General features: G+C 38.9%; 3 protein-coding genes across 3 annotated transcripts; all 3 read left to right on the plus strand.

Annotated features, from left to right (window-relative positions):
* Window positions 1–9124: 9124 nt before the first annotated feature.
* LOC137296427 (sterile alpha motif domain-containing protein 3-like) lies at window positions 9125–16477 on the plus strand. Its single transcript, XM_067828221.1, has 2 exons — window positions 9125–9172; window positions 14405–16477. Exons 1-2 carry the CDS (start codon window positions 9130–9132, stop codon window positions 15319–15321), a joined length of 960 nt encoding a protein of 319 aa, XP_067684322.1. The 5' UTR covers window positions 9125–9129; the 3' UTR covers window positions 15322–16477.
* Window positions 16478–42713: 26236 nt separating this feature from the next.
* Window positions 42714–49039, plus strand: LOC137295838 (C-type lectin-like). Its single transcript, XM_067827395.1, has 3 exons — window positions 42714–42948; window positions 44759–44938; window positions 48807–49039. The coding sequence occupies exons 1-3, from the start codon at window positions 42714–42716 to the stop codon at window positions 49037–49039; spliced, it is 648 nt and encodes a 215-aa protein (XP_067683496.1).
* Window positions 49040–54274: 5235 nt separating this feature from the next.
* LOC137296843 (galactose-specific lectin nattectin-like) lies at window positions 54275–60594 on the plus strand. The gene is made up of 3 exons (XM_067828711.1): window positions 54275–54512; window positions 57602–57781; window positions 60141–60594. The coding sequence occupies exons 1-3, from the start codon at window positions 54275–54277 to the stop codon at window positions 60377–60379; spliced, it is 657 nt and encodes a 218-aa protein (XP_067684812.1). The 3' UTR covers window positions 60380–60594.
* The last annotated feature ends 11495 nt before the right edge of the window (window positions 60595–72089 follow it).

Here is a 72089-nt window from a genome sequence, read left to right on the forward strand (position 1 = left end):
CTCCCTCTCCCTCTCTCTCTCTCTCTCTCTCTCTCTCTCTCTCTCTCTCTCTCTCTCTCTCTCTCCCTCTCTCCCTCCCCCCCCCCTCTCTCTCTCACGCCAGCCGCACGCCGCACCTACAATGTATATTAAGGGTATCCTAACATCACGCGATATACTTCAGAGACGAAAGTTTAAAATTTACACATATACACTGTGAACCTTGCACTAACTGTCCGATATATCACCATGTGTCACCCCCGCCCTTCCAATAGGTCAGCTGAAATATACATGATAGGGAGCCGTGCAACAAAGGTCATGTTACATTATTGAACATGATTTTTTTAAAGCCGTTCTAAATGTGTTCATCGGGCCAGATATAGATTCGGCCTGCAAATATATATAGAAGTGTGACGGGTTGCATGTGATAATCTGATAACCTGATAACCTCACCTTTCGTACAGAAGGAAAACTAGATATAAGATATGTGTATGTGTTGAGAGGGCATTTTTAAAAATGTTGTCTTGAGTATTCCGTCATTTCACGTGGATGTTTCATGGTCCTTTTACATCATATAGATCATCAACTGTTTTGTTTGGTTGGGGCTTTTTTGGTTTTGTTTTGTTTTGTTTTGTGTTGTTTTGTTTTGTTTGTTTGTTTTTGTTTTGTTTGCTTGTTGTTGGGTTTTTTGGGTCTTTTTTGTGAAATATGTTCATTTCAGAAACTAGTTGTTAGTCGAATAGTTCCACACTTCGTTAAAACAGGGATACTCTATAACTCTCTATATAGGCTCCCTGGTTAAAACAACCACGCTGTGACAATGCGAGGATTTAGTTTTATCGCCGCGTGATGTTTCAGTGATATCACGATATGTCTGCTTGATATGAGATGAAAGGTCCAAGTGATGCATATCTTCAACATTTGTCACTATAGTGAAATTCGAGAGCACTGGTGTGATGCACAGTCTGAGCAAACTCACGTTCACATATTTCTGACACGCCTAAGGGACGCGACTCCAAGTGAATCGTGGCACATCACAGGTGCCTTTTCAAAGGTCCGATCTATTTTCAAAACACAATGATTACTCAACACCTATTTGACCTCAATTTCAAGATGAAAGGTCGCCTGCGTGACGAGCGAAAGCTTTAACCACTAGACTACCCCACTGCATCCCTAAATGCAGCAAGACGTCGACTTACGTAACTCTTAGAAATGTCATGCGGAACGCCAACAGCGTCCTACGTACGTTTCTAAGCAGACAGTGCCGCTTGTGTTCCAGTCAGAAAGGGCGAACTAACCCGTTATTCAAAGGCAGGCACGTTTGATTAAGGCTTAGAAATAATCACATCGGTTGCACAGAACAAGACTGGTTACTATAACTCAAACACATTTAACTGATGAATGGTGGTACTGACCTGATGGATCGGGCTCGGGTGAGGCGTGCACAAATAATGTGGTTAAGATTTCCTAACATAGTCCAACATGGGTCATTGAGGAGGTTGAGTCATGGTTTGGATAGCAGCAGAGAAGGACCGATCTCCATCTGCTACTGTGCCGCATGACGACATAAGAGCAGATGATATTCTGGGTGCATACCCGAGACCGCATATGCTAGTTCAGTCGGACCGGACTTCATCCTCATGGACAACGCATTACCTCATTGGGTCGACAGCACAAGACCGCGTGGAGTCGCCAGCCTGGTCACCATACAGCAACCCAACCGATCACAGGGAAGCATGTTGTTCATCGCCGTCTCACGACGCCCTAGCTGTCCTTGAAATATAATACAGGAACTCGGCAAAGGTTCACCTGAAGAGCGGAACATTTACCCTTTCAATCATTCAGACACTTATTGGAGAAACACACAATTAACAGGGCCATGTTAATCACAGACGAGATACTGAGAGTGGTTTTGAATTAGTCATTTGTGATTTTGGGGTGATTTTTTTGTTTTTGTTTTTGTTTTGTTTTGATTTGTTTTTGTATTTTTTGGTGTTTGTTATTGTTCTTTTGTTTGTTTTTGTTTTTTACGATTTTTGTTGTGTGTGTGTGTGTGTGGGGGGGGGGGGTTGGGGGGTAGGGGGGCATTATTAGTGCCAATGTGTGGCATACGGAGGTGGACTCTTTGTTTAACATGTCTTCGTGCAATTCATCCTTTAGCTATTGCAACAGATACTCACAGTGTGGAAATGTGATATACTGCTTTTCAAAATAATTATCCATTGCAAACTCAGAACAGGATTTATAAACAGGAGACGATACAGATGCAGGAAAGCCTGGTATATTGAGATAACATGATTGGCTTCACTCTTAAGTGCTCGTCCAGAAAAAGCCTATCTTCATTTTCTTGATTACATAAGACTGTCAGAAGCAACACAAATGAGTGTGTGAATAAATGGTGCTTTAAGCCGCATCAGCAGAATTACTGGTGTGTATTTTTACTGAGAAAGTGTAATACCCAATATAACATATAACGTCTGATACAAGCAGTGATCATGAGGAACGTGAGGGATGATATTGCAGGTGGTAGAGGTAACACCAAATATGGACATTGTGGTCGGTTAGTGATACTTACGTGATTGCATGAGAACCTTAAGCCATACTCTTGACCATAACCAAACTTGTTAACCTTGCACAACCGTATTTATCAGCAATACAAATTGATTCAGTTTGTGCTTCTACTCAACAGCAATTTTATCTTTCGTTTTGCAATTAAATTTGCTGTTAAAGTATCCCTTGAGGTTGAATTTATCGCGACAATAAATTAAACTGTGGTTTGGATAATTTTTTTCTGTGGTTAATGGTAACATATATTGATGCTATTAAAAAGTTCGGGGCTGTTGTGATACTTTCTTCCATGTGTATATAAACTTCTGACTACGTGTGATCCCTAAAACGCCTTGTCAAAACCGAATTAATGCTTATTTCGTGATCATGATGCTTCGTCTGTCAGGAAAACTATCCTGCTGGTCAAGGTTGTGACAAAGTACCATTGTTCGGTGCAATATTAGATGGTATTCATGGTTTGAATAAAGTGTGTTGAGGAAGATATATCAGGATGGCGAGTGCATTGATGTATTTTATTGTGTTAAGGCAATCGGTGAGATGTTGTTTACAACACAAATACATGGCATCGAACATGATATTCCATAGTCACTAATGCCACCGCCACCGACATCAGTGAACTGGAAACAACGTTTTGAGATATTCTTATCACGTGAACAAATTTCGGACATTGAGCCACGAGGAAGTAATGCAAGACTGGGATAAGAAGCTCTGTGAACCAAACTGACTGGAGTGCGTGTACATTTTGTCAATATAAACAAGATGTGCATGTCTCCATTTTGTCGAGTTGTGGACTTGATGATGCACGTTGTCTTGTTGCATCTGAGGGAAACATCACCTTGTGATCAAGGAGACCAAACACTCTTTCAAAGAGATTCCCCAGGATCACGGTATAACAAAATGATTGCAAGAGGATTGGTTGGTTGGTGGTTAACATGTCATCAAATAGCAGTTTTGTCAAGTGATATCTTCACAAGGTTGACTCGTTACAAGAAGCAGATACCGGCATTATTAGGCATAGAGACCGGATATATACACTTTTGACTGAAACAGTGAAGATTATCCGAAACTGTCAGTTTGAGAGATTCCAACTACAGTTAGTCTCATATCTGTGGTAGCTGCATCTGAAAATATCAAAGCTGATCTGAAAACTGCAAAGGTCAATGGACAGCATACTCCTGACAAAGTTTTTCACTGAAGAATTCAACAACAGTTTGGATTAAACCATTGCTCGAAGAGTATCAAAGACTTTTACATTGGTTGATAAAGCTTCGCTGCCACCTGAACATTGTACAGACACTAATGTATTAATAAACCTTGTTGCCATCTGTCCCAGTGAAGTCGGGATGATGGCTTGAACATATGGGAAACTCAGGTTCATTCAAGCGCATTCGATCAAGAACTGTTCTTATTGTACCCTAGCCAAATTGCATTTCATATCACATTGTACATGCAACACCATAAAAGGCGCCGATGAAGAAATACATATCACTCACTCTCTCTCTCTCTCTCTGTCTCTCTCTCTCTCTCTCACACACACACACACCAACACACACTAACACACATACACACACAACTCATCAGCCATAAGTTATGAACGGCCCCCTAGGAACAGTATCAAGCTGGCCATAAATTTCCAGCACGAACCTAAGTCTGAGTTTTGACTGAAGTTTTCACTCGAACTTGAGAAACTGCAGTAAAAGGCATTTCCCAGAATAAACTGAAATTGATGTTGAGCTCAAACTTACTAGACATTTGCAGTTCGGTAGACAGGTTACATGCAGTTGTTTTTGTCTTTTTTGTTTTAGAAATGCCACTGAGTTAGAAACATAACTTTCATTTTGAAAATTTAGTAGAAAGTTGGGTTGTTTCGAGAAATCGGAGGAAGCATCGAAAATTGGAAATATCTGTGCATAAATTTCTTGTGACGTACTGACGGTCATCCCAATTCCTGCTTATCCTCTCGCTATGTATTCCTTTACATTATTTTTGCAAAGACTTAATTACAGCTCTTCATTGCAATTTCTCTCTCCCTGTCAAGCTGTTTTATCTCAGAAATGTTCATCTATCTGTTACTGACAATCTTGTACATTAGTCCTTACACACTTGAAATAAATGAACAAAGAACATGACCATAAACATAACAAATGTCTTCTAAAACAGAGTGTTTTGTATATGTCCGTCTTTATCAAGACATATGTATCAGTGTTTAAAGGTTTTACCGAGACATTGACTGTTGGAAACCTGGTTCAAACGGCCTCTGTCGAATGGCTTTCTTCGAAGCTTACGTTACAGAAACAACATGTATATGATAACAATATGTATATGATAACAATATGTATATGATGTCGATTTACCCTGGTATAATGATTGAAATGATTGAATAATAAAATTACCAAAAAGTTAATATATGAAAAAATATATACCAGTTTCGGACACTGTCTGAAACCATACTGGTACATACAACATGGATACTTTGTCATATTAATAACAACAAAATGTTAAACACCCGCTACATGTGCTTTGTTTATTTTGATAATTAAATGCAAGGATAGTATGTAATCAGTAGATAATTGTCACCGCTCACAACCTTTGAAAACCCGCCGCATTGAAACATCGCATTTGTCATATATTTGTCTTTCAGTAATGTGAGTCAATGCGATCAGTTTCGGCAATATATTTCAGTAAAAATTATGCACTTCTACAATTTAAAGAAACAATTTGCTAATGACGTAATTAATTCATACCGGACAAAATATACAGTTCCATCTTCGGCACTTTGCTTGGAACGAGGGACCGGTCATTTAACAGTTTCTCCGCAGCTTGTCTAGAAAAAAAAGGTATGTAACAGTACGATTGTTCGGGTTCTTTAAGAGACATCACGACATTTTGGGACAGCGTCCGAAATAATATATTATGCATCTAAAAATTATATCACTATCCTCCAGAAAATTAAATGATCGCTCCCTCTGAAGTCTGTCCAGTCATTCCATTTGCGCAGCAGTCGGCATACCTTCAGAGTCTCCCCTGAAAGTGTCAGGAATCATAAGAAATATTTACATAATAGTTGGTATATGTGGTAAGTGTACTCGGGTGACAGGTTACCAGTACCACGTGCTTGGCACCAGAGGCCATTAGGATCGGGTGGTTACAATATTAGGTTTCGGTGGAACACCAGTGTTAGTAATACTTGGCAAGGCGTTTTTGTCTATGGTCTTGCCTGTACATGGATATTGTTTAATCCAAGCATATTTTAAGGGGCATCAACGTATAATACATTTACAAAGTATATTCTTGCTGTTACCGACTTGAATAGTATTACTGATATCATGAAATTGACCATTAATGCAACTAAATCTTTTGAACGCTATCATTGTTAAATCAGTACAATTTGTAATTAACCCAAAGAAGTATAAACGATATTTTGAATAATACTGATTTTGATCATATTAAATTCTGAGGATATATTTTCTCACACGTTTGTAAACCGGACGAGTCATAATAATTCACTGCTGAAGGTCCGGAGTATCTCCCATGCTTGTCCACAGAGCGGACTGTTAAAGATGGCGAGATCAGCTGTGACCTGGCTGACTGGGGTCATCGTACCCGCCCGGGTAGACCAGTAGTCATGCTTTCTGTCACGTGTTACCTGGTGAGATTCCACATGTTACAGCACAGATGGGTACAGTGTGTGAAGCCCATTTCCGGTATCCCCTGCTGTGATATTGCTGGAATATTGATGAAAGCGGCGTAAAAAAGAACTCACTCACTCCACTTTTCACAGGAAGATACCACGGGATATTTGTGTCTGGTTGAGGCATGAAACAACATTCAACATGTAATCAGCTGACGTAGGAACCCCTTGTCACATTCGTCTATCCTTGGAAAGGATTTCCATTGCATATGAAGTATAACGCACAGAGCGAGGGGCAGCTTTTTCCGATATATTTTGCCTCCCTGTATATGTAATCTGTGAATTATTGTCACAGGTGTTAATACCCAAAACATAACTTCCATAACTCACTGTCATTTGCTTCAGGAGAGAATTCCTGAATTTAATATTTATGCGGTTGCATGTTTTATATAACATCAATGACAAATACAATACAAACACCTTTTGCCTTCCGTTTTAAAAGTAAGAAACTCTTTTCACTTGACATACACGATATTCAGCATCCAAACTACACTTTTAGTGAGGGAATTTCTTTTAATAAAACAGAAGCTGAATTGAGAGAAATTTATTTTACACTTAACAAGGACGCCCCACATTCACTATTTTGTCATCCCATGCAATACTATGAGTCAAGAACATTCATTAACAAAACTCTACACAATAATATTATACAGTATTGGGAACGGGAGATAATATCCTTACGAAGTAATATTTCCCGACTAGTACCTCTTTACCTCTCAGATCAGATCAAATTAGTTTTAAACTCTGCGGTAATGCACAACAGAACCTAACCTATACTTAGAGTTAACGCATAAAGAACCAAACAAACAAAACACGCCTCACTTTCCTGTTGGACTGCTAAACATTCATGATCTAAAACTAACATGCTCTACAACCTCGTACATGCGTCTCACCCGAACCAACAGGGAAAATAATAATGTGTAAATACTCATGAATTATTTTGAGCATTGTTATTCATTAAAATGTTCTCCGTGTTTCAGTTTCCCTTCACCTGTCCTGGTTTTAATACCACTTTCAAGTGTGGCCGTCGCTTTTCCACAGAAATTTAATATCCCTATTAACTAATGCATAATTTTTTCATTATAATAGCTACCGCTGGAATGTTGCTGAGTGCGACGTAAAACTGAAGTCACTCACAGGAATACTTTGAAATGTACTAATTACGTGTAATGGTTATATGTATGCGTTGTAATAATAAGATATGTGTCAAACAAAAGCTATAAAACTCGCATGTCATTAAACGTGTTACAAGAAAGCATTGACCTTTTTCATGATATCATATACACCCTCCTTCCATCCATCAAGTTATATGAATAAGGGCATAACGTCATACTGGGGTGGAGGTATAGCAAGGCGCGGGAAAACATAGTTCGGTCAAAGACCAACTTATCTTCAGAACACGGTTGGGTGTCCGCACAACCGAAGACCTTCATAACTGGTTTGCTCTCGTGAAACGTTTGCAACTCGCATTTATTTGTGAATAATTGCAGTCGTTAATTGTCATAATCAATGAGACTTTGCTTGATATTACACATATATTATACCGCCGTACGCCACGGTGTACCTCCTGCTGATACCACCAAAATACTTCCTGAATAGTAGCATACAAGCTTAGAGCTTAGAATTATAATCCATGTGCATGTCAAATCAGTGCAGGTAAATAATTAAACCTGACATAAGCACAGGCCGTGAATATTGTCATCACATTCTGTATCTAGCCTGTCTCAGAGTTCTTGGAAAATAAATTTTACAAAACCAAAGAATTAACTGTTGAGCGATTATGCAAATCTAGATTGCCTCGGAGAGAGTAAATAATCATTTTCTTGGTTCCAATTGGATTTTGTCTTTCATTTTGTAAGAAATGTGTTTAAATAAGATGACTAAAACCGGGGGTACGCCAGTCATCCTTACATGTAATGGGGAAGACAGTGCAGAGGGAAACATGTCCGCTGATCATAGGCTACGTTGACACAGATTCTGTGAACCTAATGTACCGTTAACAGTACTATATGCATCATTGCAGTTCTCACACAAGAAACCCTCGAGACTTTTTAGGAGATCCGTCATCAATGCACATTCCGATGTCTACACGAGGCATGTTCATCTTTCACACAGCACTTTCGTTTTGAAGAATACTGTACGGTAAAATGCTGTCTATACCTTTTCGTGTATACTCAAAGTATAAGAATATATACGCAATAACTTAGTGAAAATTATATGATCACTAAATTCTATTGCCGGGTGAAGCTGAATACTGTTTCCTGTTCATGTTAAATATAGGATCGTGCTGAATACTGCTGTTTAAATGCAAGGCAAAACTGTCGCTGAAGGATATAAGTAGGAAATCGTGACAATTCTAATCCGCATTCTATTGCGCTACGATTAGGTACAGGAAAGTTCTCAATGGACGAGGTGAGTATCGTCCCGTCACGAACGCTCAACTAGTTTTGGCGGGAAACGCTGTGTCACCAAATACCACGTGTCTCCCGCCCTGTCTGCTCAGTGTTTTTCAAACATATGAATCAATATTAACCATCAGCACTTGTTAATGACTCTTACAAGACCGTAGCCCGATAAGACCGTATCTAAACTATGGACAATAAAATAATACTAAAATCCTACTACACTGTAAGGCGAAATATATCAATTCCAAACTTTAACAATATTCTGTTATCTCCAAGTTATCCCTTGGACGTTTACAGAATAGCTCGTGGTTACAAGTATCAAAATTGTTATTGATATCCTTTTTAATGTAGTGTATTTTGAAAAAAATACATTTTCATAACGAATCTAGTTCTTAAATTCATAAACGAAATACGTCGCAGATTTCGTTATCCCGGAAGTAATAACAAAACAGTGCCAAATTACGGAATGGTCCCTAAGAATCGAACATGGCCGAGGTAGTTTGGCAGGGCGAAGTGACACACAGCACAGGTGAATAAAATTCAGCGTTTTCTGTCCTCTGTCAACAACAGATATTAATCTGTATAGTAACGGGGGTGTTGAAGGTAATACTTAATCATGTTTATTGCCGAAACACACCGGCCTTCTGCATGGCAACCCCGCTATTCTCACCAGTCGGTCAGTCCTCGACATATTGCTCTGCATCATCTCATTATGCAAAAAGCCTATCATTCCAGTTCGTCTGCTTGTGGCGCAATGCTTGTGCTCATCGCTTACTGCAAGCTATCCCTGATAATGTCTGCGCCAGGTGAAAATTAGGGGAACGGAGAACATCGTTTCACACCGCCACTGCAAAATCTGTGTATAGTATCCTGCACTTGCGAATACATTTTAGGTGAAATATGTTATTTTGTACCAAATACGTCGGTCGGGATGTATTGAGGGAGCAGTCATTTTTCGCTTATTGTTTCACATGGGACATTCACTGAGGCTAAGTCAATCTTTCACCAGCTACCTTGCTTTGTTGGTTGTATTTAATTGATCACTGTTATTAATTTATTATCAAGTAATGTTGAACAATAGCTGTTAAAGTCAAAAAGATTGTAACACTTGAATCATTGATTTCGATTATTGATGTGAAGTTTAAATACCATGGCATGACTGGTATATATGTGTCTACTTCACAGCCTTACAAAGTATGCAGTGTGGAAGCTAGTTATATTCCCATAGCTCAAAAGAACCTAAGGTCTTAATGAGCTTATGGCATTGTGTTATCTATCAGCTGTAAGTATATGTTTTTCTGTCTCAGATCTAGCAGAAAGGGTGCACTGGAATTTTTGCTGTTTGTTTGGGATAAAGATTATATTGCATATAGTTTGTTTTGAAGTCTTTGAAGGGCATTTAGAAGTGAAATGCATAAGAATGAAGATTTTATGAATATCAACTTCTTTATATGAGAACACAACGTTTCGGAGTTAATGCTTACTCCTTCATCAGGTGAACACTTTTATGGATATCAACTTCTTTATATGAGAACACAACATTTCGGAGTTAATGCTTACTCCTTCATCAGGTGAACACTCCGAAACGTTGTGTTCTCATATAAAGAAGTTGATATCCATAAAATCTTCATTCTTAGTTTGTTTTGGTTAAAAAGAGTATTGTGAAATGTATATATGGAAACCACAAGCCTATGGAGGCTGAATATTTATTATGTTATGAAACAACGTTTTAATACTCCACACAAAGACAAAAACTCAGCAATGAACTCTGTGAAAGATAATGGACTGATGTCAGTAAATTATCACTATCAGTTTGGGTGACTACACAAATTGTGGTTCAGATGTGTTGTCAAGTTACCTTGAAGTATGAAACATAAAGCATTTTTGAGCCTCTAGATGTCGTTAAATATTGCTCAGATGCATCACTGTTCCAAATCTCACAAAGCAAGTGATATCTCTATGTGATGTGTTGCTAAGCAACAGAGCTTGGTTGCTGTTTTGCAGAGCTCAAGATAATTTTTCAAGCTATTGGGTATTTACTCCCATGTGTGTTTATGTATGAATAATTGCTTTTTTGAGGATTCACAAGCATTTTGTATAATCATACTAGTTTAAGAATCGGAACACTTTTATTTAGAGTTTCTTATCTGTATTGTGTAATAACGCTTCAAAATATATACATGTAAATGCTTTTCAATAGACTGAATATTTTATTAATTAATTTTATTAATTCTTATACAGCCCAAAGTTTGCAGCCATTATTAAACACTAACATGGAAGTTACTACTATACATCTAGTAAACTCCAGACAGTGGCAACAGCTATAATGGTACATGTATATATTGCTTAACATTTACTAATGCTGTTGTAGAGTTCAGGTGCAAGTACCATATGCAAGCCAGTTTAGTTGAGTAAAGTAGGCAAGGTATTATTGACATATTGGGTTTTATGCAATTCATATAAGTTTTTTGTACTCCCAGATTTGTAAATTGATTGAGTAAATGTGATTTATACTGCATAAAATATTCAAATGTGTGCCTTATCTGGAGCTCTGATTTTGACACTGGGATTATTTGTTAGATATGGTTCACACCACTGTCAGAAAACATCTGTTGCTTACATTGATTTTAGTTTTTGTGTTAACCACATGTTGAAAGGAAATTCCGTAACAGTAGTTTGATAAAACAAATATGGTTGCCGTTAAAACAAGAAAATGTTTATCTGTGAATAATATGTCCTCTTTATTTAAATGATATCATGAGGTCAAAATTGATTTGTATGTTATGTTTCTTCGAAATTGACCTGTGAAGATCTGAATTAAAAAGATCTGAATTAAAATTGATCTTCAGTAACCCATGGTTGTCATATGAGGCGATTAAGGGGATCAGGTTGTCAGGCTCACTGGCTTGGTTAACAGGTGATCTTATCCCCGTTGCATAGATTTATGCTTATGCTGTTAATCACTGGATAGTCTTTTGCAGACCTATTTATTTACAGATCACCGCCAATACAACTGGTATATTGCTGATTGCAGCGATAAGCAACAAACCAGACAATCTGATAAAATGCCTCTCTATGTAACGTTTACAGAATTCATTCATTAGAGACCTGGTTAGGTGAACTTTTCACTCGGCCAATCAGCATCAGCTTCTATTTTTGGGATGCTGATCTGCAAAATTTTTGACCACCATATATGATTTCTATATCCAAAAAGAAGCCAAATGAATAGTTTGAATTTAGTTAAGGCCATGTTGTTTTGTTATATTTTTTGTGGGTCATCTTTACCCAATGCCCCTGCATGTAATTATATCTGTACCCGATAGCTAGTACTACTGAAGGAATATTCATGATCTGTGTGTTTTATTTTGAAGAACTCAAACTTCCAAATCAAGTTTTAAGGAAATTATGTCAAATCAATTTTGAAAGTTGACTGGCAAAAGTCCCCAACACAACCATTTTTTCATAGCTAGAAATTCATCAGATTTCATCCAACTCTACAATCAGTTCCAGATCCGGGCCCAGTTTCACAAAACTCTCATAGACCTGACTTCTTCTAAAATAGGATGTACAAATGCTTCGAGAAAAGTTATGAGATCTTACGCATATGAGAGGTTAGTGACACGGTGCCAGGATATTAAGTGATAAAAGACTATAGGTGTTTCTGTGACCATCAATTAAACAATTAAATATTAGGCTACAGAACGTTAGTTATTTGATTTTTTTCTTAAGAAAATGAAAGGGGGTTTGTTTTAGCATTCCAATTTTAGCTCACTTGACAGAAGTGGTGAGCTGTCATGGTCTGCTTGTGTGGCATCGGTCATCTCTTTGTTAGACAAAACCTTCAGATGACAAAACAGTTAAGTTCATTTGTTGGTTCCCCCCATTCATGACTCCCAGTTGCCAAAAATAGTCATGTGTCTTATGTTCTAATGTTGTGAATAGAGAACACAAAGTAAGAAGCTTAATTCAAGCATTTAAAACTTGCCCAGGTGCAACCGGATTTGGGATTACGGTTGCACTGTGTGCAAGTAAGTTTCACTTCCTCAAAGCAAGCCCAGAAGTACCAACAGGTAAAACAGGCAAGTGTTCCTGTTTTATGATGTGTATACTTGAGGTGTCATTTACCTGTAAAACATTGGTTAGTAATCAATACAGGTTATCACGCGAGTGTGTTGTGTGGATTGTTAATATCCTGCTTTGGGAAGAAACATTGTATTTAGCGAGCCTAAATACATAGTGTTTATTCCTAATGCAGGATATTAACCATCCCAAAACACACGAGTGTGATAACCTATTTATCATACAATGTCATTCTTACTTTAAAATTTCACAAAAAATTCCTTAGATGTGAGTGCATATCTATGACATCACCAATATGTGCATAGTAATATGTGATGTCACAAGCTTGGTGACGCAGTTTTCTACTGATCACTCAGATGACTGCATTTGGTCATTTAGTTCCCAGTACGTTTTTGTATTAAAGCATGTTTGGTTGTCAAATTTTAGCTTACGTTTGAAAAATAATCACTAACTCAAGTGGAACTTAAGAAACCTTCAAGCAACCCTTTTAACAACAAATACAATTTAATGTTCATGTGAGTTTGTGCACATGGATTCCAGTTCCGTTCTCTTGCTAACACTGACATTCGGTTGGGGAAGTGATGTTTGTATCTTCATAAGCCAATGAATTTGTATTTTTGCTTTGTAATGAAATCACTGACAGTCCCGCCGATACGGACAGACCGCCGACCCTCAACGCTGTGTTTGTTTACACTGTGAAAGTAGTCCCTAAAATTTGCATATGACCTCTCTAATTTGGATCGGTATCCGTAGATGACGCCAACGGATGCCGAAAATATCTGTTGGCTTTATCGTGCCAAGAACACTACCCATTGTACGATAAATACATTTATTTTATTACTCGACCGTGGAAGATACTGCAGTGTAATATTTTTCGGCAATATTATGTATGATAAATTTCTCTTATTCTTCAAAAAGGTGTCAGATTTTTGTTCGGGGTTCAGTGGACAGAACAGTTTAAGGTGCAGTCTGAATATTAGAAATACCTCATTCACTGATTTGCTTTGGACAAATTTTTTGAGACGCATTTAGGAGTTGGCGTTGTTAGGAAGTTGTAACTATATGAATGAACATCTTCTTAATTACAGGGAGAGCTATCTTCGTTATTATGGTGAGAGTTTAGCCAATGTTATCCATCCCTGTTATTGTAGAAACAAGCATACTTAGTTTTTTCACTCGTTGATAAAAGAAACCTACTCAGTATATTGTTAACACAAAATCGAAACAAGTTAATATTTCTTGAGCACCCCATGAAGATCAAGGTCACAATTGATCTTCAGTAGCCCATGCTTGTCCTAAGAAGCTACTAATAGGATCAGTTGGTCAGACTCACTGACTTGGTCATCATATCCCAATTGCGTTGAACAGTGTTGATAAGTGGATTGTTAGGTCCAGACATGATTGTTTACAGACTGCCGCGATAAAACTGGAATACTGCTGGGTGCCATGTGAAACTTAAATCATTCGCTCTTTGAGCAAATCATTAGAGATGTGTTCACTTATTGTTTCTAGACCATGCTTAACCAGGTTAGAATCCTTGACCTGCAAATGTCAAGATGCAAACACAAGTTGTCTTCCCGTCCATGCTTCTTCTCTGCTATTGGTGAAAGCTGTGATGTTTGAAACACGTCCGTGTATTTGGTGATGGAGATTTTGACACAACGTTTGCATTTATTTGCAGTGCTGTCTTCAGTGCCATCTGACACTTGGAGCGACATGTCCCAGAAACCCAAGCGAAAACATGCAGCGATGACGGCCGAAGTGGTGCCAGTGCCGTCATCAGTTGTGGCAGCAGCAGCAGCAGTTGTGGCCGAGGGGGGCCATAACGATGAACCATCGTCCCAGCCTGAAAAGAAGCCAAAGAAAGAACAACCTTCAACATCCAAAGAGGACCTAAGATCACCAGAAGAAATCACCAAACAGTTGGAAGACACATTTGACATCAGGCGCTCGTTCATCACAATTGAAATGCCAGGGATTCCCATTATTCTAGAAACATACCCAGATTTGTTCACAGGGAAGAATATGTTGTTGGAGTTTCAGAGAATCTCCAAGATAGACATTGATCACACCATTCAGGAATATTGTGTGAAGTTTGCTCCAGGGATTGTAGAACTGGCCAAGCATACGTCTGGATCGGCAGCCATTTTAAAACAAGCAGACCAAGCCAAGCAAGATAACGCTGCATTAAAGCAGTACTGGGACATGGTGACGGCGCTGTGTCTCATACCACTGCTTCTCAAAGAAAACATTGTCGAGATGGTTCGCGAGATCGGTGAAGAGGATGAGGTTGATCCACGAGGGAAAGTTGTTCCCATTCTTATTGCACGAGGGAGCATCTTCAAAAGTGATGAATTTTTCCTGGTTGCTGAGGAAACAGTTCTGCAAGAGTTTGAGGAGTTTACGATGGCATTTGCAACGCTGTTTTCATCATACTGGGTGTTCAACATGCAGTATCCACGTACACTGAACAATACCTATAACTTTGTCCAGAAAGGCATTCTCCATTTGCGGGATGAGACGCCGATTCCGCCTCCATGTAAACAACTGGTGCAGAAGTTGCAGAAGTGGAGCAAGATTGGGAAGGGGAAGAAGTAGAACTGTCCATGGTTGTCTTTTGTAGAGCTGGTCCAATATTAATGTGTCATATGTTTCATACTGACATCGTTGGATTAAGGGATCGGTATAGAAGGTTGCAGTAATACAATACAAGGTATGTGTTGTCTGCAGGGATCGAGTGGCAACAAACAACCTTTTTCCGTCATATGTTTAAAGGGACATTTTTGATACAAAAGTTTACTGGAATTCCCTTATCCAGACTGATGCCAGCCAATCCAATTTTATGAGTCAAACTTAAATCTATGTCCCAGGTCAATAGAATGCCAAAGAATGTGTCATTGGACATCGCCATTGGAAGTGCAAGCAACTCAAGATGGTTTTGTTTTTTGGAAATGATCTTGGTCCTGTGTTTGTATTTTTTGCCTACTGGTAACTTGACTGTCTTACACCATGTAGTGTCATTTCTACTTGTGCCATTTTACATCCTCAATGATGATTAGCTCAACTGATACGACTAGTGTTGGTTAAGCAGCTGGCCAACACCTTCTACTGTTGACATATAGGTTTTCAAATGCAGAAAATCAATAACTGGTTTGGGATTTGTACAGCTGTTCATGAAATATTGAATATTGAAAAGATTTGAACCAAATATAATTTATTGAATTGAATTTTAATCATATTATTGATAACATGTCAGCACATGTTATCAACAACACATCCCTTCATTTGAGCACAAATCCAAAAGGATTTCTGTTTTATGACCAGACCAGATGTTAAATTAGAGTATTGCCCAGTGTGAATCTTGTCTCAAGGACACTGTTCACTACATGACTGAACAGTGTTATTGGTGTTTTGTTTATGGACGTGCAGTCTTTCACCATGAGAAGATTCTATGTTTAAGTTTGAAGGGATGAATAACTTATGGGTTATACATTAAGGATCGGTACAATAATTTGTGTTCATAAAACTTTCTCCTCTCTCATCCTTTGACTGTTAGCATAGATTGTAACAGCTGAAATGTTTAGTGAATTCATGCACAGCCCATCGAGCAGACGTGAACATAAACTTTTTTTAGGCATGAATGGCAGAATTAGATTTGACCTCAAGGTTGCATAAAGGATAATCAAAATCAAATAGGCATTGTGTGTATGATAGATACAATCATTGGTATGTATTGCCGGTAATTTAGAAAAAAGTGTTCTCTATATGTTGCAATATTGCTGTTACCATGGTTACACTAGGGCTGTAATCATGCACTTTGTTATGATACAATTTGTCTGTCAGATGATCAAGGCGGCAATATATTAACACAAGAACTCATCCTGTATTGAGTGGGTTTAAGGTAGATATGTTGTCGTTGGTTAGTTGATATTGTTATATGATACTTTAAGATTGTTAAGTTATAGGTCAATGATTGTAAACCTAGTCAAACATGAACAATACGCAGAACTGGATGTTACTGATTATCACTTCTGATTAATATGAATAAAGCACAGAAGTGGAATATAGGTGAATGATTGTCACCTCTGTTTGATTCTACCAAATCACACAAGGTGCACACAAGGTTAATGATTGTCACTTCAGTATAAAGTAAACAATATGCAGAGGTGGAATATAGGTTAATGATTGTCACTTCCATTTAAAATGAACAAAGCACAGAAGTTGAATATAGGTTACTGATTGTCACCTCCTTTTAATATGAACAATACACAGAAGTGGAATATAGGTTACTGATTGTCACCTCCTCTTAATATGAACAATACACAGAAGTGGAATATAGGTTACTGATTGTCACCTCCTTATAATATGAACAATACACAGAAGTGGAATATAGGTTACTGATTGTCACCTCCTCTTAATATGAACAATACACAGAAGTGGAATATCGGTTACTGATTGTCACCTCCTTTTAATATGAACAATACACAGAAGTGGAATATAGGTTACTGATTGTCACCTCCTCTTAATATGAACAATACACAGAAGTGGAATATCGGTTAATGATTGTCATTTCTGTTTAATGTGGCCAAACCGCACAAGGTAGGTTTATGATTGTCACCTTTGTTTAATGTAAACATTGCACATAAGTTGAATATATGTTAATGATTGTCACTTTTGTTGAATACATGTATGACCTAATCACAAAAGTGGAATATATTTTGATGATTTTTTATCTCTGTTTAATATGAACTAAGCATAGTGAGAATATAGGTTAATGACTGTAATGATAAAAAATGTCCATATATCCTAGTGATTGTAACCACAGTCAAACAATGAAAAGTTCAGAGCTGGCGCATGTAGATTCATGACTTTCACTTCTCTCAAGTATGGACAGACTATAAAAGGAGCATATAGGAACATGGTTGTCACCTGTTAAAGATTGACAACATTGATACACCTTGTCCAGTGTACAGGTCACCTCTGTCCAGTAATGGGTAACAGTCTTGTGACACTGAATATTATTGAACAGCAGGACATGGATGACTCTTCTGCATTAAAGAATATTCAGATAATTTAAGGCGCAACGTTATATATATAAGGAATTACGCCTCTTGTTCTGGTAAATGGTTCAAGAATTTTCTCCTCCAAACATGAAGTTGGTGGTTACTGTGGAAATGGATGGAGAAAAAAGCACTTCAAATATTTTTGGGTCTCTTGTATAAACTCTAAAGGTTACAAGTTGTTAAAAAATCATTATGATCAAATGCCACGGTAGCTGAATGAGGTCATGCACAAAACTGAAAAAATATGACCCTGCTATGGATTTTTACAGCCCTAGGTTACCGTTTTATGTATTAAATAGCTCATTCAAATAAGATTCTTACTTCAGTAAGATATACCTCTGACATATCCAGTAGTAAATTGTTAAATTGTTTAAGTATTCTGACATAGGATTGACTCAAGAACCCAGTGATGCTTTAGAGGTTGACCTGTTGTGATCTGCAGGATTTCGATGCAGGGAGTTATCATATGGCAGTATAGCATCTGATTTCAATGCGATAGATGTATTTACGAGTTGTGTATCTAAACATTTACACTATGATCATGTTGCCGGCGGATCTTTGACAGATCTTTGACAGAGTTGAGCCAATCTGTGTAAGACGTTTTTTCGAGATGTTCGCATGTTAACAATTGTTATTTTTAGAGCAGGAAACTTTCCATCTTTGCTACCAGTGTCATTATTCACCTTCCTTGTATATATACACATTACCACACACCTGTCGGTTTCCTGTACAGTCAGATCGAAATTGATGATGTATTAAGCTTTTGTCTTAATGATAGGTAATCTTATGTTTTGATGTCGTAACTGTTGGCTTTAACAAAAGACTCAGACAAAAACGGAATTTTGGTTTTTGTGGCAACTTTTGTCTTGTCTTATATAATGTATGATTAAGATTTCATTTCATGATGTGATGTGTGTTTATTTACGTCCTGTCAATCACTTGTACATTTCATTACGGCATACATTTCCGAACCCTCAGATAGCCAGGGTACTTGGTGGTAGGGTTTCTCCTCGCTGAAAGGAGAATGGATGGTACTTTGGTGTAAGGCCAATTACCCACTGTACAGAGTTGTCTCCCTTGGATGCCTGGATCTGAAGAGCATGGGTTCAAATCCATGTTCATACCATTCAGATACTTGTGAGTTTACAAGGACTGTAGATTCTTTTGCCCTACACATAGACATCTTATATGTCTATGTTCTCTGTCAGTTTAGAACATATGTCAGTTCTATCATAGAAGAATATGAGTTTAAATCCCTGATTTGTTGTGATATTGTTGCCAGGTTTAAGTGACCATCCCAAGTCAGAGGGTTACAGTACACAGTCTTAGACCTGCATTGTTCCTGATGATTCCCTACGATAATACTTACATATTCTGCCAAGCATCATGAAACCACTGTTACTCCTGTGCTAATCTAACATCTTCTCAACTTTTTCATAGTCAGAAAATCTGTGCATGAAGTATATCAGTGTGAGGATCTCGGACATGCCATGACTTAAACATATTGGCAGCTGTGAGGTAGCTTAGCAGTCAAAGTGTTCGCTTGTGACACCAAACACCATGTTCAAGTCCCTATATGGGTACAGTGTGAAGCCCATTTCTTGTGTCCCATGCTGTGATAGTGCTGGAACAGGGATGTAGGTGGACCAGGGGGTCAGAGGGGCAACTGCCTCCCTAGAACTTTTGTACAGCTTAGTTCCTATGCATCAAAGTATTGATATAATGCTCTTTTAATGTTGATAGTACCCCTCTGGTGGGAAAAGTTAACTACAGCCCTGTGGAATATTGCTAAAAGCGGCGTAAAACTTAACTCACTCACTCTCAATGTATTGAAGTGTTTCAGTCCCGACTGACACAGTCATCTCAAGATGTTTGTTATTCACGATGTATCCCGTGATGTTGACAAGAATGTGTGTACATAACCTAGTGTGTCTGAGGGTTTCATCGCACTCTCTTCCTTGTCCCTCCCCTTGTTAATATAAGTGGAATTTATTACCTACAGGGTGAAAATATCTGGGTTAATATTTTTCATGTGATACCCCATACGAAATATCACTTTTTCAAAGTGATATGACATCATGCACAATAATATGTTACGTGTCTTCTTTGATGTTGTGTTATACATTTGGCAATGGAAGGTAGCCAGCCTATATTTGAAAGTATATTTGGACTTATTTTTCTCAATTTGTCGACTTATTTAATAAGCAGAATATTATATTCGTGCCCGTATCATGCTATGTTTACTACAATCATCCCTAAATATTGGTATATCACTTGCTCTCGCTCGGGAAATACCAACATTTAGACTCTTGTTTCATGATCATAGTATGACATGGACACACATATAATATCCTCTATATACTTTCTCCTGACAAGCAGAGAAAAACTAGGCAGTGTGTCCACCTGTGTAGGGAATAACTTTATATGCCCTGGTGTATCTGAGGGTTGTACCACATTGACATCCTCGTCCCGCGTTGATGGTACTGGATCTGGGTCTGTCATCAACAACCGATATAAACCACATATTTATGTTTTCTGTATTGCATCTCTATATTTGGTCTCCTGAAATGATTTATTATTACTGGTAACATCTGTTGTATTCTAGTCTGTCAGTTCATCATATCCAGCAGAGACCAGTCATTTAATATTCATTCGGAGGGTTTGAATTTCTGTCTAAGATACAAATGTTTTGGAGTTTTTTGTTTTGTTTTCTGCTTCAGCATTTAGTTTTATATTTGGTTGATATTTTCAACAAATTGTATTCTTGGGCATCATGTTCAGAATGTCAGTTATGTCAAGTGAAAAATTAATGATTATTTTAAAGACTCTCACAGCACCTTCACAAAAAAAATCATAGTTCCATGGATTATTATTCCACAATATTTACTGGATAAGTTTTAACCTTCTTTCAGGTGTTTTAAGGGACAATGGAGTAGCCTAGTGCTCAAAGGCATTCTCTTGCCACACTGAAGACCTGGGTTCAATTCCCTACATTCGTACAATGTGTGAAGCCCATTTCTGGTCCTCCATATCCCCCCTCCTGCATTTGATATTGCTGGAATATTGCTAAAACTGGTGTAAAACTAAACTCACTTAAGTGATATGAAGGAAGGAAGAAGTTTTAATTTTTGATTTGTATTTCTAAAAAGAAATCTGCAAATGCAGACAGAAGCCTGTCAGGCCATATGAGGGAGCTTCATGTCAGTAATCAGGAAACTTTTTTGGTTCTTTTCTATCTAATAAGGCTGATTTTGGTTGATGCAGTAAATTATATTTGATATCCCTATTTGTTTCTCTTGACCCACAATTTTGTATTCTCACACAACAGGAAATTGCAGCATAACCATTTTAAGTTTCCTGAAATGTTTTCACATCATGACTATGATTACAGATTTATTTCACCATTTTCTACTTTCATAGTTAATCCCTTTCAGTTTCATGTCAGGGCCAACTATGTTTGTACAACTATGCTGAACAGCAAAAGAAACAAAACTCTAGTGTTTTGTCATGTTTTTTAATAGAAGACATGAGCTCTTACTTTTATGAGATTTCATTTTTTTTAAACTTGCATTTCTTTTGCTGTTTGGTATATCTACATCATTGTCTTTTCTTTAGAGTCCCTGAGGCCTTTGTGGCCAGCACCTTTTGCTAAAACTGTGTTGTCGTCCAAGTTGTGTCTGATTTAAAAAAATCATAAAACTTTTGTATGAAGAGATTGACACTGTCTGACCTTGGGCATTGACGTAAATAAAATATGCAGCAGTCTGTTTTTACTTTTTAAATTTCAAACAGAAATATTGCCTGCTGTTGCACATATATTTTGTCTGATACAGGTTTTGCATTGAGTGACAGAGCCACAATTTACGTTAACCATTTCATGTTCTCTCTTTGTTTCTGGTTTCTGTATTTACTGATCAAAAGAAATTAAGTACTTATTTCTTTGATGCCTCTACAGTTGATCCAGAGATTATCAATAGACATATGACAGATTCCAGAGATCCATTACTTCTGATCATCTGTATAATCACAAATTTAGTCTCAACCCCTGTAATACATATTTCATTCCTAGCAATACAATAATATTAAATGTCTTTCGTTGATGTTGAAGGAAGTTAAACAAGAATGCAAAAACAGTCCGCAAAGCAACAAAACTTGTGAAGAGTGTAGGAGTTGTCTCCCTTTATCAATTTCATCACCCACAATTACAAGACAATGCCAAAGCGAGATCCTGAACTCGATATTGGTCTCTGACAACTTTACTGATGCATTATTTTATGTTGGCCCCTCATATCAAACAAACTGACCTGTATATTGGGTGTTTCATATATTTACGATTTATTTGAGTATTAGTATATTTAATATCAATGTTTTATTTCTTGCATATTATCTGATATCTGCCAAAGGATGATGTGAGTCTTTGTGGCATGTATAAAAAACTATAGCTGTAGACAACATATGCACAAATTATTTTCCCTAAACCCTATATGATTGTGTTTAATGTGGCTATGCTGTCATCAAGCTTGTTCTGTAAAAGCTTTTGGGGGGAAGTATGGAGTGTAATGTGCTTCTTGTTACAGGAGGAATGATCTTACCATGGATGAGATATGAGGAGGGGAGAATCTGAAAATGCATTTCGTTGACTTGACTTTCTCCGTAACTGCCACACCAAGATGTTGTGTGTCTGTGATAGACTTTGAGTTCGGGAGAATTATCTTGTAAAGTCTGTTTGGGTTCAAATGAGAATGATGAATGACTAAATAACTTGAAATAGGGATAAATGGGTAAAACCCGTCACACTGAGGGTTGACACATAGCTGGTTGAACAGCACTGGCCATACCCTGAACTATGCTGTTTTTCAACCTTGGGTTGAAGAGTGAATGTTACATTATAGTTTCTAAAACAACTATTTCCATGATCATTTGTAAAACATCAGATTTCAGTTCCTGTTGGGTACAGAGGTTTCAGGACCGTGTGTCTTATTTTATGTTTTCAGTTCTTATCCCTAATTTGAGTTATTTAATGATTCATTTGAACCCAAATGTACTGTAGACAGGCACAGCTCATTATTGGAGATGTCATCAGCGACATTTATAAATGTAATGAAGAAAATGTTGATCACGGTATGTAAAACATCAACTAAAAATCTTTCTGTGTGATATATTCAGTTTGGAACAATGTCCATTGCTCTGTATTGACATAATTCATTGTTACATCTTGATTTCCATGTACGCTTATTCATGTATGCACGCAGTGCTTGCAGCATTTCACATGTTGACTCACATTGGATGTAGGTTGTTGGCTCATGTTGGTCGTTGGTTCATGTTTGTGGTAGGACGTTCTGTGTGTGTCTTTAGTACATCCGGTGCCTACCCTTCCAGAAGGTTAACCTTGGCAGTGGATCTGTTTTGTTGATGGTCACATGTGTGAAGAAAAAATCGAATCTGCCCAATTGTTGTATGGATTCCAAACCAATTAAATGAATCAGTATTGCATTGTTAAACCAGTGAAATACAGAGCCGGATATAAGGCTGTTTATGTTTGCACTTTAATAAGTGATCTAATTATTTCTCTGTTCAAGTACAGATGTTATCACATATTTACCCATGCACAGATACACCTTATTTGCTATTTTTAAAGAAATATTCAACTATTTAGTCAATGTATGTTGTATTGTTAATTTTGTTGCATTAATTTATTATTTTGGGTTGTTTTGTTTGTTTTGGTGGTGTTGCTTAAACTGTTGTTGAAATGTATTGATACATTTGGTACAGAGCTGAAGGTCAAGGTCAGGTTATTTGATTGTTTATGTTGGATCTTATGATATTTGAGGAATCACTATGTTTCATGTGTGAAATTCCCATGATAGTCAAAGAAATTTGTTGTTCGTTGTTCGGTTTGATTATGCCAGTATACAATAGAAGGAGGTAATATTGACTGTATCATGAAGGACAGATTAAGTTGACCGTGACTGAAGATGTACAATTAATTGGAATAATACAGGAACAGAAAGAAGCAATAAAATGTATATGTTGACAGTGTTGCTATTTTTCCTACCTGAAAGTTTTTCCTTCAAACCAGTCAGCATCAATACATTTAATGGTCATCACAGCTTTTAGCTTGGAACAATGTCTATGGTTTTGTATAGATCAGCAAGTTTGATAACATGGATAGCTTGGCTTGTTCATTCATAGCGTGCCATTCATATGCTTGTTGTCTGTTTCTGAACTTAACCCACAAATAATGTTGTGTCCCTTTGAGTAATTTTGTCATAACTGTTCACCTGGGCCCATTCCAAAATAAGAGCTTTGGACAAAGATGTTCATGTGCAATGTCCATGTGCTAAAAACGCCTTATGGAAAAGGACCTTGTTTAACCAGTCCCTGATTTCTGAACTCTATGCCGACCCTAGTGACAATGTCACTGTGAAGCAGAATGGTGATGTAGATCTGTTTGTTTGTACTTTAAAAGCTTTCTGCTTCTGTATCCAAAGAGCCAGTGCAGCAATGAGGGGATGAAGTGAGAAAAAATTATTCAATAATAAATATTTTTTTCAGAAAATAACCTGTTTCTGAAAATGCAGTGATAGTTAGTTTGCCTCCAGGTTTTGCAGCACCAAAGAGCCAGTGCAGCTCTTTGCAGCTAGTGATTTTCTAGAAAATAATCTGTTCCAGAAAATCCAGTGTTAAGATACTTTGTGTCCAGGTATTTTAAGCTCCTGTATTGTGCAAAGCCCATAATGGTGCTATCACTTTAATTTTGGAAGAGTCCTGCCAGTGCTGCAAGCTTTGTGCTGGCTAGCACAACAAAATATCATTCAGAATTTCCTAGAATGTGAAATGTAAATGCTTCCCTTTTCAAAGAGAAAAATGGTAGGTTTTAAGTCTTTGACTTGATAAATTAATTCTGGGTCAAACGATAACCTTGCCTCCTCTACTTCAGAATCGCAATAATTTCTAAACGTTATTTGACTTGTTTGCATACTGAGTGCATATTATACATCTGGATTGTACCTCACAGGACTTGATCTATCTTCTGCATACTTGAACCAGTTTTTTTAACACTGATACTCTGCATGGAACAGGCCTGTCTTGCTCTTTGTCAGTGATGTGAACAATTACTACTTCTGTATTGCTGGACAGGTCTCAGTTGATGCCACACCATTTCAATCCATCTTTGCTTGGGTATTATACATGAATCCAGAGTACTAACGGTATGTCACCCAGTGTAGTAAAATTCTTTGTTTGTTTTCATGGCATAACTACTAAGGAACGTAATAACAATAAACTATTGAAAACGATGAAAGAGCAAGTAGTCTACACCGTTTACCTTAACACAGAAACAATTTTCCTTTCCTAATGTTGAAAGTGAGTTATTGTTTAAACAAGTGAAAAAAGACATGTCTTGTGACATGGCACTGGCAAATAGATTTCTGTGTGAGTAGTTAGTTACGGTCGCCAAACACACACCCAGGCCACGTGTCTCAGTCATTTCAAGCATTGTATTATGTATAATGTAGAGAAATTCCCATTTCATACAGGGTGTATCTTGATTCCCTTCCCTTGCCCAGTATGTTTTACTTATGCAGATTGTTTCTGTTGTTGTGAATGATGTGATTCCCATTGTGTACTATGTGATGATGAAACAGTGTTCCCAGTTGGATTACCCTGTTCCCATTTCCTGGAATGTGAATAATTTGATTCCCATTTCATCCAAGTTTTTAATGGGATGATGGGATTTCCCACATGAGGCACTCTGATTCACATTATCAAGATGGTGAAATATGGGGTTACCCACATTAGACACTGTGATTCACGGTTCCATCATTGTGAATTATGGGATTCTTAACATGGTTCTCAATGATTCACATTTCCAACATAATAATCCACACACCAGTTAAAGTGCAATGATTTGGCATCAGTGCCATTGAAATGATACAGTCATAAAATTTGGATCAAGTCCCAGAAAGTACCATACATGTATGTTGTTTTAGGTTTCTTGCAACACTTTAAACCGCTGTAACAGTTATTTATTTGTTGATGGTTGTAAATACCATTAATGTATGCTTATGATCATTATGTCTCCATTTCAAAGCAAGAAAAACCACTGGTTCTGCAAAAAATGATTTTACTTTCTTATTATCATTTTGTAATTGTTACAAAAGTTACTCAGAAGATGACTTATTTCATGGCCATAGGTGGTATCGTCATGAGTCCTAACCTGGCCATTACACTGTTTCTGTCTGTGCACCTAAATACATGTCTGTAAAATGTGTTCAAACCAATATGTATTTGAACAAAGAGATACCGGTGTCCCTGATGAATGGTGCCTGTGGTTAAACAATTACTGAAAGGAAACTCTTCTGTAAACATTAACTTGCAATATTTTATTTTCTTTTGTTTCCTGAAAAGAATGTTTCTACTAGTGCAAACTGTAATATGTTCAAATGTTTCTGAGTTTTATTCTGAATCAAGTTTTATGGCTCCAAAGATTTTATTTTTGAACTCACTGTTCAATAGTGTGCTATGTTTGATACAGTGTTGTTCAAGTTGAGGCAGTCAGCTTATACATGTGTTTTATACATGATGTGGAAAGTTTATATATTGTGGTCAACTTTTGTGATCATCTCATGTCTATTATAATAGGTGGAATTTGTCTAGGTTTGTGAATGTGTTACTACTGCAATAGGGCATATACTGGTGCTGTGTCCAATAGATATAGTAGATATTTCTTTCACTAAAATGTTACATGTTTTGTGGACTAAATAGTTCTCACATTTTACCTGCACAACTCTTTTTGGAGCAACAACATCAATATTTAATCAAGCACTTTTGTTTCAGGAGGCACTTTGTATTGGGATTCAGTGTTTTATATTCTGGTGGGGCCGGTGATGTATTTTCTTTTTTTCTTTTTTTTTTTTAGAGTTTTACTTTATTTTACTTTTTATTTACAAGGAAGAAATGAGCAGTAATAAAATATTTTCACTACTATTAATTGGGGATGACCAGCATACTGTGTACAATTCTGTGTTTCCCATTTCTGTGTTGTGAAAACGTGTTTTCCATTATAAATTACTAGCAAACAAAGTGAATTTGGGATTCCCCACATGGGGCTTGTGATTCACATTTCCAACAAAGTGAATTTGGGATTCCTCACATGGGGCTTGTGATTCACATTTACAACAAAGTGAATTTGGGATTCCTGTCAGATAGTTAATAATGGTTTCAACACAGACATTGTGGAAGTTAAGTGCTAACTTTTGTCTTTGGTATGTATTTTCTTTGTTTCACTGAAAAATATCCTCCCTTCACATCAGAAGGTCAAAGATGAATGTTGATTTCAACCAAAAATATTTGTTCACACAACTGACAATCAATTGACATAGAGACAGCAGACAAGTATCCACATGGCAAAAATATGGTTCAGATGTATTTTGTATGAAACTTTGTAATTATTCTACAAGTGATCCCGATACATTTCATTTAGACTTCATGCAAAATTGAACATGTAATTCCAGTTCAGTGTTAGCAGTAGAAGTTATCTCCCTTGATTCACTGCTTATGGCTTCAGCTTTAGCTGTGTGTCATTGACTCTTTCCATTGTTCCAAATACACATTTACACATTGTTGCTTCTTGGTGTACCACCGTCAAATACCGAGAATATTTCCTAGAGGTCATAGTTAACACAGAAAATGCTTTTGTGTAATGATAATGTAAAGTTCATAAGATTCTCAAAAATGACACAAAAAACTAAAGTATGTGAAGACCTGTCTTTTTTCTCTAGCCAATATTCATATCATTTGGAGGACAGGTATATTTTGTGTACCTGTTTCCTTGGTTAGAGAAAAGCTTGAGTCAGAAGGTCAAAAAGAGTGAAGATTTAAAAGTTGATGTAAAGTTAATTCCCAAAAATTTATTTTGAATTACTAGTTAAGTGTATGTCTGATTTGTGTATGAGATGGCATATTTTCAATCAAATGCTACGTTTTAAGACTTTTATTTTTTTCAAAATTTGGGTATACACAGCTACAGTGGAAGTTGCACATTTATCATCAGCTCTGCCCTCCAACACATTGTCTAAACTGTATTATTTCTTCAGTCCTGACGAGTGCAGGCTTAGGCAGCTTCCACTGTATTATGTGAAACACTACTATCGGAAAATGATTTTTCTGTTGAGCAGAAAATGCAAAATGTTGGTGAAAATGAAGCAAATGGATTACTGGTGATACCTAGGGCTAGGATGTGCAAGTCTGGTCTTCAGGTCGCTACAAGTTGCCACAAGTCCCTAATGTTCATACTGACTATGCAGACATTGTCTGTCTTAGTGGAAAGAGAAAGCTTCTGACAGGATCAGATTGTTTTATTGTCATACGTAAGGGGCATTTCATAATGTTTGGTCAGCGGGGTGATGATGATTTTAAGGGGGTGATACCTATTTTTCTGACAAGGTAAGGAGGGGGAGGGTCATCAGTTTTGTGCTCACATATTAGGAGGTGTAATCAGTTTTGCACATGAAAATATTCCAGGTACCAGGGGCTCCTTTCATAAAGCAACCTTTACTGAGGTTAACCTTAACTCCCATTCTTTAACAATGTACATGTATTAACGTTACCTAAATGACTTATGATCACCTTACTTTGTGAAAGGAAGCCCAGGGTTGTAAATGTGGCCTTCTCCCAGCCCTAGTGATGACACCAGGTTCATTGTTGATGTCCATTTGCGATGGATAACAAAACAGCAAAATATCTTGTCTGGCTTGATTAATGCTTGAACAGTCTCAGTCTGAAATTCTTTATTGGCGAAACAACACATCCATCCACATACGGAAATGTAGTGCTCTTTTGAGATCATGAACATCATGACAGCTCAAGCCGTGAAATTTACCTAAGCCATGACTTCTTTATGGGATTTTATGTAAGTGCATTTGAGAAAGTATATTAAAACACTAGAAACTGTAATCTATATATAAAATATTTATATGTATGATTGTAGTACAATATTGTATCTTTGTAATTGTTTGTTTGCAAATGATGTATTTTAGATGAGACTCAAATGTTGGGCTTAAAGGAAGACTTGTCTCTTTGAGTCCATCCCAGAGAACAAGGTTCAAAAAAGCAAATTCTCATCTTAAGTTTACTTAGCCTTCATTGAATATATGTATATTCAAGTTAGTTCTGTGTCAGTCATGGTCAAGTATTTGGAATGAATGGTATTCTTATTGTATTTTTCTCTTCCTCTGTCACAAAAAGACCTTAATAATCTCAATGTTTGATGATGAAGCATCAGCTTTGTTATTTTTTTTGCCTTTGTGATAATGTGCAATGTTATGCTCAAAACTAGGCTGGATGATTGCCTAATTGACTTACGTGTTGATGCTATCAGAAATGCCAGCTTCTACGATTTCTTTGTAGGCATTATAAATTTTAGCCTCTAACAATGCCAATGTGATTGCACTAGAAATTCTACTAACTTTGAAGAAAGTGCATTAATGTTTGAATATATAAACAAGAATAGATATGTTTGTTGATTAAATACATTTTCGGACTTCACTTCCCTTCCGTTCAGGAAATTTAATGACATTTTTTAACCCGAATCATTGCAAGTAACAAACATGATTTTAGCAAAATTGTCAGTCAGAAATCTGAAGCTGATTTCAACACCTTTGTGATTTTAAGAATTTAGATGATTCCAAATTTTATGGTCAGACTGCTAATTTTGATCGTTGACACCACTATTTGCAACACTTTAGGCCTGGCATCTCTGTGCTATTATGTAACCTTGGCTTTTGTAGGCTTGGACTGATAGATGATCTGAAAATTTTGATGCGTTATTACCTGGTTTAGATGGTAATGTTTTGTTTAGTATAAAATTTTGATAATGAAAATCAATTAAGTCTTCAAACAGCTTTTAAATTTGACTATTTAAATGGATAATAATTATTTGTCATTCTTTTTGAAGACATATCAGTGCTGCCTCTATCTTCTTCACCAGGTGAAGATGTTATCAATGAAAAATGTCATGTTCTTGAAAGCTCCGAAATGTCCTTTAAAGTAAGATGCTATCAATGAAAAATGTCATAATTTTGAATACTCTAAATGTCCTTTAGAGGAAGATGTTATCAATGAAAAATGTCATGTTCTTATTTGCTTTACAATTTCAAGTTAACCATGTTTTGTGGAGAAGGAAAGTCATTCCTCGAGGAAGTCGTGTTGGCTGTGGTTGTTTAAAAAGTGTTTTTTAACAACAGTGAAGAATCCATGCTCATGGTCACCATCATCCAATCAAAAGCATTTACAAGTCAGTATTTTGATGAAGTGTTTAATCTTCCATGTCCACGTTTTTCTGGCAGGTGTCAGATATCCCATTTTCCACAGGGCTGTAGGGAAATGTTTAGTCAGATGCGTTTTGGTTTGAGGGCATTTACAAGATTTTTCCATTTTATGTTTTTGTTAATGCTTAACAAGTATTGTTTAATTACTGCATATTACAAAGGTTTTGCATCATTGTCACAAAAGAATGAAGCCAAAAAGCTGTTAAGATGTATCAAGTCCTGTTAAATACATTTTCAGAGATTGTGTTTTATGTTCAGGGTTAGAACAATACCAAAAGCAATAGATCAGGACATTTGGCACCTGATGTTAAGGCATTCTGAAATTTCACTGTTTGATTTCAGTCATATTCTGAAATATATGCTTATTATTTTCACAAATCCAGCTGTTTCATTCCCTAGTGTGTGTTCTAATCCTGGGTATATGCTGGGAGGATGTCTCATTGTTCCCAACAGATGATTTGTAACATTAGATGAACCACCAAGAACATGCTAGCTTCTCTGTCCAAAGAGAAGTCAGGTGCTCCTTGATGACACTTAAATGCCTTGTATCTCTGTGCCCAAGAAAAGAGTGGTGCCCCTGACAGATCATCAAGCACCTAGTTTCTCTGTGCCCTGAGAAGAGAGGTATCTCTGAAGACCTTCAAGCACCTATTTTCTGTGTGGCCAAGTGCTCCCTGACAGACCACCAAACTCCTGCTTATTTTGTCCGTGCCCAAGAGAAGAGTTGTGCCATTGAGAGACCATCAAGCACCTGCTGGTACACACAATCATCACTGCATGGCTGTCAGTGCTTGTGAATGTGCTTGAGGCTTCTTGTTCAGTATTCATTGTTGTGTTTCTTCAGACTTACTGAAAAACAAATTTAAATGTATTCTTAGATATAATGTATTACAAACACTGGGAATAAAGATGTTGCTTGGTGCTAGTCAGGTCTTTCATGTTCTACATGTGTAAACTTTAGCAGTGTATTCAAGGTTTTATCAACTTCAGCTTCCATGCTTGTCATAACAGGCTCCTATTGGGGATCTGGTGCTCAGACTCTCTGACTTGGTTGACACATGGAATCCCAATTGCATAGAACAATGATTATGTTGATCACTGGATTGATTGATTCAGACCAAACAGGTCAGGTGGGGATTCGATGCCTTGGTTGTTTGTTTGCCATCAAATCCTTACAATGTCAACTAGTGCTCACAACATCAATCACTGGATCAAGGCATGACCCCTCAACCATATACATGACTGAGTCATGGTCAGGTGTGGACTCAACATACTCCTTGAAGATAAACACTCATTCAACTGCCGACTAGGTCTTCACCAACCCACCCTTGCCACTAAAGATGGCTGTGCTTGTTGCAAGAGGTGACAAACAGGATCGGGTGAGCAGGCTCTCTGACTTGGTTGACACGTCAGTGGTTCCCAATCGTGCAGATAGACGATCATGCTGTTGAGCACTGGATTGTCTGGTCTATTTATTTACAGACCACAACCATATAGATGGAATATTGCTGTGTGTAGTGTTAGACTAAACTCACTCATTCTACTGGTGATGCAAGACACTTCAATTTAATGTGAAAAGATTCGTCCCTTGCCATGGCAGAAACTGATGGTCATATGTTCAAACACCAGATTCATGCTGGTAATGATCCTCGGTTTACAAGGATCTGTCTACTGCTTGCGATATTCATTACAGTCGTACTGATAGCCGTTTATGACCTGGCGGAATCTCAGCTAATCTTCCAGTTGCAAGTCCTGACGACCCTAAAAATTAACCTCAAATTAACCGTTCCTTTTGGTTCCATCATGAGTTGAATATACAGTATATTGCCAATGAGAGCTCTTGACATTATTCTAAGTACAGTATGATCAGAGCTGAATCGTTCATAGAATTATATTTTTGAAATGACACCATGTGTGACACGTATCCCAAGTGCGTTGACCGATGTACATGCTGTTGATCACTGGATTGTCTGGTCCAGGCTTTATTTATTTCAGGCCGCCGCCATGTAGCTTGAATATTCCCGAATGCGACGTTACAAACCCACATAAAGACCGTAATACATTCAATAACCAGAATATAGACTAACGGGATCGGGTGGTCAGACTCGTTGACTTGGTTGACACATGTCATCGGTTCCCAATTGCGCAGATCGATGCTCATGTTGTTAGTCACTTCATTGTCTGCTCCAGACTCGATTATTTACAAACCGCCGCCATATAGCTGGAATATTGCTCAGTGCGGCGTAAAACTAGACTCCCTCACTCCCTCAAATCGAAAAGAGGGACAAAATACCTTTGCTTCAGTAAATCGGTATTTTGTCCCAACCTTCGATTTGTACAACTGAGAAGAAAATACACAAAGCAAGTATACTTTTATAAGGACCAGATAATCAAATGATTGGTGTCATGTTTCACATTCCATAGATATTCATAAATGTTTCCCTAAAATATCGCTACACACAAAATCATTCAAGTGACCATGCTCACATTGTGTGTGTTGGACATAACATAGACTAGCGCTAAGTCTCTCAATAGATATAGGTTTGATAGAAACAAATAATTCCTTCTATTTTGAAAACGGAGCCACGGGTGAGATGGGAGATCTTGAACCAGTGGACTTGCTTCGTCAGGACTGTAGCATTGCAGGGACGACTGAGAGAAAAAGAAGACAATGGAGTTCTGACATTGAGACAGCTTAGACATAACCCTGAAATATGTTGCCCTTGTCATTATAATTGTGTCCTTTCAGTGACCCACAAGCAGTTATGTGTGTTCCCACCATCCGCAGATTACAACGATCTATGCGTGGGCTGAAAGCTCAGTCCACTAAGCTCTTGACAGTACTAACTGATGGAGCATGATGGTCAACAGACTAAGCTTGACCACAAGACTGACTTTGGATGGTCATTACACGGATGAAATGACCTGCGTCATAAGCATGGGATGAGAGAGCTGTCCAACAAAGTACTCTCCTACTAGGACTGGCCCATAACCCTCACGACAGAGTCCGAACGTTAGTCTGTCTCATAGTCCCTGAACTACATTGATCCGTGAAGGTCCCGGGGTAGAATAGGCCTTCAGCAACTCATGCTTGCCATAAAAGGCGACTATGCTAGTCGTAAGAGGCGAGTAACGGGATCTGGTGATCAGGCTCGCTGACTTGGTTGAAACATGTCATCGGTTCCAAATTGTGCAGATCGATGCTCATATTGTTGATCACTGGATTGTCTGGTCCAGACCTATTTACAGACCGCCACTATATAGCTGTAATATTGCTGAGTGCGGCGTAAAACTAAACTCACTCACTCACTGAACTACATTATTATCCCTAACACCTACCCCTTCCAGCAGTGCGTGAAGAATTGTGACAATATCATGGATATACAACTTCTTTTATTCTCTAGGGACGTTTTGACAAAGATACCAATGTCGTTGTCAAGCAAGTGATACATGAATAACAGATTGAGAGAATATACACCTGAGTTGTTATTCAGTAGACAGGTATATAGTTGTTTGTGTAATAAATGAGGTCGATATACAACGCTTACATAAGAGATGGGTAAGTTGAAGCCCTAAATGAAGCAAGTCTTGGTTTCCCAAGGTTTCGGAATCTCCCAACTCACTGGGGCTCCTTTTCAATTAAAATAGGTTTATTTGTTATTATCAAAACTGTACATATTTAGGGATAAGTGTTAGTCTATCAGAATGTGTGTGTCCTGTGCATGAGATAGGCGAACGTGCTAAACACTGTGGTAATCAGTAAGGTGTCATGTGAAACTAAATGGTATATGACAATGCATTTCTTTTGTCAGACCATTATTAGGAACATGATAATAAATCTAGTTTATGTTAAATGATCTTGACAAAGTCCCAAACCCGGACAGAATTTTCTGAAGTGTTTGTACAAATGTGAAATATATGTATTTGTATGAGTCTCATCCCGTTTCAGATCTACCCCAAAGGCACCGCAGTAATTCCCAGTGCAAGAGCCATGTGTACAACAGAGGCCTGTAAACTTCGCGTTCGAATCCCTCTACGCCCCAATTGTTCTTGGGGCTCCTTTCACGAAGCAATCTTTCCTAAGGTTAACCTTCACTCCCATTCTTTAACACAGCACTAAGGTCACCTTAGCGACTTACGATCACCTTAGCGCTTCGTGAAATGAGGCCCTGGTTGTTAGTCACCATACCTGACCACTTCAGGGTCTTTCAACAAAGATCTTGTGTTATGTCCTGATATAAAAGTGTACTAATCTACTTTCCTGTTATAAAAGTGTACTAATCGACGTTGAAACTGGCGTATCCACTCTTTACCCCTTCTTTGATGGGCATAGTTTGTTACATAGATCCACGGTTTCTTACATTTTTCTTGTTTTTTTTATTTTGTTTATCTGTCTTTGTTTGTTTTTATTTATTTTTATTTATTTTTTATTTTTTATTTTTTATTTTTTTTTTATGAACTTTTGTTTCAAGGACAAGATGTTAGTTTCGTTTATTAATTACGTCAACGGTACGTACTTATTGATGGGCATCCGCCAACAGGGAGTGAAATTCGTGTGTCACATCATTCCCAATATTCAAGGGTGTCCGCCCAGGAAAGCCACATTTGAAACATACCAATTGCCACAAAAGCCATATTTCATGTACATACCTGTGTGCCGCGAATCGCCATGAGTGAGGGAATCAATGATGTTTTCTTTTTTTCTTTTTTGTTTTGTTTTCAGATCACCTTTTGATGTCAATGGATCGGAGCTGTTTTGTGACTTGTCCTTTATTAATAATTTCACACACGTTCTCCGCATGAGATCATAAGCACTAAAAACTTACCTCTGCGATAACGTCACATCTACGATGAACGCCCTTTCTCGATGCGCGTCCTTATCGATTCCACAAACTACATCGTCACATGACCGAAACAGAGACGTTGCAGACATTGACAGTTTAAACAAAAATGTAGTTAGATGCCGTAAACGTTGCCTTATCGAATCAAACACAGAAACGTTCGTAACACATCATTACAAGCAGAAAGAAATGTTTGGCGCAGCTCTGACGAAAATGTATTAAAGACACTAAAAGCCTTAAAAAACTGACTTGTAAGAGTGTTGATGCTGCAAGTAAACACATTATAAACAACACACAATGCATTTACAAACACACTGTGAAAAACTGCTGACTCAGCTGAACCAATTGAATTGCATGATGCAGGCCATTAGTAAGGAAGAAATGGCAGATCAAAGTGAATTTGTGTATTTCATAGTCTCTGTTTGTTGTTATATTCTCATTTACTAATCTTTTGAAGGTGAAAAAGAACAATCACAATATTTAAATAGTTCTGCTTGCTAAAGATATGTGGCGTAAACTGACAAGGATGATTAATTCGTCTTGGTAGGACAAACAAGCACAAAGTATAGCACTTTGTGAGGCAACATAATTATCGGAAGGCACAAAGTACAAATAGAAACAAGTAAAAGAAGAATTTGTTTTTAAATCTTTTTAAACGCTCATCTTTCTCCAGCCGAATCGATAGATATGTCCATACTATTGTGCAATTGTTCCGCTTGATCGCTTCCTGCAAAGTAGCCCGATCAGATCATTGTCAGACTAGTCCATTATATTCCATTAAATTTATTATGACGTTTCAACTTGTAGGTCAACATGTCACTACTGCAGCGGCGCTAAGAAAACTGATTTTGGAAAATCTAGTCCTAAACTTTGCTTGTAAACCGCTATGAAACAGAAAGCGTTACAGTCCGTTTGATTCCATTTGAGAGCGATGAATTGCTCACTAACACAAAATTTAATAATTGCAACAAAAACAAATTTTGCACATCCTCATGAAATCGACACACCAACTCTGATGATGATGATGTGTCTCATAATTTGGGACACCCGAATAAAAAAGTTGTTTAACAAACGATCATCATTTTCTTGTCACCTTTCTCTATTTTGTACGGGGGTGGGGGTGGGGGTCACTTGCTGGAACTTGCTAGAACAGCCATGTAATCAACACGTGTGTGTTGTGAAGATGGGGTCATCTCAAAAGCCGTTATCTGGTTACCACTTGAGATGTTCAATGGGAGTCAGTGTTGCCACTTTCAGAAGACGCTGTTGTCCGAATCGGTGTCGCTGTCGTCAGAGTCTACCCTGATGACGACTGGCTTGATGGTGGCATGGTCCAGTCCACTTTATTCCCAATAACGTCTTTCTATTTCATTCTCAACTTTCACAACGCCATGTTTCCTGCGTGATGACGTCTGACTGTTGAACAATCGTCTGTACGTCCCGAAGTTCTTGATATCCCAAATGAGTTCTATCGGGTTTAAATCGCAATGATAGGGTGGCAATCGCAAAACTGAATGACCATGTTCTATAAGGTACTCATCAACCTTAAAGACAGGTGTGGTTTTATTTAACTTTATGATGTCATACAGAACAGGTTTGGTTGCTTTTTCTGGATACATATTGCTTTGTTTTGCAATCATTCTGTCATGCCCCCCTTCTTACTGTTAGATGTTGGGGCCTTTGTATTAGGTACTTGAACGCCATGATATAGAGCGTTATCCATGACAATCAGACTTTTGGAGGGCAGTGCTGGTACCAACTGATTTTGTACCCATCGTAAGAAAACCATTACGTTCCTTTCGGTATGGTAGTCTCGGTTGTCTTTAGATTTTGCCTCGAAGACTAGGAAGCAGCCAGGTAGGAATCCCCGACTCTTGCAACCAGCATGGGGTACAATCAGTCACTCTCCCTTGCCAAGTGGTAATTTTTTTGGCACAGGACTCTGAAGAGGAGCTAGCGAACCATTGTGTCCCTGTGGTATGGGAAGCATTTACCCATGTTTCGTCCAAACATACAGGCTCGTAACCCTCTGTACGTTTCTTTCGAATTGTGCGTAAGTACTGGTTTCTTAGTCGAACAATATCAGACCTCTCGCACAGTGCACGTCTGTTTTCTGAGTCTACTTTTTTTGTAACGGAAAGCAAATTTGTGAAGCAGCTTCCATAACTGATATTTTAAAATGACCAAAGAATGATTTGTCTCCATATGCTTTTCCAGAATACGCAGAGAGACAAAGGTATTTTGTTTATATAGACACTTAATGGCGTTTCTAACCAGCTGTTGTTGAAATGAACGACTTTCTCACATCGTGTGGGTTTTGAGACGGTCCCCTCAGTTGTGTCCGTGCAGGTTGAATCGGTACAGTTTTTCAAGATAGTTTTTTACCTCCCTTCCGTCATCCCGATAGCACGTGCAGTTCGTAAACGATACTTAGCCAAAACATATTGAGGCCTACCCCTTTCACCTTCGTTTTTAAAAAAGTTAAAGACTTTGCAAATAATAGACTTAGCGTCGTGTGATAATCTCATTGTTTCAGGTACTGCAATCACGAATGTCTGGTTTGTCGAGCAAATCACACGTGTCAATTTCACACGTGCACCTTGTCCGATTTCACGTGGTTGTGCAAAATTTGGTTTTGTTGCAATTATTAGATTTTGTGTTAGCGAGCAATTCATCGGTCTCAAATGGAATCAAACGGACTGTAGGTGGCACATATATGTAGCTGTTTATTAGTATATTTGTGTTATAAATAGTCCTTCTTCTAAATTGTTTTATTTTCGTGTTGTTGTTGCTGTTGTTGATGTGGGGTTTTGCAGGAATGTAAACATAACGATTGAGGTAACAATATCTCGTATCTCAAACAGGTATCAGAAAAATAAGAACGTTGAATTGACCTTCCAAAGTTCAAATACTTCAAAGAAATAATTGGTTGTTTCATCACAGATTCGTAAAGGGTGTTTGAGTACTTACGTGAGGCAGCTAGTTTGCGTGATCTGGACGTTCCACCACGAATAATTCATCTGGATTTCTCCGTCTAGATTTCTGAAGCTCCCTTGGTACTGTTTTAGTGTCTAATTCAGGGCAGTCATCCCCCAATTATTTCTAAAACAACAAAAACTATGTGGCCAGGCCATGTGGTAATCATTATTTAATCTGCATTCTTAATTTTTATCACTACCACAGGGTACATTGTCTTGTGGGATATATATATACTCACATCCATACTGAAAGTGAGTGTTGAGTCCGGTATTCCGACTCTCCGTGTAGAGACGACCACGAGCACGATTATGCCTCTCGCAGGATAGGCCTTGGGGTTGAGCTGGAAGTCCGCTCACCTCATTCATATATGCTTGTTTGACATATCTTGTGAAACCAACTTAAGAACTTCGAACTAAACTATGCCCTCGTCTTCATCAACGTATTCATTTGTCTTCGTCAACGTACTCTTCATCTTATACCGAACTGATTCCCCTGTCAACGCATATCATGTACAAGCGCTAAGCGCCAAGAGAGCTTCAAAAATATAGGCCCGAGATTTTACATAATGAATATCTAACATTATTTAACATTTAGCTAATGGCGTATTGCCATGAGAGTCACATTCACACGATCACTTTCCATGGCCTTTGTGAATGTGGCTTTCCAACGCTATAATCCACAAAAATGTGCATTATGTAATGCACGTGGATCACGCACGGAAACCTGGGACTTGTCAATATCAATCACCTCTCACAACCCCCGAGAAATGAACATTTTATTGACAAGTCAAGTTCAGCTGATAATGAACAAAGTTTCTGTGACAGGGCACAACATCAGGTGTGAACTCAATATACGGGCAGAAGGGTCTTTTTTTATCCGACACGCACTAACCACTAACCGGAAACGAAACTGTTGTCTTATGTACACCTTACACATCTTTTGAAACAACTTTGAACATTTGTACATTTTCAAGTTACAATGTGAGTGAGTTTAATTTTACACCCAATTTAGCAATTCCAGCAGCATCGCTGCTAGGCACACCAGAAATGAGTTTTACATATTGCACGCGTTTAAGTGAGCTATAAAATTCAATAAAGACGCTCAATAACATATGAATAACTTAGAGGTAGACCAGCTATCTCTATCCAGCCCTCATCCCCCACCTCCCCCTCTCTCTCGTACATATGTGTACGTTCATGAAAAGCTATTTCTCCCTCATGCTATTATCATTTAGACGCTTCTAAAGAATTGGTAATACATTGGCAGTATAAACAACATGTGCTAAATATATCAAGTTGATTTTTTCATCGCGGAACAGGGCCAGAAACAATACATTCCGTGTCTGTGGGGCGTATATATTGTATATTTTACTACGGGGAGTGCCTCACTTTCTTCAGATACCAGTGGCAATGTGTAGGCAATTGCTAACACAGGTTGATAGTACTGCCATCACCGAGCTCCAATCGGCACAGGGCTTGTTGGAAGATTGCGAAAGCACTATATGGCGTATCACAAAAACATCTTAACAGGTTGTTGGCAAGTGACGAACTTAGGTATCTTTAGAAGCTCTGTCGATCTTCTTGGCGTCCACATTACACTTTAACACACAATAAGGAAAATGAGGTTTCAATGAGCACTGATACGTTTGAAACCGAATTGAGATTTACGACTGAAAGATTTACGTTATACTAGCCACAAAAAGTAAGTGAGCTAATCATATGGACCTAGATGTGTATATTCACAATGCATCTGAAGGCAACATCAGTTTCAGGTCATGCATGAACAACATGTGATGCACGTGTGAGCTGTTTTCCTACCTTTGTGCTCTTTCCGTTAAGACTTAGATCACATTTGCCACGGTACGATAAAGCGGTCTACGATTTTCCGCACGATGTTTCAGACATCGCGCTACGACGTAAGTGTTCACATGTCTACGAGCATCGTGCGATTTCCCTGGGGAATGGTTTACGTATGATCCCTACAGCTACTGCAAGGACATCATACGGAGCCCGTGAAATATGGTGAAAACTGCTGAGTGATTGAATTTAGTTTTACATCGCAGTCAGCAATGTTCCAGCTACACTCTGCACAAAAAAAAAAGAAAAGAGAAAAGCACATTAATGATACTTACAATTTTGTACACATACGTAAACCCAAACATGTTACAGGGTTGCACATTGTTTCTGGAATGTTTTAGAAGATCATGCTTTACCAAACGAAATCAAAAATGACTTTGAACGGTTTTATCAATCAGGATTGTCATGATGTGCGTAGATGTCATGCAGCAGGAACATCAGGCACAATGACTGTTCCTCACGTGCAAAACATGAGTACGGTATGTGACTATAAAAGACCCAAATGAATCTCTCAATTTCATCCGCGATCTTTGCAAGTACTGTACACAAAGATAGGATCTCAACGCTGCCGATCGAAATCAGGAAACTGGACGATTGCAAGCTGGCGAATCAAAGAGTGAGGTGGCAAGGATCTTCAACATTCATCTCAGCACAATAACTCGATTGTGGGATCGATTTCGTCAAACAAATTCGACAAATGTCCGTCCACGATCAGGAAGACCTAGAGTCACCACAGCTGTCCAAGATCGGTACATCCGGGTAACCCGTCAACGGCAGCTCCTCCAACAGGACAACGCCAGGCCCCCACACAACAAGTGTCACCGTGGACTACCAGGCATATAACAACATCAATACCCTCCCCTGGCCTTCCAGATCCCCGGATCTAAACCCAATCGAACACCTTTGCGATCAGATCGATAGTCGGGTATGTCGACGTCGCAATCCACCACAGAATCCTCAACAATTGTTCCACATGCTGCAGGTAGAGTGGAGAATTCGACAACAAACCATCCAACGACTGAGTCAATCTATACCCAGGAGGTATCGGGTAATGGTAGCAGCTAGAGTTGGTCATACGAGGTACTGACTTCAACACCACCTGGTGGACAGCAGTAATGACTGATGACTGTTATTCTCATGCAATATAGACAAGATAGCAAAATTTCATTCATGTTTTCCGCTGATCTACACGTCCTTGAATAACACCAAATTGTCATTGATATTTGGGTTTTGCATTTCTTTCTTTCTTTTTTTTAAAAATCATTTTAAAAGAGTATATGGCGGCGGCCTGCAAATAATCGAATCTGGGCCAGACAAACTAGTGATCAACAGAATGAGCATCGATCTACGTAATCGGCAACCGATGTCGTGTGTCAACCAAATCAGAGAGCCTGACAACCCGATTACGTCAGTCGCCTCTTACGACAAGCATGGGATACTGGAGATCAAATCTTGAAAAAAGGTATATATACGAGCGAGCGTGTCATCCTGATTTTACAGAGCGAGTGTCAGAGGTTTTGTATTTCTGGAAGAGCACTTATACAGCAGCACTAACGGAGGTTCCTTAAAATGAGTATGGCGCATATGAGCGTGTGACAACTTCTTTGTTACTAAATATACTCTTTAAAAACATGGGGGATCTTCATTTCTTTTATTTACGATTAAAAATATTAAGGAGATGTATCGGAGTCGATCAATGTTGATATGATGTTATTGAATGTTTTTAGAGTGCATCGCCATTTGCACTTCCTTACAACCATAATTATTTGGAATGAAGTCGCTTTTGAAAGGTGATTGCTGAGTGTCTAAATTGATGTTCTAAGTGATTTCTCTACTTTCTGGACAAAACGTCAAAATTAAGAATGGGACCCTATGCACGTGTATGGGGCTATTGCGTCGTGCACGTGCATTTAGGGGTGGTAACAGAGGGAAATGGTGGTGCATTTATAAGATATCTGTCCTTGAAACTTTAGTTAACGTTTACACTTCCTGTCCAAATTGAAAGTTCATTATCCCCTACTTATGTTTAAGAGTATATTTGTAAATCGTTTGAAGCTCATCTTTGGCATGGACACAGTAATCACAGCCTCCGTCATGTTCACCACTATTTTAGCTGAAAGGGATAGAATTCTCATTACAACGCCCGCATATTATTAGAAATGAGTGGATCACTGAAACCTGACAAATAATGCTCCCGAATTGCTTGACAACGCGCCCGTTGTTAGGTGACGTGACGTCATAAGGATGTAAGGGAAACGCTCCATGATGTAGTATGGGAAACGCTGTTTTCAGGGCATTATCATTTGCCGTGGTCTTTCATTAAAGACCAAGATCGTGCATGTGTACATGCCCAGAAAAATATTATACTGTTATTATAGCAAAAATAGATAGATATTGTGATAAAATAAAAACAAATAACGTATCGAGTTTGAAGCATTCACTGCTAACAACAACGACGAAGGTCATTGGCATGGAAGCAATTCCTAATCGTCTGACACGCAACACCAGCAGTCTGATACAGATTTGCTGCAATTTGATTGGCCGTTACAGCTCGATTTCTTGCTGTTGACCTTCGACGACCTAAACGTTACAAAGTCTTCTAAATGCACTAACATAGTGAACATACTGAAAAAATCGGGGTTGTGTCTGGCTGACAAAGAGCTAGTAGTTGAAGAACGGAAGTTACAGTTCTGATATATTGATTAGACTTTGTTAGAAAGGTTGTGTCGAGTTTATTTCATTGCGAACTTGGTGACTTAAAGAGGTCGGGTGAAATATTAATTCAGTTCATCTAGTTTCGCGTCAGTTCATCACTATTCATTGAGCTAGTGACTTTCTCTCCTCCAATATCGTCATGATATGAAGAAGAACATTTGTTTAGATGTTTAGATAGTTACTTAACAGGCTTACCAGTTTTCAGTGATGTTTACAGGTTTACAGATTGTCCTGGCACTACAGGGTTACTTTAAATCCTCTCTTCTACAAGGTGTGGTGATTATATCGCGAAGTGAATGCATCACTAGGTGCTACTTGAGCACCACTTGTCACTCAGTGTTTTATCAGACAACCTCCAAGAAGTGTTACCTGTCAGATGCAGTTTACACTAGGGATGACCTCCAGGTTTCAGTTGGCATGCAGTATCTGGAGTGGAAACCAGGTACATTTTTCTTTTCTTTTCTTTTTCTTTTCTTTTCATTGTCATAAGTATTTTCATATACGCTTGTACAGTTTTTAGCACGATGCTGCTGTAAAAAATCGAACTGTGGCAATGTCAAACTTTAAACTATTCACGCCGCTGGTTGCGATGATCAACGTAAATAACTGAAAGGTTCGATAACGAATTGTCAATGGCCCTTTTTTCGCCTAATGAGTTAGACTGAGTTAAGGGTAAGGCTGTCAGACCTGGATTCGATTCTACTAACAACAATTCTCATTTGATAATTTTTCCAGCGTCAACCAATTACGTTCCTCTCGAAATTGCTCGAGTTAGAGTCAAAATTATGGTCTGGTTGTGTGGAAATAATTTGAATAATTTCAAATGTCAAATCGAAATAATTATAATGGTTTTCGAAAACCAAAACTAGAGTGGCAGATTTGATTTTATGATGAATCGAAATGTGTAAACTTAATTCGAAACTCTTGAGGTGCCTCCCACCTATACTGGATAATTAGATTTGAGCTACATATTTGAAGAGGAAGATGGAATTATGTATTATAAACTGACAATTTTCGGTGTTTCCCCCCAAAACATAAACTAAATCCTATTCCGCGCATATATTGCTTTAAGTTTTAGAGGTACCCGGGAGCAGTACTGCAGTGAATTGGGTTTGAAGAAATTGTGGACTGCTTATCCGAGTTCTGGTTACGTGCGTGATGATGGAAAAAATACAAAACTATTAACAAAATAAGACAATTGAAGAAATTACTTATTACTGGCATCTGAGCATGAAACCCATATCGAATCGTGCTGATATACATTTGTTAACAACCGACACGAGTGTGACACAGCTGTGTGAGTTTTTAGCAGCGTTCGAAATTAACGTCTGTCCTTAGGTCCTCAGCCGACTGAAAACCGCTCGGACCTCGGACCTTATAGCCGATAATGTTCATAATTCCAATGACTAACAGTACTATTTCTTAGAAAATATCCTTCAGTAGTTTCTAGTTATCTACATTAAACTCTTTAACTCGGTTTGTTTGCTGGGAATTAGTTATAGCGCAGGGCCCACACATTCTATTCAGGACCCACAACTGTTTATGGCTCTGGATCCTCAGTGCCTGCAGCTTTTCAGGGTTAAGAGCAAAGACTGGTTTTAAGATACATCACTGTTAACAAATGACATAAACTGACGTACAAAAGAAACTTTACACCTGTAAATTACACCCGTAAAATATTTCGAAAACCCTTAAAGTGAACTTGAAACCTGTGGTTAGTATGATATGGGATGGCCAGTGGTCTGACCAGGCTGCTGGAAACGTGTTATAAGGATGACGGTGGTTTGTCAGCTGCAACAAAGTATTCTGGCAACGTGGCTGTTGTTTTCTGCCATGTGGGACATACCAACATACAATGTATCTCTTTTGTTGTTCTGCTGTTACCCTTGACATTCATTTTATGTAGTTTACGTTGCAATAGTGTCAGTTCATGTCGCGGATCACCTTTTATACCTTTAGTGCATGAATTACACGTGCAGTCACCAATAAACATGAATTTCAAGAAACACCCATCAAAAGCGAAAAGAAACCCCACTAAAGTTGGTTTGTTTGGCCTAATGATTCACATGTTGTGTTCGGTATATCCTACTGGCCACAGATTTCAAGTTTACTTTATGGGTTTTCAATATGTTTTCAATATTTCCGATGTGACGCTAAATAATAACTCACTCCCTCACTCAAAATATTTTCAAAACCACGAGTGTAAAATTTCTTTTGTACGTCAGTTTAGCAGTGTATGGATATATGTTCAGATGGCTGTGGTAATGGGTACAGCTGGAATCGGACACTCGACCTCTGCTATAAAGTCCACACAGACTACCACAGATCATGGACGGATGCAGAAAGCTCATGTATTCAAAATGGCGGACATCTTCTTAAAGTCGACAACCTTCAAACAAATCTGCTGATGAACCACTTTGCATTGACAAAAAGTAAGAAGATTTTTATTCTTTTAGTAAATGAAAGCAACAAAATCATATCGTTACTCGTTCACAAGAACCCTCTGCTAAAGCATATGGTACGAGTACATATCAAAATGAGGATGTGAAGGGTTTAACGGTTTCGTCTCTTAAGCGACAAGTTAAGAGTGAGTGCGTGCGTGTATTACGTTTTTGTCAGTCTCAAATTAACGAAAAGCGGTCAGTTTCGGGCTACGAATGGTGGATGGATAATACGTAACTGAAATATTTTTCGAGAACAAAGAACTATCCCGTGGATGAAAAGGATTATTGAAATTCCAGAGGAACGTACCCCAGAGGAACGTCTCACAATCGTGGCAGTTCACTAAGTGCAACTGATTTTCTGAAAATTAAAGATGTCCCCTTACACGGTTTACGTATAAAGTCCGGAGGTATCCCAACACTTACATCATTAAACCGGAAATTCAACATTTGTATCACGTAACACAGGACTTCTTTCGTTGTGTGGTCCTGTGTATAGAGTTCATACCAAGAATAAGTTTGAGCTCGGAGAGTCCTTAGATTGGGTGACCGTGTTTGGCAGCTTGACTCTAGGACTTCAGTTCTGCTCCACCACTAAGCACGTGATACATGTGGTTTCACCTTAATCAAGCCAGTTTGTTCACCCAGCAGAAAAAATGTATATCCGGTTGGATAAAGTCATAACAGACAGCCTAGATTGTCCAGAGTCGAGTAAACAACTAGTCAGATGGGTACTAGGCGATATAAAATGTTTTACAGATAAGATAGCAATGCATCAGAGAGGGTTCGGGTGATCCTGCACAGTCAGGCCGGTAAGGCTGATCAGATCAGGGCCCTTGCCCCCCTCTACACGCAGCCCAGACAGCTGAGTCAACGGGGATTTGCTCATGGATAGGATGACTGGAGAATTATCTGATGATTTCTGATGATATCTGATGAACATTACGTTGACTAACACAAATGAATACGTTGATGAAGACAAATGAATACTTTGGTGAAGACGAAGGCATAGTTTAGTTGTTCAAACTTCTTTAGTTGGTTTCACAAGACATGACAAACAAGTATACATGAATGAGGTGAACGGACTTCCAGCTCAACCCCGGGCCTTCCCTGGAAGCGGCATAATCCTGCTCGCGGTCGTCCCTACAAAGACAGTCGGAATGCCGGACTCTACACTCACTTCTCACCTCTCACATGTCTCACGTCCAGACAGGCAAAGATTCAACAATGGACAGATAGAGAAACTAATAGCACTTCCTTCTACAGCTGATGTGATGACAGACACAGCCAAGGGGGATGACCAATAAAAGCCATAAATGTCATATACAGTAATTAATGGAAGTGACAAAGAAGGTAGCTGACAAAATAATGTACTCTGCGGTAGTGATAAAGATCAAGATTGTAGATTGATATCATAAAGCTTGGCCACATAGTTTTTGGTCTGTAGAAATATTTGGACATGGCTGTCCTGAAGTATAACACAGCGAGTGGGACTTCACCCAGGAAACACTGCCTAGTCCAACCCACCAAGAACTTTCCGGTGAATATGAAGGCTCCCCAACACTGCAGCCTTCTGCATTACCCAGATTGTCAGAAGGGCTGTGCTCCCAATGAAGAAACCGGGCACTCTCCTGATCTACGCCAAGAGATCAGGAGGTACCAAACCATGGGCCAAGACCAATGGGGAGCCCACCGACAGTGTACTTATGATGCAAACGAGACATTTCAAAGGCGAGGTCTACTATTCAAAAAAGTAGGGGATGTTTTATTTCGAGATCACAATTTTCACATATACCAATGGATACGAAACAAAGTTATATAGATCCTTACTGAGGAAGCATTTTCAAAGAAATTCATCGCCCAAACACAACAATGACACCCCCAGGATCTGCACGGGATGCTACTGATGGTCATAGGGGTTGATCATGACGCTCAGTTTGAAGCTTGGAGCCATTCTAGAGCAAAATTTTCAAGCGAAAGCATCTGATTATCAGTGGTTGAAGTTGTTTATCAAACAGGGACCATGCGCTGTCTAACACAGGATGAGAGGTTACGTGCCCTTGGCATGCTTCAGGTTGGCACAACACAGGTCGTTGTGGCAAGGACAGCGAATGTTTCCCAGTCTGTCATCAGCAGATTATGGTCTGGACATCGTGATGCAGGGTCTGTTACCGACAGACCACGATCTGGTCGACCAAGGGCAACAACTATCTCCTTGAGAAATCGTCCGGCAACAGCAAATCAGATAAGGTATCAACTTCAAAGAGATACTGGTTTGGTAGTGAGTGCCCAGATCATCAGGAATCGACCGCACAGACATCACTTACACGCCCGACGCCCTCGTGTCATTCCCTGTCTGATGGATCATCACATTAGGGCAAGACGCCAGTGGTGTTGTGATCGTCAACACTGGAATAATCGCCGATGGAACAACGAAATGTTCTCAGATGAGTCGAGGTTCACTGTGGACTTCCTGGACAGGCGTAGGAGGATTTGGCGCCCACGTAACGAACGTTTCCATGATGTGAACGTCATTAGACATGATCCATATGGGGCCGATCTGTAATGATGTGAAGAGGCATCACTACTGCCATCAGAACGGACTTGCATGTTGTTGCTGGACATGTCACAGGGCAGTACTACCGGGACAACATTTTGGCACCCCATGTTGTGCCGCGGCCGTTTACACGTCGTCATGGCCCAATGCCAGATGTCATAGGGCCAGGATCGTTACAGATTACCTCCAACAGCAGCATATCGCCACGGCCAGCACTCAGGAACTTTCCTCCATCGAGCATGTCTGGGACATGCTTGGACAGCGGTTACGCCAACGTCAACAGCCCCCTGCCAATGTTCAAGAACTTGCTGCAGCGTTGCAACAGGAATGGAATAACCTTCCCCAAAATGACCTGGGACGCGTCGTTAGGAGTATGCCACGCCGAATTCAAGCTTGTCTAGCCAACCGATGGGGTTTTATCCACTCCTGACTTAGTGTGATGGTAAATTTGCTGTTTGACCCTGTGTTTGTGTCTACCTTTACTCTGGAAACTCTGTGCTTCACTGACTGTACCCAGGGTTTCGAATAAATGACAAATGTTCCCTTAATGTTTTTCTGTCATTTGTTTCATTCTTGACTTCTTGTAAATCCAATATCCGCTACTTTTTGAACTATATAGTTATCATGCTTTTCCTGAATCTTGCCAATCACATCGCTGTCAAAGGGACAAAAAATTCAATGATATAAATAAATTCATTGGCTTAGTCAAAAAGGACAAGATCAGGTTTGTTTGGAATTCGTCTCAGGCTGTATATGGACCTATTGTAAAGAAGTTTAACACTGTCATTTTCCAGGACACCCTGGACATGTTTAGCATCGTACCATGGAGTCAAAGCCACAATCATGGCGAAGATGGTAGAAAAACAACGAACCATCCCATCATGTCGTTGAAGATATGCTGTCTCGGTAACTTCATTGCACAATCGACATTCATGCAAATATTTTCTTTTGGAATCGCGTTTTGGCAATTAATTACGAGTGGGAAGTGACTGGTGTTGAGCAGCAAAAGGAAAGCCCTCAGTTTCACATTTAAGACCAGCCGACCTCATCCAGGGGATTCGAAGGAGTCGGTTGTATTCCTGTTCTGATCCACACAACGCATGTGTGTTATTATAGCGACCACTTCCCAACGCTGTAGAATGAAATCTACCCATCAGATCAACCTATCTGACCAAATACCACATCTTTTTGTGTTGTTTGTCGTTGAGATCTTGTCAGTCTTTCTTGTTAAAGTGTTATGGGTTTCCTCAATAGATAATGACATTTAACTCTAAAGCTTTGACTGCTACTATTTTATTCTAGGTAACCCTCTCTGGATTGGCGGCGCTGATATACAAGAAGAAACAAGGTGGTTGTGGACAGACAACTCTTCAATTCAAATGTTTTGGTGGGATCACGGTGAACCTGATGACGTAGTGTCACAAGGCTGCCTCTTTATATACGCTGGTCATTCTGTGAACACATGGCACGATGCGTCCTGTAGCAGCCGTAATGCTTATGTGTGTCAGCTTCCATTGGAGCCCACTCAATGCTGATTGTATAAACACAGAGGGATTCAGTTTCAGGCTATGTGTCTTTTGTACAAGTCACACCATGGCCAAGTTCCATCATACCTGCCCAGTCTGCTATAGACTACAGACAGCTAGATAACACTGCTCACAAGTCAAGTGTCGTCATTTCATTCATTAAGACTCATGTTTTCAAACTTATGATAAATATTATCTATTTTGTATGGGTTTTGAACTTGCACTTGGTGTATGGAACTTAGCGCTATAGATGTACTCATCCTTAACATTATTTGATTTTACAAATTCAAGATAGTATGCAATATTACTTAAAGAAGTATGTCGTATGTGTGCATTTATGTATTACTGACAATTGAAAGGAATCTACGTGTATAGATACATGTATATAAAAAACTGAATGATTGGTTCAATTACAACGAACTGGATTTGAAATCATATGGCCCGACCATGTTTGAAATGTTCTAAACTTGTGTAGAAAAACATAAATGTATTGATTTCCCCCGATCCCTCAAACAGCCGTGCATCACCCGAACTTGTTTTATTTTTAAAGATCTGATTTTTTTTGTTTGCTAGTAGAGCACCAGATCGGTTCGTGTTTGATAAAGCGCAAACTCTTCAGTTAAAATCAAATGTATGAAATCAACTGTGTAGTTCTTTCATTTTAAATTATAAAAGAGGAACAATTTTTCAATCACTACTTTTTCTGGTCATTGTGCGGCAGGTTTAGACCATATGCATCTTCAAAGAGTTGTGTAAATCCGCCAATAGAGCTTTATCTCCGCAGGGTGTGTCTTGTGATGTTTTCACAAAGTTGTATAATTCACTTGTTCACCCTGTATTGTTTTATGGTCCGAGTATTGGGGTATAAATAAGGAAGTACAAATAAGGCATGTAGAATGTTTCTTGGCATTGGTAAGAATGCTTTAGTAAATGCAATAAGGGGATTTGGGTCGGTGCTCTCACAAAAGGTCGAAAGCTTTCGTTATGTGTTTAGACTTAAATCTATGCGTAGCAGTCGCATATCAAAAGTGATACACTTGTGGCCGATGCAAAAAAAAAAAAAAAAAAAAAAAAGAATTTAGAGTGTTTGAGTTGTTATCTCAACACAAGTGTGAATTGTTACTTCATACCACGACAGACTGTTGATTGTTGGCATGAATCTTAATGGAATGACGCTTGAGGAGTTATTGGTAACAACTTGTGCACCTATCGTTTGGATTAAGAAACGCCATCTTTTGAAAATAATGTTAAATAATTTATGTTATCATTGTCGTATTTTATCCTAATTTAAATGTGGTATGTTACCCTTATTCATTGAAACCAGATATGCCAAGCCACCTGTTCTTCCTTTACAAAGGCTATGTAAATATTGTTTTAGAAGTGACAGTGGTTCCCATGTACATATTTCATTTTTTTATTAAAGGTAATTTTTATGAAGAGTTGGAGCTGCCTTTGAATGTAAACATGTATTTTATAACTTATATGATACCGACAAGTTTCTGTTTCTTATGAAGGAAAACAAAATTGTGAAACATTTTTGCCTTTTCAGTTCTAAATATGTTTAAAAGGCTGGAAGTGTCATTGACATGGTTTATCTAAATCCTATATTTATATATTATTATGGTATATATGGTTTTATTGTCTTATAAGCCAGTTTGTGGCTCTACGAATGGTTTTTACTGTTGAAAAATGTATTGCCTGTAAAATGTGCATGTGAATGTGACCCTTTAATCACAATATAACACTTCTAGATCCCTATATATTATATTAATTCACCTGTTCACCCACGCGTGTTGTTTATTGGTTTAAACGATTGATTTTTTTCATTCAGAAATATTCTGAAAAATATTAGAACTTACACATTTGCACTAGACCTCAGATGATAATTCACACATACCATTAAAAAAGGGATATATGATTTACAATATTGGTAAAATGCGAATCATGAAGCCAAGGAGAAAACAGTTGATGAAAAGAAGGGAGAATGTGACAATGTATTCCATTCCTTTGACAATGTTTAATCTGTGCGGATATATATAACATTTGCAATGACATTGACCTTTTTCAATGGTAGATAATATATTAAGTCGCCTATTCACACATGGGCAAAGGTTTTTATGTTGTCAATCAATTAGTTTTCTGTTTTATAATTTTCCTTGCTTGACCTTTTGAAATTCTGCCGTATTACATCACTTCCATCAATACATGGTCGTTTTTCGGTGTTTTGCAAATGTCATTGTAGAGTATATAAAAACACTGAAATCGTAATGCTCTCGTTTCACTTTATTAAATGTCTATCAAGTGCCCTTTTTCACATTATCAAAACGCTATCTCTCGGAATCAGTAATTTCAAGTGGCTTCTCCGAGAGTATATATAGGCTACATTTGATAAATGAGTGACTAGTTGCTCACTCGAGTCTGTAATCAGTGAGTGAGTGAGTGAGTGAGTTTACTTTTACGCCGCACTCAGCAATATTCCAGCTATATGACGGCAGAATGTAAGTAATCGAGTCTGGACCAGACAATCCAGTGATCAACAACATGAGCAATTGGGAACCGATGACATGTGTCAACCAAGTCAGCGAACCTGACCACCCGATCCCGTTAGTCGCCTCTTATGACAAGCAGTCGCCTTTATGGCAAGCATGGGTTGCTGAAGGCCTATTCTACCCCGGGACCTTCACGGGTCACATTTGATAAATAGTGCTTCTATAACGACCTGAAGTCAGTCGTCGTTGTTGACTGTACATGTGTAAAACTGAATTGCGTCCCCATCTATTTTTGCGCTCTTGAAACTTCTCGTGATGAAGAAACCTTTTTCTGACCGTTATGATCTAACTTATTAAAAGCGGCAAAATTACGAGAATCCATGTTGATTTCATGATGATTTTCATACAATGATTTTCATACCAAACCATATCCGTACAAGTATGGCCTTGGATTTAATGTTGAATTTATTGGTGAATGTGAACATTCAAAATGTCATGTCTTACACGATTCAATGTCAATACCGAGTGTTACCTCCACGTGACCGTATGACAGACAACACTCTCCTCTTCATACGCCCTGTTAGCCTCCTGATCCTCTGAGTGGGCAGTCTACTCCATTCGTCGTGTAAGGCAGCTTCCAACTTGGCCAGGTTCTGCACAGGCGGATGCCTTTGTGGCATACGCCGCCGTTTCATGTCAGTAAATATGAAATCAACACAGTCAAACCGCCAACACATTGCTTACAAGCCCTTGCGTACGACGACAAACATATGTTACTGCAGGCATATGCCAATGAAATCCCAGCGATTCTTGGCACGAGTGTCTTTCTTTGTCAAACCTCGCCATGATCTGTTCCCTATGGATGACGTTACTTAAGATCTATATGCCCTTAAAAAGTAATGGAACTTATATATTGGAGTCAGTCAGTGTTGTCATGATAATGAATGTTTTCAGAGTGTTATCACCACTTGCACTTCCTTATGGCCCAAGTTGTTTGAGAGAAATCGCTCTTTAAAGAGGATTGGTGTATGACATGAAATTTGCATGTGTACGGTTTTCACTTTCAACCGAAACGAAACGGTTGGAAACAAACACTAACAACTGTATGATGCAAGATCATTGTCAAAATTAATGGTCTACAGTGATTTATCGACCATCTGAAAATCCGTCAAAATCCAGAACGACACAAGCACATGTATGAGGCTACTGTGTTGTGCATTTGTATCCCATCGTCCATTTCGTTTAATGGTGGTGACTAAGACAAATGATCTGTGATCACACGATGACAGTCTTTGAAACGTTGTTTAAATCTTATACTTAAATCTTTTTATCCAGATTGAAAGTTCAGGTTCCCCTACTCAGAGTGCATACAATATTGTTTACAAACAATATCAAAGTCAGCACGAGACAGGCAGATGGGCTACACATACAAATGCCTTTACACTGATGCTATTTCCGTAACAATACTTCGAGTGAGTATGGTTTTACGTCGCCTTTAGCAATATCCCAGCCATATCACAGAGGGGGACATCAGGAATGGGTTTAACACATTGTACCCATGAGGGGAATTGAACCCAGGACTTCAGCATGACAAGCGAACGCTTTAACCACTACGCTACCCCACCACCCCAGTAAGTCCAAATTCATCTCCCTCAACAGAATTTTGTAATATTATATATTATCAATAAATTCGAGAAACAAGGAAAGTGTGACTTGCAATTCTTGGCTGCATCTGTGAACACAATTAATGTTTATGGTGAAAACTCCGAAGCTGCATCTAGTTAGCTAACAGCCAGTATTTCACTAACGTAAGCGGCAATCCTCATGTATTGATTAGATACTGGTTGAAGAACAATAAAAGTTCATCACTTACTTGTTATATGTCATAACTGTATTAGATTTCAAACACAATCATTGGCATTCAAATTCTGCAGATTACTTAACAAAGCATGTGTGCCTAGCGTCTTATTTGCTGATTTTTGGCTGTCTGATATTTCCGTTAAAAGCAATTATAAACTATTAACTCATTGTTATTGAGTGTACATTTCGTTCCGTGTCATAGCTGCACACCATTTAGTTCATGTAGTTCATTTAGTTCTATGCACAAACCGGGCCCCGATCTCTCGAAACAAACTTAACTTTTTACTCAAACTGCCTTTGACAATTTGAAACTGCTGAATTTAAACTCAACTGCATTTGCAAAATAAAAAGCCCAAACAACCTAAATAATATATTCACCAAACTCAAATTGTCGACTATGCTTGAGTTTCATATCGATTTCAGTTCATTCTGTGAATTTCATGTTCCCGCGTTTTCACAAACTTGAGTTAACACTTTTAGCTAAGTCAAAACTCAGACTTAGATTACCCTCGATAAATTGGAAACAACTGATTCAGACACAAGATAATTGTCCATTGTGAAACATTAGAGACTGCATCTGGTTTACAAAGTCATTAGTTTAGGAACGTAAGCCGCAGTCCTGGTGTATTGATCACAGTATTGTTCCAGTTCATCTCATACTCGGTCTTCAAACGCTCTCCTTGGCGTTCCAACCGTAGTGCTTACTTCATTGAAAACATAAATGCTCTGATGAAATATTAACTCGCTGCAACTGTGAGCACGTTTCCAGCCACCGTTATCACTAGTTCATGTAGAAAGTGACGTTCTGTCAGTTACATGTCATGTTGTATCATATGGAGAAACACATTTGTTTAGATATTTAGTTAGTTATTTGACTAACTTACAGTTCTCATCAATGATGCTTACAGGTTTACACATTGTTCTGGCACTACAGGGGTATTTTAAATCGTCTCTGCCACAAGGTTTGGTGGTTAAATCGCGAAATGAATGCATCACCAAGTGCTATTTCAGCACCACTTGTCAGTCTGCATTTTATCAGACAACCTCCAAGACGTGTTACCTTTCAGATGCAGTTTACACTAGGGATGACCTCCAGGCATCGGTTGGCATGCAGTATCTTCTTTGGAAACCAGGTACCCTTTTTCATTTCTTCTGTAAAAAGTCTTCCAAATAAGGCTGTATAGTTTTTTACTTGATGTGCCCGTGAGTGCTTAAAGTCTGGACATTGCAGGGATTCATGTCGCTGGTTACGATGGTAAACGTAAATAAATGAATGGTTCTGTAAGACTCCATTTTCATTGTGTGAGTTAACCTGGGTAAACAGTATTCCATATATATGTTGATCCGCATGAAAACACATAAGGGTTTTTTTAAGGAATCATTTTTTGAAACATAAGTGAGAAGTTCGAATGATGTACTGAACATTTGAAATGAATGTTTAAGATTTGATAGGAACAGTTGTTCAAGTTCAGATACACTTCATTCTTCCGGAAACAGAAACAGTGGTGAAAATGCCGTCTTTTTATCATTCGTTGAAACACAGCAAGGCAATCCTGACATATTAATGCACGTGCACTTCGTGAGTTTTTTTCCATGTAATGCACGTGTATAGAGAGCTCGGTTGCCAGTCTTAAACATGCCTGAATCTGCAGCATACGTGCACACGCTCTGGAACTCATTGAAGCCATTGTTTTACTAAATGTTGTTGCTATGTGCCTTAATGCCAGTTAGTTCACCATTAGCCGTCACTACAGTCCGTTTGATTCCATTTGAGACCGATGAATTGCTTACTAACACAAAATCTAATAACTGCAACAAATCCAAATTTTGCACAGCCACATGAAATCGACAGACCAACTCTGATAATGTGTCTCATAATTTGGGACACCCAAATAAAAAAGTTGCTTACCAAACGATCATCATTTTTCTGTCACCTTTCGTGATTGCAGTACCTGAAACAATGAGAATATCACACGACGCTAAGTCGATTATTTGCAAAGTATTTTCCTTTGTTAAAAACGAAGGTGAAAGGGGTAGGCCTGAATATGCTTTGGCTAAGTATCGTTTACGAACTGCACCTGCTGTCGGGATGACGGAAGGGAGGTAAAAAACTATCTTGAAAAACTGTACCGATTCAACCTGCACGGACACAGCTGAGGGGACCGTCTCAAAACCCACACGATGTGAGAAAGTCGTTCATTTCAACAACAGCTGGTTAGAAACGCCATTAAGGCTCTATATAAACAAAATACCTTTGTCTCTCTGCGTATTCTGAAAAAGCATATGGAGACAAATCATTCTTTGGTCATTTTAAAATGGCAGTTATGGAAGTTGCTTCACAAATTACAAAAAAGTAGGCTCAGAAAAAAGACGTGCACTGTGCGAGAGGTCTGATATTGTTCGACTAAGAAACCAGTACTTACGCACAATTCGAAAGAAACGTACAGAGGGTTACGAGCCTGAATGTTTGGACGAAACATGGGTAAATGCTTCCCATACCACAGGGACACAATGGTTCGCTAGTTCCTCTTCAGAGTCCTGTGCCAGAAAATTACCACTTGGCAAGGGAGAGTGACTGATTGTGCTCCATGCTGGTTGCAAGAGTCGGGGATTCCTACCTGGCTGCTTCCTAGTCTTCAAAGCTTTCATACCGAAATGAACGGGATGGTTTTCTTAGAATGGGTACAAAATCAATTTGTACCAGCACTTTTTTACCACCCCCTTTTCAAAAGCATAATCATTGCTTATTACCCATGTCATAAGCTGAAAATGATTTTTCATCTAAACCTTTGTTTTTTTGGCACTTTATTCCACATCAAAATCAGACATGCGTCTTCATTGCGGGTCCGTATACTACCCATGAAAAGTTGAGACTTACTAGTGTAAATATAGCCACTTACTTTAGGTAACTGTTCTAAACTGAATTTTTTAATTTACTAGTAATCCAAACTGTTTAAAGGTACAGTTTACACACGAACTGATGTATTGTAAAACTACGGAAGCGCTGAAGGGACATGAGTATGAGAATTTTTTTAATATATATTTCGTGCGCACGAGATACTAAAATGTGCGCACGATATAATATAGCGTGCGCACGATATACGAAAGCGTGCGCACGTTATAATATAGCGTGCGCACGATATGACGGGAGAAGATTTTTTAAATCATATATCGTGCGCACGAGATACTATAGCGTGCGCACGATATACTAAATTGTGCGCACGAAATACTGATGCCTCGTGTCGTGTCAAAGCCATTTGAAACCATGTCAGTGTTGCAAGATTTGCTAAATCGAGCGCACAATATGCTATATCGTGCGCACGCTTTGTTAAAGCGTGCGCACACTATATCATATCGTGCGCACGCTATGTAAAATCGTGCGCACGCTTTGTTAAATCGTGCGCACGTTTTGTTAAATCGTGCGCACACTATACTATACCGTGCGCACGCTATAGTATCTCGTGCGCACGATTTAACATTTAAAAATACGTGTCTCCTTTCATTTTGTGCGCACGCTATGTTATATAGTGCGCACGCTTTATTATATCGTGCGCACGCTTTATCATATCGTGCGCACGCTTTGGTATATCGTGCGCACGCTATATTATATCGTGCGCACGTTTTCGTATAAGGTGCGCACGCTTTCGTAAATCGTGTGCACGCTATATTATATCATGCGCACTCTATAGTATCTCGTGCGCACGAAATATATATTAACAAAAATTCTCATACTCATGTCCCTTCAGCGCTTCCGTATAAAACACATTAGTAACGTTGAAAAGATTACTGTCATCATTCAATAAATGATAAAAATCAGTGAAAATTGGTGAATTCTTAACAAAACGCGGATGTTACATGTATGATATTTGGACATGCCTTTCACCAATGTGATACATGATCCGCGTGCAATTCATCTGCATGAGGTTTACAGTTGATCTTAGCGCAGAGCGTTTTTATTCCAAATAACTAAAAATATTATTTTGCAGAAGATATCTCTCAGTAATTTCCTCTTTTCTCAATTAAACTCTTTAACTCTGTTTGTTGTCACATTATTTGTTTTCCTGACAATGCCATATTGTGCAGTTAAAATAATGGGTTTACACATTCTGATCATGACCGACAACTTTGTATGGTTCTAGGATCTAAGGACCTGCAGCTAATAGGGGTCATGGGCAAACACTGTTGACAAATGACTTAGCTATGTGTGTGTATATATGTACAGATGGCTGTAGTAATGGGTACATCTGGAATCGTACTCTCGATCTGTGCTATCAGATCAACACAGACTCACCCAAATCATGGACGGATGCAGAAAACGCATGCATTCAGGGTGGCGGACATCTTCTTAAAGTTGACAACCTCGAAACGAATCAACTGATGACCCATTTTGCTACGGAACAAAGTAAGTATATTTCAATGTTTTTAATACATGAAAACAACAGAATCATTCTTCGTTCACAACAATCATCTGCTAGCGCAAATGGTACATATTAAAAAGAGGAACTGCATGGGTTATCGGTTTCGTAACTAAAGCAGACAAATTAAGAATGGGTGAGTTTAGTTTTACGCCGTACTCAGCAATATTCCAGATGTGTGGCGACAGGTCTGTAGATAATGGAGTCTGGACTAGACAGACCAGTGGTTAACAACGTGAGCATCAATCTGCGCAATTAGGAACCGATGACACGTGCGAGCCTGACCCTCCGACACGTCATTCGCCTCTTACGACAAGCATGGGTTACTGAAGATCAGTATTCTAACCGGATCTTCGGGGGTAGACAAAATAAGAAATGCCACCCGTTCGCCATAGCGTCCGCTTCCCCACTTGGTTACAATGTGTGGAACCCATTTCTGTTTTTCAATATTGCGAAAATATTGCTAAAAGCGGCATAAAATTAAATTCACCCACCACATGCCTTCCATGAAACCTTTTGAAAGGTTTACTATGGATGTCCTTGAATGTTGTAAACTTGGTAAAACACGAGTGGTACAATGCTCTTTAAAATCTGCCCAAAAGGTGCAAGCTCGATTGAACCGAAACTCAGTTTTGGAATCCGTTCTTACCAAGAGATATTTGCAAATCGTTTGTCAGTAAGTACATATCATCTGTAGTATTATTAACAGCCGTATTTTTCAAAACCATCACACGGAACTGCCACAGAATACAAAGACGTTTACGTGAAACTTTCGTTCAAGTTGTGTCACGTGACTAGGTGTAATATTACGTTTATATTATGAAATATATTTTACCAAAGACAAACAACAAAAGTTTATGCTTTACGTTTTATTTGTCCCACGATGTCATTTACCTTTTGAAACGTTGTCTGTATGTATATACTTCCTGTTTCCGGTGTAAACATCGCCAGTTGAGTTTGCTGGGCTGGCAGATTCACATACCTGACCTCTGGAATTTGGAGGATAGATTTATGAACTCAATTATAATTCGGGTCAGACTTTTCATTCCTTTTTCTGGTATCAAACTTCCAACTTATAGTCGATCTTATACCGTAACCTTAAGGCGAATGGTTTGTGGGTTGTCTTTTTAACTACACACTCAGCAATATTCCAGCTGTATGGCGGCGGTCTGTAAAATCAATGGACCAGATACCCCAGTGATCAACAGCATGAGCATCGACATACGTAATTTGAAAATGAAGTCAGGGAGTCTCTTCAGGGTTATGGTCACATGGGGTACTGAAGATACATTCTTACCCGGATCGTCACGGGTCTTTAAGCGAGTGTTAGATGTGTGCTTGAACTAGTTGACTACTTTTTTGTCTATCTTAAATTGAGGAGAGGCGGTCAGTTTCGGACTACGGTATTTGCAAGTATCCCCAAACACTTACACCATTAAACCTGAAATGTATTTTAATCACGTTTGAGAGTATTTGTGCCGCAGTTCGTCCTGTGCGTAGAGCCCACTGCACAAATGACTTCGGAGAGTCCTTGCATGGGTGACAGTGTTTGGCAGCTTAGTTACGGACCCAGTCGACGGGTACAGGCCACAACGGAACCTTTCATTGACGTCAATGGGAGGCCGCTTATCATCTTCACCATCACTTTTAGTTGCCTGTAAAAATGTTTTTCATTGTTTCTAGGGTGGTGATTGTGTTGTTTTATAGATGTGTTCTTCTTTTGTGTTTCTTTTTATTTTGCCTCAAGGAAATCAACAATTTGAAAAAAAATGCCTATTCTTCAGTTGTCTTAGTTGTTTAGTTGTTTCATTGGCCTCCGTTTCTCTAAAGGTAATTAACAAATTTACTCAAATAGAACTGAACGAAATGTAAACAGGATTTTCTGAAAAAAATGTGCAACTGAGGAAGAATAAAAATGAGAGTCAGAAATTTCAGGACCAATTGGCTCTATGCCGGAAATGTTTCCATCAGTAAGGGAAAAGAGGTTGACATCATTAGGTTTGGGTCTGCTGCCACTTGAGCATTCTGCTCATACAGAGGTTCCTGATAGACTGCAGGTCACGGCGCATGCGATTTTAAAGTCGCAAGAATTGGTCTCGCAGACTTTGATCCGTCAGTTAAGCGTATTTTAGCATGGCATTGTCCACCTGCCTTAATCGACTTGCAATTGACACGTGGATTTGCAGGTCATCCTATGTAGTGTGGACTTTAGATGGTTTGACGAAAGTATTCTTTGTCGGGTTGTGTTCCTTCCCTTGCAAGTCCCATCTCCAGTAAGGCTGGCATAATTTACAGAATGTATTGACTTTTAACTGTCAAGTGTTGATTGCTACTAATTTATTGTAGATATGCATCTCTGGATTGGCGGCTCTGATATACAAGAAGAGGGAACGTGGTTGTGGGCAGACAACTCTTCAATTCAAAGGTTTTGGTGGGACACCAATCAAACGCCATTTGAAGAGCTGCAAGACTGCCTCCTTATTTACATCGCCGTTAGTCATCCTGTGAACAAATGGCACAATGGCGACTGTACCTGGGCTAATAGTTATGTGTGTCAGCTACCAGTGGAGCCAACTCGATGTTGATTGTGTGGACACGGAGGGATTCAGCTCTGTGTCTTGTGTACAAGTCACACCATGGTCAAGCTCCATCATACCTGTCTAGTTTGCTATAGACTACAGACAGCTAGATCACCTCGCTTACAAGCCCAATGTCGTCTTACAGTTCCAAATTTTAAGTTAGCAACATTTGGTGAAAACTCTTTCCCTGTTGTGTCAGCACAATTGTGGAATGAACTGCCTTCTAGCCTAAGTCATCCTCCATCATTTGATTCGTATGGATATTTAATTTGTATGCTATAGAAGTAAACATCGTTGTTATTATAATGTTTTACAGATTAAAGATAGTATGCAGTATTATTGAAGGAAATAAGACGTATTTGTGTTTTTATTTATTATTGAAAATTGAAAGAAATCTGTATATTGTGTGTGTGATCAACTGTGTATCATGCGAGCTTTTAATTTTTTCTTATATGTTTTTAAATCCTTTTGTTTGAGTGGCACTTCAGACGTGGATACGCACAAATTAGAGCAATATTTTATGGACAACAACTAATTAAACTGCGTGAGTGAGACCTTACTATACTGATTCTTGTATAGTTGTCATCACTCACTAACTGTGTAAAATCATGTTATGAACACTTCTGTTACATATTTTGATTTTTTTAACACAATAAGTAATTAATAGATTTGTTAAAATACAAATCGCCTATGCGTTTCTTTTTTGAGATAGTATACATGTATTCTTGTTTCAAATTGTTTTATCACTTGCTTGATAACGGTGTTAAAAACTACGCCGAAAGGTCGCACACATTGCAAAAAAGAAGTTGACTATCCATAGAACTTGGTTGTCCTTCGTGGTAACACAACTTCAAAAATGCCTCTCAAAGAACATCCGGTAATTATACCCTGGTCTGTTGTAAAAAAACGAAATTAGCTGTAAAGTGATCGTAACTCACTTACCGTAATATAGGCTTCGAACTGGCGTAGCGCTAAGGTGGTCGTAACACACACACACACACACACACACACACACACACACACACACACACACACACACACACACACACACACACACACACACACACACTAATATATACTTCCGACTGTGATCGTAACCACCCTATCTTAATATATACTTCCGACAGGAGTAGCGCCAAGGTGATCGTAACACCGCTACCTTAATATATACTTAAGACTGGCGTAGCGCCAAGGTGGTCGTAACCCCCATACCTTAATGCAGGCTTCAACCTGGCGTAACGCTAAGGTGATCGTAGCTCCCATACCACAACATGGACTTCCTAGCTTAGCGCTGTGGATACTCTATACAACGGCACACTGGACTATATTATACAGACATACCCTTGGTTAGTGGGAGTCATTCTTCCCAAAACAGCGTAAATATTGTGCAAATTGTTTTGTTGTTCGTTCGTAAGTCACAATCATATGTTGTGTGTTGTTTTGTTGATTTTATAAATAATAATGCCTAGACATGAGGTGTGTACTTTGTTTTAAACGTCATTTTAGTTTCATTGTCGCTGACAGAGACGTGGAGCTATCTTCAATTACTCACATGTCCCGTGTGTTTACTGCAGATATACATGGAACTACAGATATCTGAGACGCACTGTTGGCTAAAAATATCAGTTTCATTTTACACCGACCTATGTACGAACAACCCATGAATTCTTATACTCCATTTTAGCAACCGAATCCAGGCTTGTAATACGACGAGTGGACGCATTAACTACTTGACTACTTTGCATCCATCTTGGTTGACATACATTGACACCTTGAGTGAGTGAGTGAGTGAGTGAGTGAGTGAGTGAGTGAGTGAGTGAGTGAGTGAGTTTAGTTTAACGTCGTTTGTAGCAATATTCGATCGTCCACGGCGAGTGACGACCAGACGCTCTAACTACAAGGGAAGTCTGTCTCATAGCCCCTGAACCACATTATTTTGCCTACTGCCAAGCCTTCTCTTCAGTGCTAAAGCTTTAAATGAAGCAAGCCTAGATTACCTCAGGTTCTGAATCTCTGGTCTTCCTGGGGCTACTTTTCAATTAAAACGGGTTTGTTTGTTTCTATCAAAATTATATATATATTCAGAGACTAAGCCTTAGTCTTCTACAAGGCGATCCCTCCGCCCGAATCGACACCTGGAACATGCTAGTCTCCCGTACAGACCCTGAAGCAAATATAATCAAAGAGCCCACGCAAGTCTAGAACATGTTTTAGTGAGTTTAGTTTTACGTCGCACTCAACAATATTCCAGCTATATGGCGTCTAGAAAATGTGGCAAGTCTAGATTTCCAAAATGAAGAAAGTCTCGGGGCTTCTTTATATTTCATTTCATTTAGTTACTTTCACTATGAACTTTTTACAGTACAATATGTTCATTTCACAGACTAGTCGTTATCCTAGGAACATGCATGCGTTGCGCTTACTGTAACGTATGATTGTTCAAATCAGGTGAACCTTGTGCAGGCTTGGCAACAATACCTATGTGTACTGGTTTCGTCATTCCAGCTGTGTGATATAATCGCTAATTACTTGTTTATGTTGCGGTAGCTGTTATTTCACCGCAGTTTGCTCCTGTGTTTAAATGTGTATTGGCAATGTCTACAAACGACCTGCTAGTTGAATGCTTCAGTGTAAACACATTTATATACAATCTGTCACGAAGACCGTGCAAGTGACCCCGTATCTCTAGAACATGCCTCGGCCGTGTCATGAGACATGTACATTTGGATTGACAACATTATGTGTTGAAGGACTGCCGAAAAAAATGTAATATCTTCCAGGTGTGATCAATAATTATAGAAGTACATATATCAAAGATATGATATGTTCAAACGTTGCATAATTCATGAGTATAATTACGTGATTGTCACAAATAATTAGGTAAATTTAAAGCCTCATTCATTCACGTGTATGTTTATACATAAATCATGCAGATACTTAAAGCGGCATGTGAACGCCTAAGCTTACATGAGTTGATGTTTCTCCTGCTGTAGAGGGACATAGGTATAAGTGTATTTATCACACCCAAGGAGGTGTAGTAAAAGTATAATTACTTAGGAGTATAAACAGTCATGGGCTATATTGATCAAGTGAATAGGGTTTAATGAGTTTGTGAGTGAGTTTAGTTTTACGCCTCTTTTAGCAATATCACGGCGGGGGACACCAGAAATGGGCTTCACACATTGTACCCATGTGTGGAATCGAAACCCGGGTCTTCATATATACCGGTAAGCACTGATTAACACATGAACAAAACTGTTCCAAAATTATTTTCCAAAGATTATGACATCTGCAAACATGTTCCTTTGCGCCCAAACAACTTACCTCGAGAACCACAAGATGCACCTTCCATGCAGTTTTCTTGGTGAAACTTGCTTATGTTATGCAGAATGACGCAGGTTGTGATGGCGACGAGGAAAAATTCAACATCAACATTCAAACGCTTTATTTGATATCGGCATCCTCATTTCAGGCAACAAGTGCATTCTCAGTGGTCTGTCATATGTGATTCAGTCTATCGTTGAAGTGTTTCTGTGCTTGAAAGATTAGCACTGTTCATATAGCGCCTATCCGACTGACTAGTTGCTCAGGCTGTAATCAGAATCTGAATATTATTACCATGGTAACCCATGCTGCAGGCGAGGCGTTGGAACGTTAATAGTCACATGACCTATCTCACCGGGTACCCATCTTTTGCTAGGTGAAGAGAGGACGTTTGGACGAAAATGACTTGCCTCAGGTAAAATCACATCTCAATGATCAATTGCACCTACACCTGTACATGCACATGCACATGCACATGCACATGGGATTACCCATGTTTACTGGAAGCGAACAACGACTTATTAGTTTTGGAAACTCAACCGTTGGAAATTTCACATATTTTCCTAACGATCATTTTGTGATTATGTTGCAGACATCTTGTATGTATTTGTGAAGACTCGACACCGAACACGTTGCCCATCGTCCTACGCTGCTCTGAGGTAGCAAACCAATAGGTTATTATGACCACTTTACGATCAAACTCATTAGTATCCCTCACATAACATAACATGCTGAAACATGGTTGTACTTCTTGGCAAAGCAAACATGACTGTTTGTTTTCTCGAAGTAAAAGACTGCAACAAGTAGTTACATGAAGGCAGTTAGCTAGTTTTATTGAATGAGCGTGGGGGTAATGGGATGCAAGACTTTTCCACTGGAAGGTGCTCGGTCACATGATCGCGTAACGTACGTTTATAAACAATATCCTTCCCACAGTTCCGTGCGGCCAGCTATTGTGCTACGTGATCACTGCGTCTCGGAGTGTTTCATGAACGTGTGTATGTTATATTTAATATACGTTTTTTTCACGAGAATGCATTTCTGAAATGACGTAAATCCTGACTAACTGCACCCACTAGTCAGTTCTGATGTTTATTCATTGAAGGCTCATACTCCAGTAAAATAACCCTACGTGGAAGTTAGTTCTTATAGAACTCTCACACCTGGATTCATATGACAATAAACAGAAGTATTTCCCTCATAGATGAAGAGTGAGTGAGTGAGTGAGTTTTACGCCGCACTCAGAAATATTACAGCTACATGGCGGCGGTCTGTAAACTATCAAGTCTGGACCAGACGATCCCGTGATCAACAGCATGAGCATCGATCTGCGCAATTAGGAACCGATGACATGTGTCAACCAAGTCAGTGAACCTGACCACCCGATCCCGTTAGTCGCCTCTTGCGGCAAGCATAGTTATCGGCTTGTGAAAACAGCGGGTTTTAATTAATTAAATTCACTGGTATAAGATCAAATGGGCAGGACGTCTACCTTTTTCTTACCTGAACTGTTACATTTCACCCAAGCGTCGCCGTCTTAGGCAGACACAGCGAATAAGCCCAGACCAGTTATAACCCGGATCTCCATTAGTGTTTGTGTCAACCAAGTAAGCGAGCCTGACCACTTGATCCCGTTAGTCGAAAATATGTGAAGCCCCTTTCTGGTGTCTCCCGTCGTGACAATCCTGGAATATTGCTAAAAGCGGCGTAAAACTAAACTCACACACCCAACACATTGAAGAAATTCAGGTGAAGGACGCCCTGCATATACAGTATGGTTCAAAATTATTGAGAATAGCTAAAGCATTTCATATTATTAAACGAGAACAAATCAGATAAAATTGAATGTATTGTGAAAGTGAACTGACCTTTTCATGTTGTGTAGGTAACAATTTAATATTTTATCAAGTCTCCTTGAGCTTCACGGCACAGTCTAAGACGGGTAGGCATACTTCCTATCAGAGAGGTTAGTGTCTCGTGAGTTATGCTGTCCCAGTATCGGACCACTTCTCTCTTCATGTCTTCAATTTTTGTCAACCCCTTTTGATTCACACATTCCTTCATCATCCCCCAAATGTTCTCAATGGGATTAAGTCAGGACTATATGCAGGAAATGGTAATGCAGTCACATTTTTCTCCTGAAAGCACTGCTTGGCATGTTTTGCGATGTGTTTAGGATCATTATCTTGCTGCAAAATCCAGTCATTTCCATAAAACACATGTGCACTTGGAAGGAGAAAATTATCTAATATGTTAGTGTAGCGTTGACTTGTCAGATTTCCCTCAAACACACACAGCGGGGTCGTTCCTAATAAGGATATCCCTCCCCATACATGAAACTTTGGGCTGTATTTAGGTCGTCGATACAACGGTCCTGACGCAGACTTTGTCCATATTTTCACATTATTGGGACATACCCATATTGAGCTTTCATCAGTAAAAATCACATTTTCCCAGTCAAAGTTTTCATGTGCCAAACACCACTCAACACGCCTGTCTTTATGTTCTTGTTTCATGAGAGGAGAAGGAATTCCAGTTTTTTTCTCCCATCCAAGATCAATCAAATTTCTTCTAACTGTAGATTTTGATACAACTGTTGATCCCCTTTCTATCATTTCATACCTGATGTTGGAGATGCTTGCCCTTTGCTTTTTAGACGCTAAAATTCCCAGCCGGACGCGATCTGAGAAGTCCAATTTTCTGGGTCTCCCTGCTCCTTTCTGGTGCCCAAAGTCCTTTCCCTCTTTAAAATTCTTCCTAATCCTATACACAGTAGAAAGAGGAGTTCCTGTTCTCTCTGCCAATGTATTTACATCATTTATTCCTTGATTACACAACTCAAAAATCAACCTTCTTTTATCTTCAGCAGACATTGTTGACAGTGCTGAGGAAAATGACGTCTGCTACAAATTCAGGGGAGGTAACTCTAATTGTACTATACTCAGTAGGCCAAGATGAGTTACCTCCCTTATACCATTACTTAGTTTTAAGTATCAGTGAATCAGTTGAGGTGTTAGGATAGCTCACAGTAAGAAGAAAAATTCTCAATAATTATGAACCAGACTATACGTTACAGTGAATATGTAAAATCAGCCAATATTTGTAAATTGCCTGAATCTTTAGTCAATTTGTAAAATACGTGATACATTCAGTCAAAATTTATTGCTTGAAATATTAGTTGATTTGTCTGACTGGAAGTCAGCAATGTGTACTACCGTTATCAGTGTATTAAAGCTTAACTTTTAGAGATCAACCAAACACAGAGACACTCAGTGGACATTATTGACATCAAACAATATTTCATCAATATGTCAAAACCTAAAAAGCACTGGGGTACCATTATTTGCTTGCATGTTGCTTGTACAGGCGAGGTACTTCCCGCTGAAATCATCGAAATTGACTTTGTCAATCTGTCAAATAAAAATTTTCAAGCAATTTGCAAAATGACTGAAAATTTCAGAAATTTTCACACTGACTATAACATATGCATTCCTGATACTGCTGAAACGAAATGCTGAAACTGAACGAATGTCAAGCAAAACGTGGATTATTACTGATGAAAACCAACCTCGCGTTACGCCTGATCCAGTACTGAATGGGGACGACATGCGTGTGGACATCTGTCAGTATCTGGAGTATTGACCGGGAGGTGTATTTGTATATAGGTCACATATGCCAGTGGAGAGCTCGTCAGCCTGAAGCTGTGGAGTTTTTGTTGATTGGATAAACAAAGTAAATATCGACAACGAGCACAAAGTGAGATTATATCCCAGTACACGAACTTCACAAATGTTAACGTCAGTTGAAAAAAACCAACAAAATCTTAAAAACTGAAATATGTTTATCTGGCAAGTAGGCAGTACTTAATTACTGTCGGCAGCCTTTTTTCAGAGAGAGAATAAACAACAACAACAACAACAACAACAACATTTCAACGTTTCAAGCCTCAAATTAAGCCGAATTGTTGAAACAATCTCTCGTCACGCCGATGACATAAGCTCAAGCCCTCACATGAGGACAGTGTGTGAAGCTCATTTCTGGTGTCCCCACGCCGTAATATTGCAATAATATTGCAAAAACTATATTGACTCTTTGCTTTGCAACTTACTTAATTAGCGTGTAAGTCTGTACTCGCTAACAATCAGTTTGATTTAGCAGCCGCATACCAAGACGGTTGTTTACGTGTAAGCCCAATAGTTTGAAAAACTAGATAGTAATGTTAATGAGATCTTGCCAAAACATTTTAGCAAAAATCACGTGTAAGCCCGGGCTTTTTTTTTGTAATGGTAGCTACGTCCATTATATATGGAGACATTTTGAAGTCTGGAAATAATTGACATTGTGCAAATGTATTTCACCCAGTAAATACCAATTATTGTTGACAACTCCAAATGGATGACAGAAGCGAAATAGGCCGGAGTTGATTGGGAGAATGAAGAATCAACGACAGTTTGATTTTTTCACCGCGTTGATAACATTCCAGGTATGCGGCTATAAAATACCCATGTGATCGCGTCATCCAGTAACAGGTCTAGCTGTTTACAAACGGCAGAGCTGAAGATATGTGATACGTGAATATGTACGTGAAACAACAATTGACATACACTTTGTAAACACTATTTCCCATTGTCATCCGGGCAGTTTCATATGGCGTGACAATGACGTCACATGAGGTGAGCACGTTTTATGGAAGGAATATATACCAGATTCCTAGGCTGAAAAACGTGCATGGTGGTTAGTTTCGTTTATAGTTTGTTTTATGTGTACAGTGCTATCCTGGCTCCTGAATTTGATGTGGAACTTGCAGCATCCACGTTTTGATATCTTGATATCAATTAAAAAAAGGTTACTAAGTTTATATTGATTTAACTTCTCCTGTTTAACTCTAGACGATATCAGATATTAGGTAATAATTTAGAGTGTACCCTTTCAGCTGTAACATCCACTAATAATTGAGAAAAAATGCTTGCAAATAATGCCTTCTTATATGCTCGGTACTAATGCCTTGTTATATGCAGGTACAAATGTACAACATGTGACATGTAAATAAAGAGTTTTTTTTCAGTTATATCTCAACATGCATTCTCTTATTCTCAACAGTGCTGCACCATTCTCCCTCCCTTTCATTCTCTCTCTCTTTCCCTCTCCTTCTTTGACTGTGTCGATGACAATATTAGACAGATTGTGTTGATAACAATGGGTTGATGGGATGATGACAATATTAGTCAGAATGGGTTGATGACAATATCAGTCACAATGGGTTGATGACAATATCTGTTAGACTGTGCTGAGAACACTATCAGTCAGATTGTGTTGATGACAATATCAGTCAGATTGTGTTGATGACAGTATCAGTCTGATTGTGTGGACAACAATATCTGTCGAAGTGTGCTGATGACAATATCAGTCAGGTTGTGTTGATGACAATATAGGTCAGACTGTGCTGATGACAATATCAGTCAGATTGTGTTGATGACAATATAGGTCAGACTGTGCTGATGACAATATCAGTCAGGTTGTGTTGATGACAATATAGGTCAGACTGTGCTGATGACAATATCAGTCTGATTGTGCTGACAACAAACAAAAACAAAATGTTCAGTCGGCTTGGACGAGTTTGGTGAACATAAGGGAAGCATACGACTTAACCATAGATTAAAACCTTAAAAAAATTGTTTCAAAAATGTTGAGTGCCTTACTTTTCAAGGACAAATCATGCGCGCGCACACGCACAGATACACGCACTGACTGGAACACACTGGGTGCAGCGATCAGTGTATTTGCATGACATATGCAGGTTCTCAAACACCGACATCTATTCACGGCAAGCATAGGTTTCGTTTACGTGTTTATGTTTACGCATTCGGACACAAACAGTTTACAAAATACCTGTAAACGGCCTGTCTTCAGAATGGATAAATTATGCGGTTGAATAGCTAATGTATGACATTGTATAGAACGGGTCGGCTCAGTCGACCAGGACTAAGTCGTTAGTGCCAGAAGATTTGTGTACGGACATCTGTGCAAAGGTGCATGTAATACACCAGTGTGCTGATATATTGTGTACGCTATGTGTGTATGTGTGTGTGGCGGAGAGAGGAGGGGGTAGGGTTTTGTGTACACATGTTAATGTGTTCAGTAGATATTTTATGTTATCCAATTCAATGCTCGTATTTATAGAAATGAACACAAACTGGGTTCGTATTCTGTGTTTGGACCATTCGTCCCATGTATAGATACACTTTACCTCGCTCTAAGACTCGTGGGATAGCCTTGTGGTTGGAGCGTCCCTTGTCAAGGCGAAGACCCGGCTTTGCTTGCCAACATGGGTACGATGTGTGAAACCAATATCTGGTTTTCCCGGCCAAATATTGCTGGAATATTGCTAAAAGTGGCGTGAAACAATATTCACTCACTCACCTTGTTCTAAATATACCGAATGTCCTGTTCTAGTGAGTGAGAAAGCATGCCAATATTCCAGCAATGTCCAAGTGGGGGACACCAGAAATCAGTCTAAGTAAACTTAGTCTCAGGGTATTTCGTTACACTCCGCCACTAAGTCTAACAAAACCAAGTAGAAGGTCGCGTCAGGTAACCTTTGAGCGACCAATGACTGTCCAATCAAACGCGAGACGGTTAAATAGATTTAACCAATCAGACAACGGCTGATATAACACAGTTATTTGACCTGCAGTATATACGCTTTGGGGTTTCTGTTGACATAGTTACCATTAGCTAATATTTCCGCAAGATAACATCCTTGAATATAGCGAGAGTACGCTAAACAGCATTCGGAATCAATCGTTCGGGTACGAACCTTTTCGAGATAAAAAGTTAAAAAGGTATGTGCGAATGTGCACTTTCGCGATTTGGTAAAGTGTGTTCTGATTGGTCAATCACAAAGGTTACCTGACGCGACCTCCCACAAGGTTTTGTTGGATTCAGTAGTGGAGTGCAACGAAAATAACTGAGGATAAGTTGACCAGAAATGAGCTTCACAATGTGGTTCCCCGTGGGGAATCGAACTTCGGCGTGGCAGGAGAACGCTAACCACTGGGCTACCCACCTGCCCCAAAATCATTAAGAGGATACTTGAACGGAATCTAGCCTTGGTTCATTTAACAATGTGCCAGGATCACCCAAACCCTCTCTGCTGCATATCTATCTTAATCTGTAAAACAATGATAATGCATGTGCATCACATTTTCTAAAACAGGAATCGGCTTCTTCCCTACAGTTTACTTAATAAAGTAAGACTAATACAAAGAGTATTTGGGTGAATGAATTCATATTTTACTCTTATCAGAAATATCACCATGACACATTGAGATCTGAGGAACACAACACTGCCTCACTCATTCAGCAGAAACTAAAGGAAGCGCCAGTACATACCTCAAGACCAGTGTTGGACAACCTGTTCGGCAATTCGCAGTGGGTTTGACGCAGCTTATCGTCCACACGGGTGTTTGACAAGTGATTGACAGGTGATATAGATTAGGCCGGCTGAACTACACAACACACGCGCAAGTGGAGCACGCCCGTTTAATCTATACCTGCATTAGACGAAACTGATATCACGAGTGCACCATATTACAAACACTGGACTGTCAGTCAAATCAGTTTCAATAAATATGGTGAGTTGGTGATGTTTTCTCGTGTTGAAACATGACTGCCATGTTTGGTGTGGGCAAAACGAAATTAAATAATACTGCCACATGTCGTCAGAGAATCTCAACAATCCTCGGTAAAGGACCTATCATGTTTTGACGGGGTTTTTTTTCACGGTAACAGCATAAGGAATAATTCTGCGTCTATATGTTTCATCTGCAAGTCTTGAATAATTGCATCTAAATGTTAATCAGCAAAGTAGAACACACTTATTAAAATACATTGTTTCAATCACAGTTCTCTTGATCTGGGAGGTGGGGTAGCCTAGTGGTTAAAGCGTTCGGTCGTCACGCTGTTCGATTCCTCACAAGGGTTAAAATGTGTAAAGTCCATTTCTGGTTTCCCCCGATGTAATATTGCTGAACTGTTACTATCAGCGGCGTAAAACCAAACTCACTCACTCACTCTGACGGTCTCTGAGTACCATAACAACAGCAATCTGTGCGTGTTTGCCATGTGTGAAATAACCTTAGTCTATTTCACAGTCACTGAACCTATTTCTCTTCTGTCTCATTATTTTCTCGACTGCCCAACCCTTTTAGCAATACTAAAACCCTAACTGCAGCAGGTCTAGATTCCGTCGGGTTCAAATTCAGAAACCCCTGTCTCACTGGGCCTCCTTTCAGTTCAATAGGAATTGTTTGTTTCTACCAAAATTATATACATTCACAAACTCAAGCGTTGGTCTTGATATAGGATAGGTATATACGGGATCCCAGTTATG

This window comes from Haliotis asinina, chromosome 9 (assembly GCF_037392515.1).
Source record: "Haliotis asinina isolate JCU_RB_2024 chromosome 9, JCU_Hal_asi_v2, whole genome shotgun sequence".
NCBI lineage: Eukaryota > Metazoa > Mollusca > Gastropoda > Lepetellida > Haliotidae > Haliotis > Haliotis asinina.

What these genes read in the sequence shown, in the direction of transcription:
- LOC137296427 (XM_067828221.1), top strand. Translation starts at nt 9,130, where the DNA reads ATGGCCGAGGTAGTTTGGCAGGGCGAAGTGACACACAGCACAG. An exon ending in CGAAGTGACACACAGCACAG is followed by an intron (nt 9,173 to 14,404) that starts GTGAATAAAATT and finishes ATTTATTTGCAG; the next exon opens with TGCTGTCTTCAGTGCCATCT.
- LOC137295838 (XM_067827395.1), top strand. Translation starts at nt 42,714, where the DNA reads ATGTTTACAGGTTTACAGATTGTCCTGGCACTACAGGGTTACTTTAAA. An exon ending in GTATCTGGAGTGGAAACCAG is followed by an intron (nt 42,949 to 44,758) that starts GTACATTTTTCT and finishes ATATATGTTCAG; the next exon opens with ATGGCTGTGGTAATGGGTAC. An exon ending in CCACTTTGCATTGACAAAAA is followed by an intron (nt 44,939 to 48,806) that starts GTAAGAAGATTT and finishes ATTTTATTCTAG; the next exon opens with GTAACCCTCTCTGGATTGGC.
- LOC137296843 (XM_067828711.1), top strand. Translation starts at nt 54,275, where the DNA reads ATGATGCTTACAGGTTTACACATTGTTCTGGCACTACAGGGGTATTTT. An exon ending in GTATCTTCTTTGGAAACCAG is followed by an intron (nt 54,513 to 57,601) that starts GTACCCTTTTTC and finishes ATATATGTACAG; the next exon opens with ATGGCTGTAGTAATGGGTAC. An exon ending in CCATTTTGCTACGGAACAAA is followed by an intron (nt 57,782 to 60,140) that starts GTAAGTATATTT and finishes AATTTATTGTAG; the next exon opens with ATATGCATCTCTGGATTGGC.